Below are 72,089 nucleotides of genomic sequence, written 5' to 3'. Positions count from 1 at the left end.
TACTTGAGAACAAGTCTCCAACATTGGCGCCCACCTCCGGTGAACTCACTTCCACTTCTTGAGCTGATGGCTTCGTTCAACAATCAAGCTGGAGCTGCTTCGGACCCGAAGCTGGTGCTCCCAATTACAGGTGGTTCGTCCTCAGAGCCAGCTAATAAGAAACAAAAGAAGGAAGCACAGAGAAGGGTACAACATGTTGGGGTGCAAGGACCCTTCATCAAGTCAAGATGGTCTCACATTCCTATTACCTTCTCCCAAGAGGACCTTCAGCTCAAAGATTACCCACACAACGATGCCATGGTTATCTCTTGTGTTATCAAAGGATTTCTGGTTCACAATGTCTTGGTTGACACAGGCAGTGCAGCTGACATCATATTTGCTAAGGCCTTCAGGCAAATGCAAGAGCCAGAAGATAAGATTCATGATGCTACACATCCTCGGAGGGAGACAGATTGTAGCACTGGGAAAGATCACCATGTCAGTGACCTTCGGATTCATCAATAACACTAGAACTGAGCAAATTGTGTTTGACATTGTTGACATGGAATACCCTTATAATGCAATTATTGGTCGTGGTACCCTCAATGCCTTCGAAGCAATCCTTCACCCTGCTTATCTTTGCATGAAGATACCTTCGGATCAGGGACCCATCGCTATTCATGGAAGCCAGGAAGCTGCCAGAAGGGCCGAAGGAAGCTGGACTGATTCAAAAGCAATCCATAACATAGATGGAGCTGAAGCTTGCGAACAATACAAATTCAGAAGGGAGAAAGCAGCTTCAGCAGATCAGCCGAAGCCCATGCTCTTATGTGAGGATGTAGCAGAACAGAAGGTGCTGTTGGGCTCTCAGTTATCCGAAGCACAAGAGAAAACCTTGCTAAGGTTCTTGTTCAACAACAAAGATGTTTTTGCATGGTCAGCCAATGATCTCTGCGGAGTTAATAGGGACGTTATTGAGCATTCGCTCAATGTCAATCCATCCTTCAGACCCAGAAAGCAAAGGCTTCGGAAAATGTCAGATGATAAGGCCGAAGGTGCTCGTAATGAAGTCAAAAGACTCCTCAGCGCAGGAGTTATCAGAGAAGTAAAGTATCCAGAGTGGCTAGCCAATACTGTTATGGTAAAAAAGGCCAATGGCAAGTGGCGAATGTGTATCGATTTTACAGATCTGAACAAGGCTTGTCCGAAGGATGAATTCCCATTGCCTAGGATAGATTCTTTAGTTGATGCAGCAGCCTCTTCAGAGCTCATGAGTTTGTTAGACTGCTATTCAGGCTATCATCAAATCTGGATGAAGAAGGACGATGAGCCGAAGACTAGCTTCATAACTCCAAGTGGCACGTATTGCTATCTTCGGATGCCTGAGGGGCTCAAAAACGCTGGAGGAAGTTTTAGCAGAATGACTGCGAAGGTTCTCCAATCTCAGATAGGCAGAAATGTGCTAACTTATGTTGATGACATCATTGTAAAAAGCACGAAACAGGAGAATCATATTGCTGATTTGCAGGAGACCTTCGCCAAATTCAGACAAGCTGGCTTAAAATTGAATCCAGAAAAATGTGTTTTTGGGGTGAAGAAGGGGAAATTTCTTGGATGTTTGGTTTCAACAAAGGGAATCGAAGCTAATCCAAGTAAAATCGAAGCTATACTTCGGATGGAGCCACCAACTACAAAAAAAGGGGCTCAAAGATTGACAGGAAGATTGGCATCTCTCAATAGATTCATATCCAGATCAGCAGAGAGAAACTTACCATTCTTCGAAGTGCTGAAGTCAGCCGAAGTCTTTCAATGGGGACCAATCCAGCAGAAGGCCTTCGAAGAGCTGAAGCAGTATTTAATAGATCTAACAACATTGACTCCACCAATGCCAGGGGCTCCTTTGTTATTATATGTGGCAGCTTCGCACTCAGCGGTAAGTGCAGCGCTTGTCCAGGAGAAGCTTGATGGCCAGGTTAAAAAGCAGGTTCCAGTGTATTTTATATCTGAAGTTCTTAGTATATCAAAGAAAAATTACATAGAACTGGAGAAGGTGTTGTATGCTGTTTTGATGGCATCCAGGAAGCTTCGGCATTACTTTCAAGCATATAATATTGTTGTTCCCTCTTCACAGCCGTTGAAGGACATTATGAGAAATAGATAAGCTACTGGAAGGATTGGAAAATGGGCTGCAGAACTCAACGAATTCTGTATTGAATATGTTCATAGATCTTCGATTCAGTCTCAGGCATTAGCAGATTTCATTGCTGACTGGACGCCAGGGGCTCAGGAGGAAGAAACAAATAAAGATGCCGAAGCATGGACAGTGTTTTGCGATGGATCTTGGGGAACCTTCGGAGCAGGAGCGGCTGCTGTGCTGGTTTCACCTTCCAAGGTTAAAACTTGTTATGCGGCAAAGCTTGACTTTAGTTGCACAAATAACATTGCCGAGTACGAAGCCTTGCTTTTAGGTCTTCGGAAGTTAAAAGCAATGGGAATAAGAAAGGCCATACTTAAAACTGATTCCCAGATTGTTTCGGGTCATGTTGACAAGAGTTGCAAGGCTAAGGATCCGAAGCTTGAAAAATATCTGGATATGGTTCGAAGAGTTGAAGCTTCCTTCGAAGGGTTTTCTGTCAAAAATATCCCTAGAGGACAAAATGAACATGCTGATTTGCTAGCTAAGTCAGCAGCACAGGGGCTGCCCTTACCTTCGGATGTATTCTTTGAAACAATAAAGGCTCCTTCGGTAGAACTTCTTGAAAGAGCAGTTCTCAACATATCTCCTGTTTATAGCGAGGATTGGAGAACTGAGATCATTTCCTATCTTCAGGGAAAATTCCTTTCAGATGACGAAGCTTATAACAGGAGGATAGAGGCAAGGGCTCGTCCATATGTCATGATAGAAGGAGAATTGTACAAGCATGGAGTTTGTGCTCCGCTACTCAAATGTTTATCCAGAACCGAAGGTATTGAGTTGATGAAAGAAATACATGCAGGCCTCTGCGGATCTCACATTGGATCCAGGCCATTGCTTGGAAAAATTTTCCGCCAAGGATTTTATTGGCCGAAGGCGGCTTCGGATGCAGCGGAGTTAGTTCAAAAGTGCGAAGGTTGTCAGAAATGTGCACGAGAGCAAAAACAACCTTCGTCCTTAACACAACTCATACAACCCATTTGGCCGTTGCAAAGGTGGGGCCTTGACTTGTTAGGTCCGTTACCACCGGCTCAAGGCAACCTAAGATATGTCGTAGTGGCGGTGGAATATTTTTCTAAGTGGATTGAGGCAAAGCCTTTAGCTACAATAACTTCGGCCACCGTCCAAAAGTTTTTCTGGCAGAACATTGTTTGTCGTTTCGGGGTACCAAAGGCTATCACTGTGGATAATGGAACACAGTTTGACTCCGAAGCTTTTAGGGATTTCTGTGATCAAATCGGTACAAAGATCCATTTTGCATCAGTCAGACATCCGGAGTCAAATGGACTTGTTGAAAGAGCCAATGGTATTATAATGACAGGAATAATGAAGTCAATTTTCAATCAACCAAGGGGAAAGTGGCCAGATCAGTTAACCAAAGTGGTGTGGAGCCATAATACAACAACATCAAGGTCTACCGGTTTTACCCCATTCAAGTTATTATTTGGTGACGAAGCAATAACTCCAGAAGAAGCTAAAACCGGATCTATAAGGGTAATAGCTTCGGCAGCATCAGTTTCCGAAGCTGATTATTCTGTGGAAAAAGATGCTTTAGAAGGGATCAGGTTGCAAGCCGTGGAAAACATCAACAAATATCAAGCCGAAACAATTAAATGGCGAGATAGAAAGGTTCGACTAAAGAATATTGAGCCAGGACACTTGGTGCTTCGGAGAGTGGCCAACCCAGAAACAGTGGGCAAGTTACAATTGAAATGGGATGGACCTTTCTTAGTAGCATCTTCGTCAAGACCCGGTTCATACAGATTGAAGGATATGGACGGCAACGACATTCCTAGATCTTGGAATGCGGATGAGCTTCGACGATATTATGTATAATTCGATGTAATTTTTCATATTTTTTATTTTTTCTTTTCATGGCACCCTTTTCCTTTCCGAAGGGGGAGAAAGGTTTTTAATAGGGCCATCACGTGTAATTTTCTTTTTTAGTTCTATAAGAGCAAAATCCCCCAAAAAATGTAAATGTAAAAGCTGAGAACGCACCATCGAGTGCCAAAAAGTAAAGGCGAAGAAGCTCCAAAGTCGTTCCTAAGGGAATGCAGAGCTTACAGCGAAAAGTCAACGCTGATTCCGCCAAAAGTAAAGGCGAAGAAGCTCCAAAGTCGTTCCTAAGGGAATGCAGAGCTTACAGCGAAAAGTCAACGCTGATTCCGCCAAAAGTAAAGGCGAAGAAGCTCCAAAGTCGTTCCTAAGGGAATGCAGAGCTCAGGTGTGATTGTTCTTAAAATGGTTATGAATATGACTTCGGATACGTGTTTGGCCATGCATTTGCACATCACATTACATCATAACATTTGCATTCATAAACATTCATCTAGGCATAAGTAGGATAGTCATCTTCATGGCATAAATGGTTGCTTCAGCAAAAAGAGGAAAAAGAAGGGGAAGAAAGTGTTTCGTGCACAAAAAAGAGAGCTTCGGAAAAAAGGGAAAATGTTGTTCTCTATGCTTCGCTGCGTACGAAAAGAAGGGAAGGTGTTTTTTCGCCGACGGCTCAAAAAAGAAAAATTCCGTCCACATCAAAGCATTTCCTATACAGCAATGGGAGGGTAAGGATATATAATAAGGTATGAACAGAATTCATTAAAGACCTTCGGCATTGATTACATTTACAAAAGTTACATTTACAAAAGCTCTCAAAAGTTTCTCAAGCATTGTTTACAGTCTACTATCTAATCCCCAAGGAGCTTCGGCTTCGGCGGCTTCGGCATCATTTTTGACCTTCGACTTCAGCTTCGTCATCCTACATGAATAAGATCGTTGTAAGTCAAAATCGAGCTTACAAGAAAAGGTAAGCACAAGGTATGGTTTCTTACTGGTTCAAGGTGGCTACGAGCTTCGTCTCCTGCCTTTTCTCGCCCACCTTTTGTCCATATCATTTTTATAAATCTATTCGAGATACTTCGGGCAAGATCAGGAATGTCGTCCAGGATTGATGGCGACAAAGTGAAATTTGGCCTATTCACAATCCTTCCATGCTCGCAGCCAGCCTTCAGGAAAGCCGCAGCAGTGCCTCGAGAAGCCACCCAGGCACAGAAGTCACCATGCCCAGCTATGACTTCGTCGAGCTCGTCAATCTCCCCCTCAATATGTTCGAAGGTTTTCGGTAGATCTTCAGCTGAGGGGGTGAATTTTTCACTACTAGCTCCAACTGAGTAAAAAATCTTTCTTAATCGTTGAATGCATTTGTTGCTAAATTCCAAGCATTTTTCTTGAAGACTTGTCAATAGTTTTCTCAATTCTGAATTTTGTTGAGCTTCGGCTTCAAGTTTTGTATTAAGCTCTAGCCTTTCTCGCTCGAACTGCTCAGACTGGCGGAGAAGCTTCGTGTTCAGTTCTGCTATTTTTGCTTCAGCTTCCGCCAATGAACCTTCGGCTGCCTGGAGCTCAAAATTCTTTTTCTCAATAGCATCCGATTGCTCCTTTATTCTGTTTTCCAAATTTTCAATTATAACTTCGTGCTTTTTATCTTCAAAATCTTGCTGCATTTGCAAGGCTTTGCTCAACAGCATACTCTGCATGAAAACGATCTTCGTCAAACATGTTTTTATTATTAGAAACAATAAAGTCAAGGGACAAGTAGTTCACCTTGAAGTTGGAATAAAATAAACTACCAACGACATGTTGTCGTCGGTAGCGGCTGATGTCTGTTTCTAGCTTCGGGAAGCCGATACTCTTTGACAGAGTACCGATAATTTTTGCGCCCGTCTGATCTCGAATGCAATCTAGTTTTTCATCATCAACGCCTCCGAAGAGGAGTGCCCCAGGCTTGTATCCGCAGGATTTTGCATATTCTCTAAGTTCTTCTCTTTCAGCTTTTGACAGTTTTTCTCCAATTAAATTCTGGAACATGAAAGCTTCGTCTTTCGAAGCTTCATCAGCAATTTCTTTTCCTTTCCCCGACGCTGCGGTCACGGCCTCTTCGGCGGCGGTAGTAGCTTCTTCTGCAGCCATGTCTAGCAGTATTTGGTCAATATGTTCAATTGTGCTCTCCAGGTTCAAATCTTCAGCTGAAGCAGTTTCGGCAGCTGCGGCCTCCGAAGGTGCAATTTCAATATCTGTCTTCTCTGCAGCCGTTGGTGTTTTCTGGGCTGAAGCTCTTGGCGGCGTCTTGTCAATTACCTCTGTCACGGTAATAATTCTTTGTTTCTTTGCCTTGATTATTTTCTTCAATTTTTCGGGCTCCTTGTCCTTCTGAAAAAACTTTGTCAGTTGAGAGCCCAGTGGACTTAGCTTCGCAGGTAAAGATTCAGTCATTACCTTCAGAATTTCCTCAACGATGGCAGCAGAAGGTGATGCGGGGGTTTCTTCTGCTTCGGATATTTGTTGCTTCGGAGAGGAAATTTTCCTCTTCTTCGGAATTTTCTTCTTTAATGGTTCTTTTTCTTCATTCATGGCCTCAGTTATCCTTTTTCTTTTTTGGCCCCCGGCACCTTTGTTCAGATTTTCATAATCAGGGTAATCAAAGCCTAAGGCGTCCAACACTCGATTTAGTCTACGCTTCGGACGGGTGCCGAAGGCAGCGGTCATCAATTGATCTTCTTTCTTGGAATAATTCCCAAGTATTTCATTGCACATTACCTCAATTGAATCTAGCCACTCCTGGCAGGGTGCTTTAAAGTACTTCTCAAATTTGAAATAGTAGGGTAAACGTACAAGTTCACCTTCTTTCTTTTCCCCCTGTAGCTTCAGCATTTCCCACTTTCTCAAACTAGGAAAAACTTTGAATGCTAAAAACTCTTGAACCAGGTCCCTTGTGCTGATATGCTCTGCAATAATTCTGAATTCACTTATTGCTTGTTGTGTTGGACCTTCGGGTGTCATGTTGCAGCGAGGTCGGGTTTCTCCGAAGATTAGTTCTAGCGGGCTTTGCACAAGCTTTTCCTTGTCGTCATCAACTTTGACGTAGAACCACTCTGATTTCCAGCCTGCTGCCCACTTGCTTCGGTAGCTAATTACCGGAAATTTTGTAGTTTTCCGATAGGCGAAGTTGTAACAACCAAAATTATCGTGCAGCCCATCCTTTCTAGCCTTTGTCTGATAATGCAACTCGTGAACCCGGCAAAAGCTGTCAGCAAATGGTTCCACTGCTTGACTTCGGAGTGCCCAGATATAAACAATAAGCCTAACAATAGCATTAGGGGTCAGCTGATGAAAATAGATGCCGAACCTCTTCAACACCTCTGCAATAATCCCATGTAGAGGGAACCTTAGTCCAGCCTTTAAAAAGCTTTTGAAAATAACAATTTCATCTTTCTCCGGCTTTGGGGTAGTCTCTTCTCCCCCGAAGCGCAAGAGCTTCTTCTGATTTTCAGTAAAAAAGCCCGATTCTACCATTTTGGACAGATCAGCCTTCGAAACAGAAGATTTCCCGAAGTCCAAGTGGCTCGGCTTGCTTGGCATGGCAATGCGATAATAATCTTCAGAGTCAGTTTCCTCAATTTCCTCTTCCTCTGCTTCAGCGATTACCTGTTCTGCTTGTTCTGCATCATCATGAGGGATCTTCTCCGAAGTCACTAGCCCGGATCGTTGCATAGCTTCGGAGATGGGAACAGTCTCCGAAGCTTCAGTTTCGTCCCCCTCACGTTCAACCCTGGCGGTAGAACGTACTCTGGCCATTTAATTGTGAACTTGTGGAAATTTAACACTTTCTTTCTCCGAAGCAGGTTTCAAACTGGAGTTTCGTTAAAATCCGACAGACAAGCTTCGGCGATGGTTAAAAATTTTGGCAGGAAAACAGTGCAAATAGCAATGAATGCTGTGGTAACTTCACACCTACTCGTCTGTTTATATAGTGTTGCAGGTAAGAAGGCGAGGCGCCAGATTTTTTACACCAGGCGGGCACCCGCTTGCACTCGCTGCGCGGTGGACCGCAGGGACAAACAGTAACTCTGCAAGGTGGGACCGCTACGTGCTGGGAAATCGAATCGTTTCTCGGCAACGAGCTCAGGGAAGGTGTTTTTTAGACCTTCGGTGCTCCGAAGCTTAAGAGACTTTTTCACGGACCAAGCTCGTTACGAAAAACGATCTAGCACCGCGAAAGGGGCTACTGTTGGGACTGTGCTTCGTCGCCGAAGGTCTTATAGAAAGAAGTGGTCCTCGGCTGAAGCTGTTTACATAAGATAGCCGAAGGTTCCTCTTCGTAAAGCTTCGGCATTACAAACCGACTTAAAGATAGAATGACCTTTTAGTCCATAAAGATCTGAGTCAATGTTGTAAGCTTTTATAAGGGGCATATTTGTAATTCCTCACAGGCTACGTCCTGTGCCTATAAATAGTGAACAGTATTCCGTTACTGTTCACGCATTCTAGTAACTGCAATCGCGCATTCTGGAATTCAATCTTTTGCCAAGGCAGAGGTATCATGGTATTCAATGATTAAATATATTAAGCAAATATAATGCAATTCGTCTATGAAATATTTACCTTTTTTGTACCTTTTATTTCATATCGTCTTGCGATGTCTATTGAAATCTTATTACAAAGATTTAAGCTTCGTAATTTTACTCTCATCAACCTTCGTCCAAGGCTCATTATCCTTAAGGGAATAATGTTTCGTGGACGAAGGACGTTAAAATTTAACACTTTATGTTGCCTTGTTCTTAATTCATAGTACTTGAGAACAAGTCTCCAACACTGGGAGGCAATAACCCCTCCTGATAAACAGTAAAAAGTTTTTCTTAACAGAGGACCCTTCCTCCCGCAGCTTCAGTCTTGATTTTCTTCTTTGGGCACCACCTTGGAACAGATGCAACAAAAATTTGCTGCTTCTTCACCTAAAACAACATGGGACAAAGCCCTGAGTACGAAGTGTACTTTCGCAAGTCTTACCCGTCAAAATAAAAGACTCTCAAGGATATGCTGGCTTTTAAGGGAGTCAAGGTAAGTCTTATCAATAGTCAAAGACTCTGTTTTGCAGAAATGCTTACTAATAGTGGATCCTTAAAAATCTAGTTTTACTTGTCAGGTTAAGTAAAGTTACCTGCCTCTAGAGTTCTTTCTACCCTAGTTCATTCACTGGACCTATACTAGCCAGTTTCTTAATAACCCTTCTTATTCACTGGAATGCTACGTGTAGGTTAGTGACCAAGTCTTCATGTCCGAGAAGTAACGGCGATCCAAATCGATTAATACTCAGCTGAGGATCTCCAATCACACGACATATGTAGCACTTAACCCTTGCATATGTCAACTCGCCACCGGGTTATTAAGACCAGATCAGGTTCACGCCAACCGAGAGCACAGATACACCACCGTCCAGCCTCTTGCCACGGACGGTACACGCTACTCTCGCCATCTCTCCACTCTCATTGCGTGTTATCTTATTCTGGTATTAGTCTGCCCGAGGCAAAGCTTACCCATGACGAGGCATGTGACCAGTTAAAAGGTCCTTGATCATCAAGCCGACATCGAGAAGGTCCTTAATCGACTCAGACGGATACACTACACCGAGACTCTCTTCTCGTGCAAGTCACCCACCCGGTCTCAGCTTTATCTTTTCAAACCCAAAGTTTGGTACCTGGCAGAGGTACATCTTTTCCGATGTTGAACCCATCATGGCCATGATGGATCCACCATCAAGTTTTATTTTTGAAACATCCCACCCACTTTGAAGCATCATCTTTTGTTAAAACAAAACATTTTGTTTTTCTAGAGCAAAGCTAAGCATAAGAAAAACCTTTTTGTAAAATAGGGATTTAAGGAGAAGTAATCAAATCCAAGGAAGGAAATGCAGCAACTGGTTTAGCACACAACTCCTATCACCTAATGCATCAAGTAAGTGAGAAAGATTTCAAAATATCAAGGAGGTGGTAAATTGTAACGCCCTGAATTTGGGGTAGAATTTTTTCTTCTTTTCTCTCACCAAATTCAGGCGTTACTCTTTCCTTTTTCCCTTTTCTACTCGCTAAGCCTTGTTATTTTTCAAAAGTTATAGCGAGAATTGGCTCGACATCTTGTGTAAGCAAAACCTAGAACTATTTTTGTTTGTTGCATCATGCCGGATTATGCACCCTTTTGTTTGTGGTTGAGTGAAGTGGAGAATTAGGCATATAAGAAATTGAGGAAATTAGAAAAAGAAAAGCCTTTTCTTTTTCTCTCTCCCCCTTCTCCCCTTTTGGCCCAGCCGCCCCCTTCCCCTTGGCCCATGCGGCCCAGCCGCCCCCCCTTTCCTGCGTGGGCCCCGCGGCGGCCTAGCCGCCCTGCCCCACCGTGGGCCGGCCTGGCGGCCCAGCCGCGCGCCCCCTCCCCCCCTTTGGGCCTAGCCGGCCCAACCGCCCCTCCCCTTTTCTTTTTTCCAAAAATTCTCCTCGCGGGCCCCGTCCGTCATCCCTCTCTCTCTCCCTCACCCTAACCCTAACCCTAACCCTAGCCGCCGCCGCCCCTCCCCCGCGCCGCCGCCGCCCCTCCCCGGCGCAGCCGCCGCCGTCCTCCCCTCCGGTGAGGCCCTCCCTCCTCCCTCCCCTCCCTCCGGCGCCCTCCCCGCGCCCCGTCGCGCCCGGCCCGGCGAGCTCGGCCGCCTGGGCGAGCTCGGCCGCCCCGGCGAGCTCGGCCCCGGCCCCGACCTCGCCCGCCCGGCCGCTCGGCTCGGCCGCCCCCTCGGCCGCTCCGGCGAGCCCCGCGCCGCTCGGCCCCGGCTCGGCCGCCCCCCGGCGGGCCCGTCCGCCCCGCCCTCGGCCGCTCCGGCGAGCCCCGCCCCCGTCCGCCCCGCCCTCGGCCGCTCCGGCGAGCCCGCCCCTTCCTCGCCCCTTCCCCGCCCTCGCCCGGCCTCCCTCCGGCGAGCCCGCCCCGCCCCGCCGCGCTCGGCCTCGTCCCGCGCCCACCCGGCCCCGGCCGCCCTCCCCGCGCCCGCTCGGCCCGGCTCCATGGCCGCCCCGGTGACCCGCGCCGCCCCGTGCCCGGCCGCCCCCGGCGAGCCGTGCTCGGCCCCGCCCCCGGCAGCCCTCCCCGCGCTCGCTCGGCCCCGCTTGGCCGGCGCGCCGCCCCGGGCTCGCGCCCGTCCCCGCTCCGGCGAGCTCCGCCCGCCCCCGCGCCCGGCCTCGCCCGGCTGTGTCGTCGCCCGACCACGTCCTCGCTCACCCGTGCTCGCTTCCCCGGCGTGCTTGCCCACTTGCCCCGCCGTGCCTTGCTCGCGTCGTGACGGCCCCGGCGTGGCCTCGAGCTCGGCCCAGCGTGCCTTTAGCGCGCAGCTTTGAGCTCGGCTAGCGCTCGGCCCCGACGTACGCACGGCTAGTTCGTGGCGTGTGCGTGCGGCCTCGCGCGCGTGCTCGCGTAGTGCACGTGCCTTGGCACGACCCGTCGTGCTCCGTCTACCCCCAGACGCCCCGTCTACCCCCCCCCCCCCCCCCCCCCGTGTCCTATGTGCGCTAATCACGTGTTTATATTAATAAGATAGGAGTCTCAATTTGGAAATTGGTTACGTTAGTTAATTTGTATAGCTAATCATCTATCTCATTCCATGATAATCTACTAAAAGTGGTCACGTTTACATTAGTGCATGTAGCTAATTCTTTTGTTAGAACCAATTGGAACTAGAGCACACGACGTTTAGTCATTTGTTTACCCGTAGTGCGTCTCGGGCATAAGCTTTAACTCTCGCGAGACCTTTTCTCATTTCTTTCTAACCATGGTAAGTTCATTATCGTATGTGCTATTCTATGCATATTTACTTCATTTGTTCTCTTGTATGGTGTACTGTTTGTTCCCTAATTTGAATGGATGGATGTATGTATGCTTGCAATCGCATAGAGAACGATCCGGTTGAAGAGCCCGAGGAACTCGCAGGAGAAGCCCCTGAGCAGCAGTCGGTTGGTGGAGGCAAGTGTCCCTTGACCTATCTCTGTCCTATTCATTCTTTAATTCACCTCCCGCTTTACACATTTATGCCTAAGGATTGACTAGCTTTGTTATCCATGTCCTTGTTTACCTATTTGAGTTGGATTATTATTGCTTAGCTTTATGCTATTGCTTAACTCTAATCAATGAACATGATGAGATTATCTATGATACGCTGTTTTCCCCTCTCTTATGATGATGTTATACTTGTGGTCTTCAAGGGGGCTCGAGCGGTTTTTCGAGTGCCTCTCCGTAAGGACCTGTTCTATGGATGACCGCCCGGGAAAACAGTGCAACCATGAGGGTGGAATGGGATGCCCTTAGCTGAATAATTAGAGGATCCGGGGTGTAGTTCACTTAGCCGTCGTGCCGTCAATGGGGCTCGGTGTATGCGGCTCGCTCTGCCAAGTTTGGGTTCGCCCCTTGGGGAGGAGTGCGGTGCATTTAGGAAACCTAACGGGTGGCTACAGCCCCGGGGAATCTTTGTAAAGGCTACGTAGTGATGCCCTGCTAGGCCACCTAGGTAGTGGTCAATGGGGAGTAGCTCTCTCCGGGCAGAAAGGGAATCACGGCTTGTGGGTAAAGTGCACAACCTCTGCAGAGTGTTTGAAAACTGATATATCAGCCGTGCTCGCGGTTATGAGCGGCCAAGGGAGCTCCAGTGATTAGTGGTACTTGATCAGAGGCATTATGGTACAGGTGGCTATGAGATCGATGGTTCTGGTTATGACTATGGTGCTGGTAAGTGGTATTCTTTCCGTTTGGAAAGGGTACATCGGGCTAATAACTTGGGTTAATGTTAAAACCTGGCCTTCTATGAGTAAATAATAATCTGACCAACTAAAAGCAACTGCTTGACTTATCCCCACATAAAGCTAGTCCACTACAGCCAAACAGGATACTTGCTGAGTATGTTGATGTGTACTCACCCTTGCTCTACACACCAAACCCCCCCATCCCCAGGTTGTCAGCATTGCAACCACTGCTCAGGAGAAGATGAAGCTATGGAAGGAGACCTTCAGGAGTTCCAAGACTACGACGAGTTCTAGGCGTGGGTTAGCGGCAACCCCCAGTCGGCTGCATGTGAAGGCCGCGTTTATCTACGTTTCTTTTCCGCACTTTGATTTATTGTAAAAACTATATGGACGTCTCAGACGTATGATGTAATCGACTATTATTTCCCTTTTTAATACTATTTTGAGCACTGTGTGATGATGTCCATGTTATGTAACTGTTGTGTACGTGAATAACTGATCCTGGCACGTACATGGTTCGCATTCGGTTTGCCTTCTAAAACCGGGTGTGACATAAGTGGTATCAGAGCCGTGCTGACTGTAGGTTCGCTAACCTAGAATAGAATGGTCGTTCTAAGGATTATAGACCTCTGTCCCTGCCTTGACTTTGATATCCCTTCAAAAGTTTGTCATACCGACCAAACCTATGTTCTACTATATATTATACCTTGCTGAAAATTGTGTTTTATTCTAATCCTTCATTTACTTATGGTTCATTACTTGCTGGTCATATTAATTATGTTCTCACTCTTTTGCTTGCGGTGTCTTTTGTAGATGGCTCGACTTAGACACATTGCACGAAAGTCTGTCATCCCCTTCTTACCCTCCCGCCTTGCTGAGCGTCCGCTTCGCCGTCCCGTGGCCGGACAGTCCAGCCACTTGGAGAGACTGCACCACCGCCTGCATGAGGAGCAGGAACGTCGACGACAGGAGCAGCAGGGCTCTGCCTTCTCGCTTCAGCAGGAGATAGAGTCTGTGAGGAGCTGCTCCCCTGTGCTTCCCCTGGAGGCGCCCCCTGCACCACCACTGGGCGCCCCAGCCTCTGGAGTAGCTGCTGGAGGAGACCCAGACGACGGAGGTGGCATCGACAGCTCGAGCCACGACACCGACTTTTCTGCTGACCAGGAGCCCGAAGGATGGGTTGCTCGACCCATCACTCGCGACGCTGCTCGCGGGTGTCACTTCCACGACGCGCTCGACACCCTGCTACGTCGGGCACTTAACCGGCGTACTTGGTCCATCGAGTATCGCTGTGTGGTCTACCAGCATAGTCGCGGGGTCTACCCGGACCACTGGGAGGCGACCTGCTTGGTGCGCCGTCCGGAGAACAGTCTCCAGGGTGCTGAGGTCTGCTCAGAGCACTATTCCATCTCTGAGCGGGACTCAGCTGAGGCGGCCATGCAAGATGCTGCACGGCGTGCGCTTTCGCACTACTGCTCGGTTCTCGGTGAGGTAGCTGACGGTCTCGACCTAAAGTATTACCCTCGCCGTCCATCTGGCAGCACAGGAGGTGTGATTGTTTCACATGTCGGTGAGGACAATCCTAGGTTGAGCAGCACAGTCGACCTAGCCGCCGTGCTAAACACGGAGCTGGACTATGCGCTAGACGAGCTGAGTAGGACTCGTGCTGAGACCGCCCTGCTGAGGGCTGAGCGCGCGGAACGTCGTCACCTGGATGATGGTTCCCCCGCTCCCGTCGGGACTCAGCACCCGTACCGCTCACGTCGGCGTGGACGCCAGCCTTATGGCAATCCCGACTGCAAGACCAAGATAAATCTTGAACCATAGATCGTTAGAGTTGGATCTTGTAATTAATACAAAATATATACGTAGAAGCTACAGTCTTAGCGTTAGTCTCGCTCTTAGCTAGTCTTAGTTAGACAGGGTAGTTTGCTATATCCTGTGCATTTATGTTTGTCATGATGAACTATGTTTGGTTTGGATCTTTGTAATGACTGTCACCAGAGTGTGGGTATCCCCTGCATTTTGGTTTACCTGTTATATGTTAAAGGAGTTAGCTAGTTGGGAAGCCTTTTATTCCACTTTCCTCTTTATCTGAGAAGCTGTGTTGGTCTGTGTCGAGATCAGTGAAGATGTTCATTTGTTCAGTGTTGTGGAGAATTCTATACTCTCTTCTTATGCTGCAAGATTTGCAAGACCAGTTTTGATGTGTGGTTGCATGCTGCAGATGTCAGAGAACAGGCGCAGAGGAGGAAGGCGTGCTCAGGAGGAGTGAGCCGCTCAACAGGAAGAGGTACCCCAGCAACAGCACCTGCCGCCCCCGCCCCCGATGTCTATCAAGCAGATGTTTCTGATGCAGACTCAGGCAGTCCAAGCCATCGGTCAGACTTTGGCCGCCATTCAGCAGCAGCAACAACAACAGCAGCAGGCCCCACCTCAGCCTCAGATGCCTCAGATGCCCAGAGACAAGCGTGCTGAGTTCATGAGAGGTCATCCACCAACGTTTGCTCACTCTTCTGACCCCATGGATGCTGAAGACTAGCTGCGCACTGTGGAGCGGGAGTTGCACACCGCTCAGTGCGATGATAGGGAGAAAGTCCTGTATGGTCCTCGTCTGTTGAGAGGAGCAGCTCAGTCATGGTGGGAGTCTTACCTCGCCACCCATGCCCACCCCGACACCATCACCTGGGAAGAGTTCAGAGGAAGCTTTCGTCAGTACCATGTTCCTGCAGGTCTGATGACAGTGAAGAAGGAGGAGTTACTGGCCCTCAAGCAAGGGCCATTGTCTGTCAGTGAGTACCGGGATAGGTTTCTGCAGTTGTCTCGCTATGCTCCTAAAGATGTCAACACCGACGCCAAGCGACAGTACCGTTTCCTGATAGGCTTGGTTGACCCTCTGCAGTACCAACTGATGAATCACACCTTCCCGACATTCTAGCACCTGATTGATAGAGCAATCATGACAGAGAGGAAGCGTAAGGAGATGGAGGATCGTATGCGCAAGATCAGTGGACCCCAGCCTGGAAGCAGCAACCGTCCTCGTTTCTCAGGCAATCAACCTCAGTAGTTTAGGCAGAACCAGCGTCCACCTCAGTAGCATCAGCAGTTCCAAAGGCAGTATCCTCAGCACCAGTATCAGAATCGTCAGAGCAATCAGTCAGGAGGTCAGTTTCAGAGGCAGAATCAGCAGGCACCCCGCCTTCCTGTCCCAGCAGCCCAGCAGAACAATCAGGCAGCACCAGCTCAGGTTGGAAACAGAGCATGTTTCCACTATGGAGAGCAAGGCCACTGGGTGATGCAATGTCCGAAGAAGGCAGCCCAGCAGCAGTCAGGCCCCAATGCCCCAGCAAAGCAGAACGTGTCTCAGCCTGGAGCAGGCAACCGCTCTCAGCCGCGTTATAATCATGGAAGACTGAACCACTTGGAGGCTGAAGCAGTTCAGGAGACCCCCGGCATGATAGTAGGTATGTTCCCAGTCGACTCCCATATTGCAGAAGTGTTATTTGATACTGGAGCAACACATTCTTTCATTACTGCATCATGGGTAGAAGCACATAATCTTCAAATTACTACCATGTCAACCCCCATTCAAATTGACTCAGCCGGTGGTAGAATTCGAGCTGATAGCATTTGTTTGAATGTAAGTGTGGAAATAAAGGGGATAGTGTTTCCCGCCAACCTCATAGTAATGGGTACTCAGGGAATAGATGTCATCCTAGGGATGAATTGGCTAGATAAGTATCAGGCAGTTATCAGTTGTGATAAGAGGACAATCAAGTTGGTGTCTCCACTAGGAGAGGAAGTGGTGACCGAGTTAGTCCCGCCTGAGCCAAAGAAAGGAAGTTGTTACCAGATGGCTGTCGATAGCAGTGAAGCAGACCCAATTGAGAGTATCAAGGTTGTGTCTGAGTTCCCAGATGTGTTTCCAAAGGACTTACCGGGTATGCCACCAGAGCGGAAAGTTGAGTTTGCCATAGAACTTCTTCCTGGAACCGCCCCTATCTTTAAGAGGGCTTACAGAATATCTGGACCAGAGTTGGTTGAACTTAAGGAGCAGATTGATGAGCTATCAGAGAAAGGTTACATCCGGCCAAGCACCTCGCCTTGGGCCGCTCCTGTCTTGTTCGTGGAGAAGAAAGATGGCACCAAGAGGATGTGCATCGATTATCGAGCTCTGAATGAGGTCACCATCAAGAACAAATACCCTTTGCCTAGAATATAAGATCTGTTCTACCAGTTGAGAGGAGCCAGTGTGTTCTCCAAGATTGATCTGAGGTCAGGTTATCATCAGCTCAGGATCCGACCTTCGGACATTCCGAAGACGGCATTCATTACCAAGTATGGTTTGTATGAGTTCACAGTGATGTCTTTTAGTTTGACCAATGCACCAGCGTTCTTCATGAACTTGATGAACAGTGTATTCATGAATTACCTTGATAAGTTTGTGGTGGTATTCATTGATGACATTCTGGTTTATTCTCAAAGCGAAGAAGAGCACGCAGATCATTTGAGGATGGTATTGCGGAGATTGCGGGAGCACCAGTTGTATGCAAAGTTGAGCAAATGTGAATTCTGGATCAATGAATTCCTGTTCTTGGGTCACATAATCAATAAAGAAGGATTGGCTGTGGATCCGAAGAAAGTGGCAGACATTCTGAACTGGAAAGCGCCAACAGATGCTCGAGGAATCAAGAGTTTCATTGGAATGGCCGGATATTATCGGCGATTCATTGAAGGGTTTTCGAAGATTGCGAAACCAATGACAACGTTGCTAGGCAACAAGGTTGAGTTCAAGTGGACCCAGAAATGCCAAGAGGCCTTTGAAGCGCTGAAAGAGAAGTTGACAACAGCGCCTGTCCTAGTCTTGCTTGATGTGCACAAGCCCTTCTCGGTGTATTGTGATGCTTGTTACACAGGTTTGGGATGCGTGTTGATGCAAGAGGGAAGAGTTGTGGCTTACTCGTCCCGACAGTTGAAGGTTCATGAGAAGAATTACCCAATCCATGACTTAGAGTTGGCAGCAGTGGTTCACGCACTGAAGACATGGAGGCACTACCTGTATGGACAGAAATGTGATGTTTACACAGACCACAAGAGTCTGAAGTACATATTCACTCAGTCAGAGTTGAATATGAGGCAGCGAAGATGGTTAGAGCTGATCAAAGACTATGAGTTGGAGATTCATTACCACCTAGGCAAAGCGAATGTAGTGGCAGATGCTTTGAGCAGGAAGAGTCAAGTCAATCTGATGGTCGCTCGTCCGATGCCTTATGAGTTGGCCAAAGAGTTTGACAGGTTGAGTCTCGGGTTTCTGAACAATTCACGAGGAGTCACAGTCGAGTTGGAACCTACCTTGGAGCGCGAAATCAAAGAAGCGCAGAAGAATGATGAGAAGATCAGTGAGATCCGACGATTGATTCTAGATGGCAGAGGCAAAGATTTTTGGGAAGATGCAGAAGGTGTGATATGGTTCAAAGACCGCTTGTGTGTTCCTAATGTCCAGTCTATTCGGGAGTTGATTCTCAAGGAAGCTCATGAGACAGCCTATTCGATTCACCCTGGCAGTGAGAAGATGTATCAGGATCTGAAGAAGAAATTCTGGTGGTACGGAATGAAGAGGGAAATCGCAGAGCATGTAGCTATGTGCGATAGTTGCCGAAGAATTAAGGCAGAGCACCAGAGACCTGCTGGATTGTTGCAACCGTTGCAGATCCCTCAGTGGAAATGGGATGAAATCGGTATGGATTTCATAGTCGGATTGCCTCGCACTCGAGCCGGCTACGATTCCATTTGGGTAATAGTGGACCGTTTGACCAAGTCGGCCCACTTCATACCTGTCAAGACCAACTATAGTAGTGCAATATTGGCAGAGTTGTATATGTCTCGGATCGTTTGTCTTCATGGTGTGCCAAAGAAGATAGTGTCAGACCGAGGAACGCAGTTCACCTCTCATTTCTGGCAGCAGTTGCATGAAGCCTTGGGCACACATCTGAATTTCAGTTCAGCATATCATCCGCAGAAAGATGGACAAACCGAAAGAACCAATCAAATTCTTGAAGATATGCTGAGAGCCTGTGCGTTGCAAGATCAGTCCGGATGGGACAAGAGATTGCCTTATGCGGAGTTTTCCTATAACAACAGTTACCAGGCTAGTTTGAAGATGTCACCATTTCAGGCGCTCTATGGAAGGAGTTGTAGAACTCCGTTGCAATGGGATCAGCCTGGAGAAAAGTAGGTGTTTGGGCCAGACATTTTGCTTGAAGCCGAAGAGAACATCAGGATGGTTCGAGAAAATCTGAAGATAGCGCAATCGAGGCAGCGAAGCTATGGAGACACAAGAAGAAGAGAGCTGAGTTTTGAAGTCGGAGACTTCATCTATCTGAAAGTGTCACCGATCAGAGGAGTCAGAAGGTTCGGAGTCAAAGGCAAGCTAGCACCCCGCTGCATTGGTCCGTACCAAATTCTCTCAAGGCGTGGAGAAGTGGCCTATCACCTCAGCCTGCCAGAGAATCTGTCCGCAGTGCATGATGTTTTTCATGTGTCTCAGTTGAAGAAATGCTTGCGTGTGCCAGAAGAGCAGTTGTCAGTGGAAGGTCTCGAAGTCCAGGAGGACTTGACCTACGTTGAGAAGCCAGTGCAGATCCTTGAGGTTGTAGATAGAGTCACCCGAAGGAAGACCATCAGAATGTGCAAGGTCAGATGGAATCACCACTCTGAGGAAGAAGCAACCTAGGAGCGTGAAGACGATCTGATGGCTAAATACCCTGAGCTCTTTGCTAGCCAACCCTGAATCTTGAGGGCGAGATTCTTTTAAGGGGGATAGGTTTGTAACGCCCTGAATTTGGGGGTAGAATTTTTTCTTCTTTTCTCTCACCAAATTCAGGCGTTACTCTTTCCTTTTTCCCTTTTCTTCTCGCTAAGCCTTGTTATTTTTCAAAAGTTATAGCGAGAATTAGCTCGACATCTTGTGTAAGCAAAACCTAGAACTATTTTTGTTTGTTGCATCATGCAGGATTATGCACCCTTTTGTTTGTGGTTGAGTGAAGTGGAGAATTAGGCATATAAGAAATTGAGGAAATTAGAAAAAGAAAAGCCTTTTCTTTTTCTCTCTCCCCCCTTCTCCCCTTTTGGCCCAGCCGCACCCCTTTCCCGCGTGGGCCCCGCGGCGGCCCAGCCGCCCTCCCCCGCCGTGGGCCGGCCTAGCGGCCCAGCCGCGCGCCCCCCCCTTTGGGCCCAGCCGGCCCAACCGCCCCCCTCCCCTTTTCTTTTTTCCAAAAATTCTCCTCGCGGGCCCCGCCCGTCATCCCTCTCTCTCTCTCTCCCTCACCCTAACCCTAACCCTAACCCTAGCCGCCGCCGCCCCTCCCTCGCGCCGCCGCCGCCGTCCTCCCCTCCGGTGAGGCCCTCCCTCCTCCCTCCCCCTCCCTCCTCCCTCCCCTCCCTCCGGTGCCCTCCCCGCGCCCCGTCGAGCCCGGCCCCGGCGAGCTCGGCCGCCCCGGCGAGCTCGGCCCCGGCCCCCACCTCGCCCGCCCGGCCGCTCAGCTCGGCCGCCCCGGCGCCCGCCCTCCCCGCGCCGCTCTCCGGCGAGCCTGGCCCGGCAGCCCCCGGCCTCGGCCGCCTCGCACCGCTCGGCCCCGCCCCCGGCCGCTCGGCTCGGCTGCCCCCTCAGTCGCTCCGGCGAGCCCCGCGCCCGGCCGCGCTCGCCCTCCCCGCGCCGCTCGGCCCCGGCTCGGCCGCCCCCCGGCGGGCCCGTCCGCCCCGCCCTCGGTCGCTCCGGCGAGCCCCGCCCCCGTCCGCCCCGCCCTCGGTCGCTCCGGCGAGCCCGCCCCTTCCCCGCCCTCGCCCGGCCTCGCTCCGGCGAGCCCGCCCCGCCGCGGCCGCGCCCCGCCGCGCCCGGCCCCGGCCGCCCTCCCCGCGCCCGCTCGGCCCGGCTCCATGGCCGCCCCGGCGACCCGCGCCTCCCCCGGCGAGCAGTGCTCGGCCCCGCCCCCGGCCGCCCTCCCCGCGCTCGCTCGGCCCCGCTCGGCCGGCGCGCCGCCCAGGGCTCGCGCCCGTCCCCGCTCCGGCGAGCTCCGCCCGCCCCCGCGCCCAACCTCGCCCAGCCGCGTCCTCGCTCACCTGTGCTCGCTTGCCCCGGCGCGCTTGCCCGCTCGCCCCGCCGTGCCTTGCTCGCGTCGTGACGGCCCCAGCGTGGCCTCGAGCTCGGCCCAGCGTGCCTTTAGCGTGCAGCTTTGAGCTCGGCTAGCACTCGGCCCCGACGTGCGCACGGCTAGTTCGTGGCGTGTGCGTGCGGCCTCCCGCGCGTGCTCACGTAGTGCGCGTGCCTTGGCACGACCCGTCGTGCCCCGTCTACCCCTAGACGCCCCGTCTACCCCCCCCCCCCCCCCCCCCCCCGCCCGTGTCCTATGTGCGCTAATCACCTGTTTATATTAATAAGATAGGAGTCTCAATTTGGAAATTGGTTACGTTAGTTAATTTGTATAGCTAATCATCTATCTCATTCAATGATAATCTACTAAAAGTGGTCACGTTTACATTAGTGCATGTAGCTAATTCTTTTGTTAGAACCAATTGGAACTAGAGCACGCGACGTTTAGTCATTAGTTTACCAGTAGTGCGTCTCGGGCATATGCTTTAACTCTCGCGAGACATTTTCTCATTTCTTTCTAACCATGGTAAGTTCATTATCGTATGTGATATTCTATGCATATTTACTTCCTTTGTTCTCTTGTTTGGTGTACTGTTTGTTCCCTAATTTGAATGGATGGATGTATGTATGCTTGCAATCGCATAGAGAACGATCCGGTTGAAGAGCCCGAGGAACTCGCAGGAGAAGCCCCTGAGCAGCAGTCGGTTGGTGGAGGCAAGTGTCCCTTGACCTATCTCTATCCTATTCATTCTTTAATTCACCTCCCGCTTTACACATTTATGCCTAAGGATTGACTAGCTTTGTTATCCATGTCCTTGTTTACCTATTTGAGTTGGATTATTATTGCTTAGCTTTATGCTATTGCTTAACTCTAATCAATGAACATGATGAGATTATCTATGATACGCTGTTTTCCCCTCTCTTATGATGATGTTATACTTGTGGTCTTCAAGGGGGCTCGAGCGGTTTCTCGAGTGCCTCTCCGTAAGGACCTGTTCTATGGATGACCGCCCGGGAAAATAATGCAACCATGAGGGTGGAATGGGATGCCCTTAGCTGAATAATTAGAGGATCCGGGGTGTAGTTCACTTCGCCGTCGTGCCGTCAATGGGGCTCGGTGTATGCGGCTCGCTCTGCCAAGTTTGGGTTCGCCCCTTGGGGAGGAGTGTGGTGCATTTAGGAAACCTAACGGGTGGCTACAGCCCCGGGGAATCTTTGTAAAGGCTACGTAGTGATGCCCTGCTAGGCCACCTAGGTAGTGGTCAATGGGGAGTAGCTCTCTCCGGGCAGCAAGGGAATCACGGCTTGTGGGTAAAGTGCACAACCTCTGCAGAGTGTTTGAAAATTGATATATCAGCCGTGCTCGCGGTTATGAGCGGCCAAGGGAGCTCCAGTGATTAGTGGTACTTGATCAGAGGCATTATGGTACAGGTGGCTATGAGATCGATGGTTCTGGTGATGACTATGGTGCTGGTAAGTGGTATTCTTTCCGTTTGGAAAGGGTACATCGGGCTAATAACTTGGGTTAATGCTAAAACCTGGCCTTCTATTAGTAAATAATAATCTGACCAACTAAAAGCAACTGCTTGACTTATCCCCACATAAAGCTAGTCCACTACAGCCAAACAGGATACTTGCTGAGTATGTTGATGTGTACTCACCCTTGCTCTACACACCAAACCCCCCCCATCCCCAGGTTGTCAGCATTGCAACCACTGCTCAGGAGAAGATGAAGCTGTGGAAGGAGACCTTCAGGAGTTCCAAGACTATGACGAGTTCTAGGCGTGGGTTAGCGGCAAACCCAGTCGGCTGCCTGTGAAGGCCGCGTTTATCTACGTTTCTTTTCCGCACTTTGATTTATTGTAAGAACAATATGGACGTCTCAGATGTATGATGTAATCGACTATTATTTCCCTTTTTAATACTATTTTGAGCACTGTGTGATGATGTCCATGTTATGTAACTGCTGTGTACGTGAATAACTGATTCTGGCACGTACATGGTTCGCATTCGGTTTGCCTTCTAAAACCGGGTGTGACATAAATGCACCGGGGCTTGCCTTGAGTGATAGGTGAGTCAGGCTCTGCTCCACAGATATCAAAGTAAAAGCAGTTTCCTGCGTGAGGTTCTTCAGGTGGTGGTGGTGTATTTCTCGCTTCTTCAACTTCTATTTCCTCCTCTTTCTCTAGATATAGTCCTATATAATCATGAATGCTCATGTAATGCTTATGAAAATGCAAAGAAAATAAAATTTTATTATCTAATGTCTTGAATATAACTTTCCTTCACTAGCCTCTAGGAAACTAGGGTTTTTGGAGTCTATAGTGAAGTTCATAGGGCAGGGGACTAGGGTTTTGGGATCTAAGTACCAAACATGGTTCAAATCATACCAAATTTTACCCAAGGCTTCTAAATAATATTTAAAGCTTATCTAAAAAGTTTGGTGAATTTTGGAATTATTATTATTCTCTAAAATTCCAGAAGTATGGATTTTGGCTATTTTAAATATCCCAAAATTCCCTATTGGAACTAAAAATCATGAATCTATTTTTATTATTTACTATAGAAAATTAGGAGCCTAGCAAAAATGGTTTGGTATTTTTAGCATTTTTATATAATTTTCTAGGAATTCTCTAAGTCCAGAAGAAAAAGGAAAAGGAAAAGATGCTACAGGATTGGGCTGAAACTGGCCTGAGTTGGCCCATATGCTGGCGAAAGCGAGCCCGCGCTGCCGATCTTGCGAAAAGGTCCTTATTGTTTTAAATAACTTGAACAGCATCCAATGGGCTATTCTCTGTGTCACCGACACCTTACAAAAAGCCCCCTCCAGTTCTGTTTCTTTACCATCCTAGGTCCATGGCGGAACCGCGCGCGAACACCAGACCGGAGCCGCGATTCTACGGCGAGGGTGGCCCGAACAAGAGGCAATAAGTACAAAAACGTGGTGTGCCAACCTATTTGGTCAAAAGCCCTCGCTTAATTTGAAGGATTCAACCCTAATTGGATCTCGTTCATGGTCCCGGCGGCGAAACAATTCTGGTGATCGCGTTCCGAACAACTAATGGCATGGATGCTAAAATTGAAGCTCGGGGAAGCTTCACGGGTTCACCAGAGGTTATGCACACGCTTGAATTTGGACTAAGCAAGAATAGAAGAGCGGGTCGACAGAGAGGGTGTCTGCGACGGCGTTCTACGGGACGACTGGGTGTTCCGGGGTGTGGGCTTTGGTAAAGTTCAATTGGCCGGCTCCGAGAGCAATAGAAGGCCAAAGACAAGCTAGAACAGGAAGCAATTTGGTAGGTACTAACCCGAGGAGTGCTGGCCACGGAGGGGTCCTTCATGGTTGTGGAAGAGACCGATTCCGAGGAAATCCGATGATCTTTGAAGGTGGTGGACAGAACAGGGTGGCTAGTTAGCTGTTAGCTTCGCAACTAAGGGACGAAGAGTTGTTCTCAATTGATTTGGATGATGGGGGTGAGAGCGTGGTGAATTTATAGGCCCAGTGAGCTACAGCGACGGCCATGGTGATAACCATCACCGAACTTTGCTGGCGACCAACGACAACGTCGGGCGCTGCCCTTTTCTAAGAGTTTGCCACGTCCCGCCGCGACAGTAATGCGGTCAAAACGGCGATGGCGTGGATGAACGGAGAGGAGCGGCGCCGGTGACCAGGCACGGCCGGAAGGATCAGTGGCCGCGTGGTGGCCAGAATAATTACCCTCCACCGCGGTGATCTTACCCGATTCAAGAATATCGTCGCGAGGAGATGCTCGCCGAGCGCTTAACCAGACCACGGTGCAAATCACGGTGTGGATCGATGCCGGCGGCGAGGTGCTCTGTACCAGGGATATTTTGGTACTGTAGTATCACAATTGATCTTCAGAACGACTGACAGAGCAAAATCAGGGCAGATGTTCTCTAAATTCTATGTGACAACCTCATCACCCATCCGCATCAAAGTTATAGATCTATAAACCATCTTCACCTTTGCTATAGCATCCCTAGTCGAATTCCTACTGAATCCAACTCAAATTTGAACCTCAAGATTGGTCGATGCCACTGGTGTCCATACTTTTCTAAATCCAGTGTTCAGAACTGTCCAACTGGCTTCTGACAGCACAACTTCACACTTATTTATCTTCAATTTCTATTCAGCACCAGTGCTTAGTTACTAATCAAAATTGTTCTCCTTACATAGCTCTATAAACTTGATGTGTTGACCCTAGGCAAATTCCTCATAATTTGGAAAATACAGGGTTCTAAAGTTGGTCCCATTCACTGAAATTCAGACTTAGCTATATGATCACAAAAATGGCCTTTTTGCAAATAAGCCCAAAACTTATGGTTTCATTTGCAAATCTCCAAATATGTGAACCATATGACTTAAGATACCCTATTTCCAAGATTTTTGCACTTAGGTCCAAAATGTGCACACTTTTATAGATAACCCCTTAGGGTTTCAGTCTAGGGTTTTCCAGGGGTCTATTTAAGGTTTTTGGCACTTCTAGGGTTTGGATGCTACTTAAGTCCATCCATGGTGATATTTTATGATTATTACAACTAAGTTTTGAAGTTTTCTCTTAGTTAGACTTTGGTTACTCTTTTAAGCCCAGTCTAGGGTTAAGTACTGTATCCTAGGGTTTTACCCATGAAATGTCACATCAATATAACTTGTTTGAACTTTTTGCCTAGTGAATGCATTCTAAGTGTAACAAACACATGATATGCCAATGCTTATGATGTTATGCTCAAGTTTTAGTGGCAGTAACACCAGGGGTGTTACATCCTTCCCCCCATAAAAGAATCTCGTCCCGAGATTAAAAATCCTAGAGCTAGTATGGAAAAGGAAACGTGTCATATTTTTATTTCCTTATTTTTGGTACAAGGCAGGGGTGGTATGGGGTTCATTCCTCTATTACAACAAGCGTACACATCTTACAATTTACACAAAGCTAAAAAGCCTGGGAAATTCTTGTCTAAAAAGTCTTGAGTTTCCCAAGTAGCTTCATCTTTCGTGTGTTGGTTCCACTATATCTTGTAAAACATGAGAGTTCTCCTTCGGGTAATTCTGTCCCTTTGATCCAAGACTCGAATATGATGTTCTGAATATGTCAAGTCTGGTTCTAAGGCAACATCCGTTACTTCAATGGTTCGATCAGGAACCTGAAGACACTTCTTCAATTGAGACACGTGGAACACATTATGCACTGCAGACAAGGTTTCGGGTAACTGGAGTCGGTATACCACTGGTCCATATCTTTCAAGGATAGGGAAAGGGCTAATGTACCATGGTGCAAGCTTCCCCTTTACCCCCAAAACGTGATACACCCTTCATTGGTGAAACTTTCAGGTAGACATAATCTTCAACTTGAAAGTGCAGGGGTTGACGTCGCTTGTCTGCATAACTCTTTTGGCGAGATTGGGCTTCTTTCAAATTATGAATTATTCGTCGAACCTTTTCTTCTATTTTAACACAGTACGACACCGTCGCCCATACAAAGCTTCAAAGGGTGCCATTTTGATGCTCTCTTGATAGCTATTATTGTATGAGAACTCCGCTAATGGTAAACAGTCATCCCATTTCTGTGGGAATTCCAGAACACATGCTCGCAACATATCTTCAAGTATCTGATTTACTCTCTCAGTCTGTCCGCTACTTTGGGGATGATAGAACTATGGAGCAATTTAGTACCCAAGGATTTGTGAAGTTCTTCCCGGAATTTGGATACAAATTGAGGTCCATGATCTGACACTATTGTCTTCGGAACACCGTGCAAACTGAGGATGCGAGCAATATACATCTGGGCATAAGTGAGGACCGGGTAATATGTCTTGACTGGCAGAAAATGAGCAATCTTCGTAAGCCGATCAATTATAACCCAAATAGAATCATACCCTTTTGCTGTCCTGGGCAATCCCACAATAAAGTCCATGCTTATATCCTCCCATTTCCATGTAGGGATAGGCAAAGATTGCAATGGACCAACAGTCTTCATATGTATGGTTTTGACACGTCTGCAAGTGTCACATCTTGCCACATAGCGTGCAATTTCAATCTTCATCTTCGTCCACCATTAATGTTGTTTTAGATCATGATACATCTTAGTGCTTCTGGGATGAATAGAATAGCGATTAAGATGTGCTTCATCTAAAATTTGATGGCGAATCTCATCATTCTTAGGCACAACTATGCGGTTGTTAAACCATACAACACCTTGATCATCTCTTCTGAAGCAGTTGGCTTTACCGGCCTCTATTTTCTCATGAATGTGTTTCATACCCTCATCATTTCTTTGTGCGTCAATTATTCTTTGCAGGAGGACCGACTCAAGCTTTAAGTGATTTGATGTTCCATGTTGAATCATTCCCAGGTTCAACTTCTCCATTTCTTGGCATAACATAATGTTAGAAGTCTTCATTGTAAGACAATGACAGAAAGCCTTGCGACTTAACACATCTGCCACTACATTAGCCTTGCCTGGGTGATAATGAATCTCCAGTTCATAATCTTTAATCAGCTCAAGCCATCTCCTCTGCCCCATATTCAACTCTGACTAGGTAAAGATGTACTTCAAGCTTTTATGATCTGTATAAATATGACAGATATTCTCCAGCAGATAATGACGCCATATTTTCAGGGCATGAACCACATCAGCTAATTCCAGGTCATGAGTTGGATAATGCTCCTCATGCCGGCGCAACTGCCTTGAAGCATAGGCTACCACTCGGCCTTCTTGCATTAGAACACAGCCTAGACCACTGCCTGATGCGTCACAATACACATCAAAGGGCTTTTCAATGTCTGGTTGAACTAATACCAGAGCAGTGGTCAATAATACTTTCAGCTGTTCAAAGGCTTCATTACATCTTGAAGACCAATTAAATTTAGTATCATTCTTCAATAAACTTGTGATTGGTTTCAGAAGCTTGGAAAAATCTGGAATAAATCGGCGGTAATAACCAGCCGGTCCAAGGAAACTTCGGACTTGATGTACAGTAGTTGGGGGTTTCCACTCCAAAATATCCTTGACTTTACTGGGATCCACCACAATCCCGTTAGCAGACAACACGTGTCCCAAAAATCGGATCTCCTCCAGCCAAAATGCGCATTTACTGAATTTAGCATATAGTTGATGCTCCCTTAAGCGCGTTAACACGATCCGTAAATGCCGAGCATGCTCCTCTTCATTCTTGGAATATATCAAGATATCATCAATGAACACCACCATGAATTTATCCAACTCGGGCATGAATACCGAGTTCATAAGACATGTGAAGTGGGCAGGAGCATTTGTTAGTCCGAAAGACATAACCAGATATTCAAATAATCCATACCGTGTAGTGAATGCGGTCTTGGGTATATCTTCGGGTCGGATACGAATCTAATGGTAACCCGACCTGAAATCAATCTTGGAAAATACCCGAGCTCCGGTAAGCTGATCAAATAGGATGTCAATCCGGGGAAGAGGGTACTTATTCTTGATTGTGACCTCATTAAGGGGTCTATAATCCACGCACATCCGAAGTGTTTGGTCCTTCTTTTTGACAAAGATGGCTGGACAACCCCAAGGTGGTGAGCTTGGTCGGATGAATCCCTTTTCTAGCAGATCTTGTAATTGGGTCTTGAGTTCTACCAACTCATTCGGAGGCGTTCGGTACGACCTTCTAGAAATAGGAGTCGTACCGGGCTTCAACTCAATCACAAATTGTACATCTCTTTCTGGAGGCAATCCAGGCAGATCTTCCGAAAAGACGTCCGGAAATTCACATACTACCGGAATATCTTGGATCTTTGGTATGATGGCTTCATAAACTCTGCCAAATGGTTTAGCTGGAATAGCTACAGGAATGGACAAGAGAACCTCTTCCTGGCCATAGCTCAACCTGATGGTTCTCAGATCAGTGTTGAGGATTGCTTTGTGTTGGGCTAACCAATTCATGCCCAGAATTACGTCTATATCTTGGCCTTTTAGAACAAACATGTTTGTGGGAAAGTCCCATTCAGCCAGTGTTACGGGCACATGGAAAGCCACTTCTTTAGTGAATATTTGTCCCCAGGCGAATGAATTATAAACCCTTCCCTTGATTCATTGTATGGAATGCAATGTTGCTCCACAAACTTCTTGCTTATGAATGTATGTGAAGCACCAGAATCAAAAAGAATAACTGTAGGGTGACTGGCCACGAGAAACGTACCCATCATGACCGGTTCTCCATCCGGTGTCGTGGCCACTTGCGTATAATAAATCCACCCAGTTTTCTTCATATTTCTGCCCGTTGTATTATTCACCGGGTTTACCTTGCCTTGGGTGGAACTCCCTGAACTCTGCTGATTATTTGATCTGCTTTGCTTGGGATATGGGCAGTCCTTAATAAAATGTCCGGACTTCCCACAATTAAAGCAACCTGTTGAAGAGCTTGGGAGGGCGGGGAAATGAATACCAGGGGCACTCGGCTGATTTGTTGAGGTGGGGGCAGTGGCAGGACAGATAAAAACAGGTTGTTTAAAGGGATAGGAGGGTGGACGTGGTGAAGAACGGTTCTGTTTAAAAGGTCGGATCATCAACCTTTGTCTCTTCTCAGGCCCCTGGTTGGGCCTATCACCTCCATGGCCCTTTGATTTTCCTGGGCCTGCATATTTGGCTTCAACTGCCAGTGTCGTGCTGACATCCCTGCTGTAAGAAAGATCGAGGCAGGTGGCCATTTTCCGCTGCAGCCGATCATTAAGGCCCCTCATAAAACATTTTTTCTTCTTTAGGTCAGTGTTGACCTAATCAATAGCATACTGGGACAAATGGTTAAACTTGTTGAGATACTGTGTGACAGTATCTCCACCTTGTTTGAGCTTCATAAATTCTTCTTGTTTCATATGGAGCACTCCTTCTGGAATATAGTGCTCCCGAAATGCCAGTTTGAATTCGTCCCAGGTAACTTGATGGCCAGCCGGCTGAATAGCCACATAATTTCCCCACCAGGTGCTGGCAGGCCTCGCAACTGTTGCGCCGCAAATAAGGGCTTTTGAGTCTCCGTGCATCGGAGAAGCCCAAACTTTTGCTCGATAACCCGGATCCACTCATCTGCTTCAAGGGGATCTTCAGCCTTGACAAATAGCGGGGGACGCATTTCTGAGAAATCCAAATATGAAGTTTCGCGGGGTCCTTGCAGATAGGCTCGCCCGCCTTACTGTTGCATTTGTTGTCCCGCCATTTCCCGAAGAAAGCGGGTGTTATCGGCTGTTGCATTGACTAAGGCAGCGAAAGCCTCAGCCAAGGTTGGGGGTACTGGTGGCGGGTTAGGAGTAGCTTCCCTCCCATGGGAGGTTCCCGCACCATCTTGTCCACGAGTCCTGGACGGCATCTGAGGCAAAGAACATTTGGAAAATATAATATGCCAAAGCAAACCATCCATTTTACATTACTTAAAAGGTAATGATACAGACTCGAATTTACAACAGGACCACAATACCTATTATACATTATCCTACCTAAACTACACTACTCTGGTATCACTTTTGGTAGCTTCACTGTCGGGTGTAGGGGACCATTCATCCACCAGATTCATTGAAGGAGGGGGCCTCAAAAGGTCCAGTTCCCCACCAAGGGCTTCACCTGCTGTTCCAGAAGGTCCGGCTCCCATTCCGACAGGATCCACAGGTACGTTAGGGTGCAGTTGCAAATACAATACATGAACTTCCTCATGTAGCATATTACAATACACCTGCAAGTTGTCCATGGCTGTGCTAAGCTCCTCCACACGGGCTCGAGCTTTGGCTTCCTTGGCCCAAGCAAGTGAGCGTGAGTTAACAGCCCAATCGAGCGCTAAATTTCGTTTAGCAAGTTGGTCTTGCAGGTGTCGGATGTCAGTTCTTAACTCGTTTATTCGCTGACCATCCTCGCCCCATACATCGTTCCTGTGACGGAGCTCCGTTCGAAGCTGTTCTACTTGAGCTTCCAGATCTCCGATTGGATCATTGCTACCACTACTACTGTCCTCATGCCTTGGAGCTAGTTGATGGCGAGGCACGCCAATTGATCCGGTAGACTTGCGCGCGGTTTTCCTTGTGCGCGGCGGCATATCTCCATAAGGGGGAAAATCTTATTAGTATAGTTTTTAACATGATGCATGCATAATTACAGAATCAACCTTAGTTGATTCACAACCTTCTATACATTGCACTCTACTATCTGGTCTTTAAAATAAGTACTTCAGAAGGTAGTTAGGTAAGAAGGAAAGAAATTTTCTAGATAAGTCTTTGAAAATTCTTTTTGAAAATGTCTCATAACATCTGTAGAGATGGGCTTCGCTTCGATACCAGCTGTGACAGAACCTTCCAAGTTATTACGCCCACCTACAGTTGTACTTGTCCAACAGACCTCAGACAACCCTGCAGGTGCCCTTGATCACTTGACAAGTTCGGTATCTGTATTCCTTATCTTGCCCAAGAGCGTTTCACCCGTCACGCAGACATTACAATACATCGGAGGTACAAAAATGCGGAAGCAGTTACAATAACTTACTTTATATTAAAGTAAGAAAGAGTTGTTTTATTACAGACCAGAACAATATAAGAGTGCTGAGTATTATTATTACATAACCTGGGAGGCAAAAACCCCTCCCGATAAACAGTAAAAAGTTTTTCTTAACGGAGGACCCTTCCTCCCGTAGCTTCAGTCTTGATTTTCTTCTTTGGGCACCACCTTGGAACAGAAGCAACAAAAATTTGCTGCTTCTTCACCTAAAACAACATGGGAGAAAGCCCTGAGTACGAAGTGTACTTTCGCAAGTCTTACCCGTCAAAATAAAAGACTCTCAAGGATATGCTGGCTTTTAAGGGAGTCAAGGTAAGTCTTAACAATAGTCAAAGACTCTGCTTTGCAGAAATGCTTACTAATAGTGGATCCTTAGAAATCCAGTTTTACTTGTCAGGTTAAGTAAAGTTACCTACCTCTAGAGTTCTTTCTACCCTAGTTCATTCACTGGACCTATACTAGCCAGTTTCTTAATAACCCTTCTTATTCACTGGAATGCTACGTGTAGGTCAGTGACCAAGTCTTCATGTCCGAGAAGTAACGGCGATCCGAATCGATTAATACTCAGCTGAGGATCTCCAATCACACGACATATGTAGCACTTAACCCTTGCATATGTCAACTCGCCACAGGGGTTCTTAAGACCAGATCAGGTTCACGCTAACCGAGAGCACAGATACACCACCGTTCAGCCTCTTGCCATGGAGGGTACACGCTACTCTCGCCATCTCTCCACTCCCATTGCGTGTTATCTTATTCTGATATTAGTCTGCCTGAGGCAAAGCTTACCCATGACGAGGCATGTGACCAGTTAAAAGGTCCTCGATCATCAAGCCTACATCGAGAAGGTCCTTAATCGACTCAGACGGAGACACTAGACCGAGACTCTCTTCTCGTGCAAGTCACCCGCCCGGTCTCAGCTTTATCTTTTCAAACCCAAAGTTTGGTACCTGGCAGAGGTACATCTTTTCCTATGTTGAACCCATCATGGCCATGATGGATCCACCATCAAGTTTTATTTTTGAAACATCCCACCCACTTTGAAGCATCATCTTTTGTTAAAAAAACATTTTGTTTCTCTAGAGCAAAGCTAAGCATAAGAAAAACCTTTTTGTAAAACAGGGATTTAAGGAGAAGTAATCAAATCCAAGGAAGGAAATGCAGCAACTGGTTTAGCACACAACTCCTATCACCTAATGCATCAAGTAAGTGAGAAAGATTTCAAAATAGCAAGGAGGTGGTAAATGCACCGGGGCTTGCCTTGAGTGATAGGTGAGTCTGGCTCTGCTCCACAGATATCAAAGTAAAAGCAGTTTCCTGCCTGAGGTTCTTCAGGTGGTGGTGGTGTAATCCTCGCTTCTTCAACTTCTATTTCCTCCTCATCTCTAGATATAGTCATATATAATCATGAATGCCCATGTAATGCTTATGAAAATGCAAAGACAATAAAAGTTTATTATCTAATGTCTTGAATATAACTTTCCTTCACGAGCCTCCGGGAAACTAGGGTTTTTGGAGTCTATAGTGAAGTTCATAGGGCAGGGGACTAGGGTTTTGGGTTCTAAGTACCAAACATGGTTCAAATCATACCAAATTTTACCCAAGGCTTCTAAATAATATTTAAAGCTTATCTAAAAAGTTTGGTGAATTTTGGAATTATTAATTATTCTCTAAAATTCCAGAAGTATGGATTTTGGCTATTTTAAATATCCAAAAAGTCCCTATTGGAACTAAAAATCATGAATCTATTTTTATTAATTACTATAGAAAATTACGAGCCTAGCAAAATTGGTTTGGTATTTTTAGCTTTTTTCTATAAGTTTCTAGAAATTCTCTAAGTCCAGAAGAAAAAGGAAAAGGAAAAGATGCTACAGGATTGGGCTGAAACTGGCCTGAGTCGGCCCATACGCTGGCGAAAGCGCGCCCGCGCTACCGATCTTGCGAAAAGGTCCTTATTGTTTTAAATAACTTGAACAGCATCCAATGGGCTATTCCCTGTGTCACCGACACCTTACAAAAAGCCCCCTCCAGTTCTGTTTCTTTACCATCCTGGCTCCATGGCGGAACCGCGGCGAACACCAGACCGGAGCCGCGATTCTACGGCGAGGGTGGCCCGAACAAGAGGCAATAAGTACAAAAACGTGGTGTGCCAACCTATTTGGTCAAAAGCCCTCGCTTAATTTGAAGGATTCAACCCTAATTGGAGCTCCTTCATGGTCACGGCGGCGAAACAACTCTGGTGATCGCGTTCTGAACAACTAACGGCATGGATGCTAAAATTGAAGCTCGGGGAAGCTTCACGGGTTCACCAGAGGTTATGCACACGCTTGAATTTGGACTAAGCAAGAATAGAAGAGTGGGTCGACAGAGAGGGTGTCTGCGGCGGCGTTCTACGGGACGACTGGGTGTTCCGAAGTGTGGGCTTTGGTAAAGTTCAATTGGCCGGCTCCAAGAGCAATAGAAGGCCAAAGACAAGCTAGAACAGGAAGCAATTTGGTAGGTACTAACCTGAGGAGTGCTGGACACGGAGGGGTCCTACACGGCGGCGGAAGAGACCGATTCCAGGGAAATCTAATGATCTTTGAGGGTGGTGGACAGAACAGGGTGGCTAGTGAGCCGTTAGCTTCGCAACTAAGGGACGAAGAGCTGTGCTAAGATTATTTGGATGACGGGGGTGAGAGCGCGGTGAATTTATAGGCCCAGTGAGCTACCGCGACGGCCATGGTGATAACCATCACTGGACTTTGCTGGCAACCAACGACGACGTTGGGCGTTGCCCTTTTCTAAGAGTTTGCCACGTCCCGCCGCGACAGTAATGCGGTCAAATCAGCGATGGCGTGGATGAACGGAGAGGAGCGGCGCCGGTGACCAGGCATGGCTGGAAGGATCAGTGGTCGCATGGTGGCCGGAATAATTACCCTCCACCGCGGCGATCTTACCCGATTCAAGAATATCGTCGCGAGGAGATGCTCGCCGAGCGCTTAACCAGACCACGGTGCAGATCGGTGCCGGCAGCGAGGTGCTCTGTACCAGGGATATTTTGGTACTGTAGTATCGCAATTGATCTTCAGAATGACTAACAGAGCAAAATCAGGGCAGATGTTCTCCAAATTCTATGTGACAACCTCATCACCCATCCGCATCAAAGTTATAGATCTATAAACCATCTTCACCTTTGCTATAGCATCCCTAGTCGAATTCCTACTGAATCCAACTCAAATTTGAACCTCAAGTTTGGTCGATGCCACTGGTGTCCATACTTTTCTGAATCCAGTGTTCAGAACTGTCCAACTGGCTTCTGACATCACAACTTCACACTTATTTATCTTCAATTTCTATTCAGCACTAGTGCTTAGTTACTTAATCAAAATTGTTCTCCTTACATAGCTCTATAAACTTGATGTGTTGACCCTAGGCAAATTCCTCATAATTTGGAAAATACAGGGTTCTAATGTTGGTCCCATTCACTGAAATTCAGACTTAGCTATATGATCACAAAAATGGCCTTTTGCAAATAAGCCCAAAACTTATGGTTTCATTTGCAAATCTCCAAATATGTGAACCATATGACTTATGATACCCTATTTCCATGTTTTTTGCACTTAGGTCCAAATTGTGCACACTTTTACAGATAACCCCTTAGGGTTTCAGTCCACGGTTTTCCAGGGGTCTATTTAAGGTTTTTGGCACTTCTAGGGTTTGGATGCTACTTAAGTCCATCCATGGTGATATTTTATGATTATTACAACTATGTTTTGAAGTTTTCTCTTAGTTAGACTTTGGTTACTCTTTTAAGCCCAGTCTATGGTTAAGTATTGTATCCTAGGGTTTTACCCATGAAATGTCACATCAATATAACTTGTTTGAACTTTTTGCCTAGTGAATGCATTCTAAGTGTAACAAACACATGATATGCCAATGCTTATGATGTTATGCTCAAGTTTTAGTGGCAGTAACACCAGGGGTGTTACAACGATGAGGGCTTTGGGTCGACGGCGGCGGCTCTCCGGCTGCGCGGGGAAAGCTACGCTGAGCACGGGCTGAGGGAACCAGAGGGGGAGAGAGTAAATTGAAGCGCGTCCCGAGTTGCGGACACTGAGGCGGGACTCACCGAGGCAAAGGGCACGACGAGGCCTCAACAGTGGTGGCAGAACGGGCGCGCGGACATGGTGAACGGCAACGGTCTTCCAGCTCGGGGAAGAGACAGTGCCGACTGGGCTGGAAGTGGCTTTTCCTTTTTCTAGGGATTTTCTAAATGTTTTTTTGTTTTCTCTAGTGAACTGAACTCAAATTCAACCACAAACCCAAATTCAAATAATTCAAATATGTGCATCAAATCAAAGAATAATTTCGGCTCAGCATGATGCAACCATTCATGACTCACATAGTTTTGACAAAGTAATTAACTAATCCCTCACTAATTTAACCTAATCCTATTCAAAAAGAAAAAGGGAGAGAGAGACTAGAGAGAGACAAAGAGTAACACCTGAATTTGGTAGGCATTTAGAGAAGAAATTTTATACCCCCAAATTCAGGGCGTTACAAACCTATCCCCCTTAAAAAGAATCTCGCCCTCGAGATTCAGGGTTGGCTAGCAAAGAGTTCAGGGTATTTGGCTTTCAGATCATCTTCTCTTTCCCAAGTTGCTTCTTCCTCTGAGTGATGGCCCCATTTGACTTTGCACATCATGATGGTGTTTCTTCGAGTGACCCGGTCTACTGTCTCCAGAATCTGAGTTGGCTTCTCAATGTATGTCAGATCTTGAACTTTAAGATCCTCGGTTGGCAATTGCTCTTCTAGAACTCGCAAGCATTTCTTTAGCTGAGACACATGGAATATCTCATGCATGGCTGACAGACTTTCTGGGAAGCTGAGTTGGTATGCCACTTCTCTGCGTCTTGCTTGGATCTCGTACGGTCCGATGTAGCGAGGTGTTAGCTTGCCCTTGACTCCGAAACTTTTGATTCCTCTGATGGGTGACACTTTCAAGTAGACATAATCTCCCACTTCAAAACTCAATTTCCTTCTTCTGTTGTCAACATAGCTTCGCTGCATAGACTGTGTTGTCTTCAGATTCTCTCGAACCATTCTGATGTTGTCTTCAGCTTCAAGAAAAATGTCTGGACCGAACACCTGTCTTTCGCCAGGCTGGTCCCAACATAATAGAGTCCTATAGTTCCTCCCATAGAGTGCTTGGAATGGTGACATCTTCAGACTGGCTTGATAGCTGTTGTTGTAAGAGAATTCTGCATACGGTAGCCTCTTGTCCCAACCTAACTTGTCTTGCAATGCACAAGCTCTCAACATATCTTCAAGGATCTGGTTGGTTCTCTCAGTCTACCATCTGTTTGCGGGTGATAAGCTGAACTGAACTTCAAATGTGTAACACCCTGAATTTGGGAGTATAAATTTTCTTTTCTAATATCCACCAAATTCAGGTGTTACTCTCTCCTTTACGTGCTTTTCTTCTTTTTTTCTAAATAATGAAGAGTTAGTTTGTTTTGTATAAATTTCAAGCTTAGTGGGAAAGAACCCTAAGAGAGATTATGATTGTTGCATCATGCTGGAACTTACCTATTTTTTATTTTATTTTATTTGGTGAGTGAACTTGATGTGCATACACTGAGTTTTAGTTATGCATGGGTTTGGAAAGAAATAGATAAAGTAAAGAAGAGGAAAATAAAAGAAAAGGGAAAGGCACAGCTCCTCTTCCCCTCAGCCCAGCTCGGCCTCGTGACCCACTCCCGCACTTTCCCCTCACCCGCGGCAGCCCAGCCGATCAGCAAATTGCACGCGCACCGGCCCAGCGCCTGCCCAGCCGCCCCACGCGCTCAGTCGAGGCCTAGCTGCCACACACCGTCGTGCCCCCCACCAGCGCCCCGCGCGCGGCCCACTTGGCAGCACCGCGCTGCAGCCCAGCCGCTCGACCCAGCACGCGCCCCTAGCCCACTTCGCGTGCGCGTTGCAAACCAGCCGCTCACGTGCTTGCCCAGCGCTACAGCCGCCGCCAAGCCACGTTCAGCACCCTCCCTCTTCTCTAACCTCTTCCCCACGATGCATGTTATAGGTCCCTAGAACTCAAAAACCGCCCCTGCTTGTTTTCATCACTGCGTAGTCTCTCTCCCTCTCCTCGCGGCCATACTGCTTGGCAGGCAAACCCCCCCGGCACGACTCTTACCGGCGAGGTCGGCCAGCCAACCTCGATGACCCGCCGTGGTAGCTAGCGTGCGCAGCCAGCGAGGCGGCCCGACGGTCGTGGCAGCCTGCGACGCGGCCAGCCGCCCTTGCTTCCCCCTGCGTGCGACAGCCTAGCGTGGCTCGGCCATGGCGGCCAGCATGGCCCTCGGCGCCCCAGCGCGAGTTCGACAGCCGGCGGGTGAGCAGCCACCAGGCTTGGCCGGCCGAGGCCCCGGTGCTGTGTAGTTGAGGGAGATGGGGATGATTGTGGCCACATGAGATCTCATCGTGATGATCTTTGAACTAGTACGTATTCAATGTGTGTGCATCGCAAATACATTTGATCCAGTTCTAATTTGTGGTAACTTCGTAATCATGTCGAGTACACGTTAATAATAGTATTTTGTCGCAGCACAGGATTTAGCTGATTAATTGATTATTTGTTTGTCCAATGGTTAGTAAAATAACATTCTAATTTAGGTATGCTCTAACTTGCTCTCTTATAAATACCCGTTAATGTGATTATGTCGATGCAAATGTTGTAATTAACACTTTCTTAGTGGGAATGCAGTATCGGTTAGCGATTCTAGCATATCATCGTGTTGTTCGCGCGAGTCATGATTCACACACTTTAATAAAATTGTTTTGCCACCTCGTTAATGTTAAATAAGTAATTTCCTATTTAGTTGTCGGTCATTAACTTAACAACTCAATCGAATCAAATCTATAATGTTAATTATGCATTTGTAAATACATGGTAATGTGATTATAACAACTTAAACATTGTATTTAATATCTATTTAATATATATGTTTGTTTGCTTGTGCCTGTTCATCTTCGCTTCGCGTTATGGTTAGATCGTGAATCATTTCCGAGCTTTGAGGAATCGACGGTCAAGCTTCGGCGACCAAGTGGTCAGGTTCTTCGAGTTCTACAAAGTTGAAGACCCTGAGCATCTATTTGGTGAAGGCAAGTGTCCTCTGACCCATTATTTCCCGTTTACTTTATAATTCACTATCCCGCATACCATGAACAACCTAAGGATTGACTAGTATTCTGTTTTCCTGTCCTTATTTACCCTTTGGGAATTGTTTACTATGATTAGTATTATGCTATTGCTTTACTTTAATCAATGAACATGATGAGAATATTTATGATACGTTGATGATATCTTGATTATGATGTTGGACTGGTGATCCTTTAGGGGACTCGGGCGGTTTCTCGAGTGCCTCTCCATAAGGACTTGTTCGTTGGATGACCACCCGGGAAAACAGTGCAGCCATGAGGGTGGTATGGGTCGCCCTTAGCTAATTAATTAGAGGAACTAAGGTATAGTTTGCTTCGCTGTAGTGCCATCAATGGGGCTCGTGTGTATGCGGCTCGCTCTACTGAGGATGGTTTGCCCCTTAGGGAGCAGTGCGATACATTTAGGAAACCTATGGGCGGCTACAACCTCAGGGAATCTTTGTAAAGGCTTCGTAGTGAATCCCTGGTCATTCACCTCGAGAGTGAACAAGGGTCTTGCAAGCCTGGGCTAGAGAGGGAATCACAGCTCATGGGTAAAGTGTGCAACCTCTATGGATGGTTAGAAACTGATATATCAGCTATGCTCATAGTTATGAGCGGCCTTGGGAGCTCCTTTGATTAGAGATGCATGTGATCTGAGATATAATGGTTCTAATGATGGTTTTGGCTTTGATGATGATGATGATGATGATGATGATGTTCCTCGAAGAGGAAATGGTTCACGGATTGATTATTGCTAAAACTTGTCTTCTACTAATAATAAATACATGACCAACTAAAAGCAACAGCTTTCAGCTTAACTCCACATAAAGCTAGTCCACCTCAGCCAAACAGGACATTTGCTGAGTACGTTGATGTGTACTCACTCTTGCTTTCACAAAACACCAGGTTGCCTTTGATGCAATCTATGCTCAGGTAAAGAAAGGGAAGAAGGTGTCGAGGCGGATCTCTAGGAGTTCTAGGACGTCGATGAGTTCGAGGATTAGGCTAGCGACCTCCCCTAGTCAGCTGCCTGTGGTGGGTTCGTTTACGTTGGCTACGTTTCTATTATGTGCACTTTGATTTATATTATGTAAATGACTCTAGTCTGTAGTATTACTTACTCTTTATTGTAATTTGAAGCAATGTGATATGATGAGTCATTTATGTAATCATTGTGTACGTAAATTTCTGATCCTGGCACGTACATGGTTCGCTTTCGGTTTACCTTCCAAAACCGGGTGTGACAAAATGTGTGTCCAAAGCTTCATGCAACTGCTGCCAAAAGTGAGAAGTGAATTTGGTACCTCTGTCTGATACTATCTTTTTTGGGACACCATGCAAGCATACAATTCGAGACATATATAGTTCTACCAACACTGCACTATTATAGGTGGTCTTAACTGGTATGAAATGGGCCGCCTTTGTCAAATGGTCCACTACTACCCACATGGAGTCATACCCAGCACGAGTGCGGGGCAGACCAACTATAAAGTCCATCCCAATCTCATCCCATTTCCACTGAGGAATCTGCAATGGCTGCAGCAAACCTACAAGTCTCTGATGCTCCGCCTTGATCCTCGAACAACTGTCGCATATAGCCACATATTCTGCTATCTCCCTTTTCATTCCATAAAACCAGAATCTTTTCTTCAGGTCTTGGTACATCTTTTCGCTGCCAGGGTGTATGGAATATGTTTTCTCGTGAGCTTCCTTGAGAATCAGTTCTCGGATCGATTTGATGTCGGGAACGCACAGCCTATCCTTGAATCATACCACTCCTTCTGCGTCTTCACGGAAGTCCTTGCCTTTTCTGTCTATGATCAACTGTCGAATCTCGTTGATCTTCTCATCATCTTTCTGGCCTTTCCTGATATCTTGCTCTAGAGTGGGTTCCAACTCGATTGTCACTCCTTGAGTGTTGTTTAGAAATTCGAGACTCAGCCTGTCGAATACCTTTGCTAGCTCATACGGCATCGGGTGAGCGGCCACCATGTTGACTTGGCTCTTTCTACTCAAAGCATCTGCAACCACATTAGCTTTGCCAGGTGGTAATGTATCTCCAACTCATAGTCTTAAATTAGCTCCAGCCATCTTCGCTGCCTCATGCTTAGCTCTGACTGGGTGAACATGTACTTGAGACTTTTGTGGTCCATGTATATATCACACTTTTGCCCATACAAATAGTGCTTCCAGGTCTTTAGTGCATGAACTACTGCTGCTAACTCTAGATCATGAGTGCGGTAATTTTTCTCATGAATCTTCAACTATCGGGACGAGTACGCGACTACTCTCCCTTCCTGCATTAACACGCATCATAGTCCGGTGTACGAAGCATCACAATACACTGAGAATGGCTTGTGAACATCTGGTAGAATCAATATCGGTGTTGTTGTCAACTTCTTCTTCAACATCTCAAAGGACTCTTGGCACGTTGGGGTCCAGTTGAACTCAACCTTCTTTGCCAGTAACTCTTGATTCCTATAGTAGCCGATAGTAGCCAGCCATTCCAATGAAACTCTTGATTCCTTAGACATCTTTCGGTGCTTTCTAGTCCAGAATAGCTTCTACCTTCTTTGGATCCACAGCCAATCCATCTTGGTTTATAATATGGCCTAAGATTAGAACTTTGCTGATCCAGAACTCGCACTTGCTCAGCTTGGCGTACAACTAACAATCTCGTAGCCTCTACAGTACTTTCCTCAAGTGTTATTCATGCTCTTGCTCATTCTAGGAATATATGAGGATATCGTTGATGAACACCACTACGAATCTGTCGAGGTAGTCCATGAACACACGGTTCATCAAGTACATGAAATAAGCTGGCGCATTCATCAAACCGAATGACATGACCGTGAACTCATATATTCCATACTTGGTGATCAATGCGGTCTTCAGTATGTCTGAAGGCCGGATCCTAAGCTGATGGTAACCTGACCTCATATCTATCTTCGAGAACACACTAGCTCCTCTCAACTGATCGAACAAATCTTCAATCCTAGGCAGGGGATACTTGTTCTTGATAGTGACTTCATTCAAAGATCTGTAATCAATGCACATCCTTTTTGTATCATCCTTCTTCTCTACAATAACACTGGGGCTGCTCAAGGCGAGGTACTTGGTCAGATGTAGCTTTTCTCTAACAATTCATCAATCTGCTTCTTGAGTTCCACCAATTCTAGTCCGGACACTCGATAGGCTCTCTTGGAAATAGGGGCGGTGCTAGGTATAAGCTCTATGACAAATTCATCTTTCCTTTCAGGTGGCATGCTTGGTAACTCCTCGGAAACCACATCTGGGAATTCTGATACTATGTTGATAGCTTCTTATGGCTCGATTTCCTCAATATGGGCGGTGATCTGGTGACAGCTTCCTTTCCTTGGTCTAGACAAGACCAATTCCACGAACACTTCCTCTCCTAACAAGGATACTAACTTCACAGTCCTCTTATCACAACTAAGACTTGCTTGATATTTGGTTAGCCAATTCATCCCTAGGATGACATCTATGGTTACATCCTAGGTACCCATTACTATTAGATCAGCGGGGAACTCTATCCCCCTATTTGAATTCTTGCACTAGGGCAAAATCTATCTGTTTGGGTTCTCTCACCAATTGAACTAACCCTCATAGTTGGATACATGGGTGCTACTGGTATATTGTGTGATTCTACCCATGATGTGGTCACAAAAGAATGTGTTGCTCCAGTATCAGATAACACATTTGCAGAATGATACTCGACTGAGAACATACCTAGTGCTACTCCTGGGGTCTCCTGGACTGTGTCGGCCTCCAGGTGGTTCACCTTTCCATACTGGGCATGAGGCTGCCCACAGTTGTTGTGATATCCTAGACCCTGGGATGGTGATTTCCTGGCCCAAGGCTTAATAGAATTAATAGAGTATCCCTACCAACAAGGTGCATCTTCTTTTTCGGAAGCCTAGCTCGAAAGAACCTCCAAGTCAAGCATGCTTGGCTTGTAGCAATTTGGGATGGGTGACCGACTAGGAAGTTTCTCGGGTGCGCATGAGTGAGGACAAAGTGCGCACAAAAGACTCGCGTTGGTATGTGGTGACAATATATGATCCTAGAGAGCTGCCAGGAGTAAGTACCGCCGATCCAGGGATTGGATGGGGTGTTACAAGTGGTATCAGAGCTGACCCTCGAGGTTTCACGGGTGTGTGTGGGCTAGGGGGTTCGGGTAAATGGTGCATGGCGCAAGTGGGCCCAGAGTGGTCGCATGGCATGGCATATGACGCCACTAGACACACAGACATGGCTAAGAGGGGAGGTTCCTAGATTGGGGTTGATTGACGAGGACGTCGGTCTTCTAAGGGGTGGATTGTGATATCCTGGCCTCTGGGATGGTGATTTCTTGGCCCAAGGCTTAATAGAATTAATAGAGTATCCATACCAACAAGGTGCGTCTTCTTTTTCGGAAACCTAGCTTGAAAGAACCTCCAAGTTAAGCGTGCTTGGCTTGTAGCAATTTGGGATGTGTGGCCGATCGGGAAGTTTTCTCGGGTGCGCATGAGTGAGGACAAAGTGCGCACAAAAGACATGTGTTGGTCTATGGGGACAATATATGATCCTAGCGAGCTGCCAGGAGTAAGTACAACCGGTCTAGGGATTGGACGGGGTGTTACAGTTGTTTCCTTCTTGTTGCAATGTATTCTGCCTGGCAAGGGCATTGGGAGCTGGTTGTTGCTGAGCTGCCTTTTTTGGGCAATGATGCTCCTAGTGGACTTGTTCCCCACAGTGGAAACATACGTAGCCTCCTCCTTGCATTGGAGCTGATTGGTTGTTCTGGTTGGTTGCTGGGGCAGGAAGGCAAGGTGCCTGGTTGTTCTGGTGCTGGTACGGATTTCCTCCTTGTTGGTTGTTCTGACGATACTGTTGCTGCTGATGCTGAGGGAACTATCTCTGTTGCTGTTGCTGCTAGTGCTGATGATGATGCTGGTGCTGGTGACCTTGCTTAAACTATTGAGGTGGGTTGCCTGTGTAGCGGGGATGGCTGCTACTCCCGACCTAATATCCACCAATCTTGCATTTCATATCATCCATCTCCTGGCGCTTTCTTTCAGTCATGATTGCTTTGTCGATCAAATGCTGGAAGGTGGGAAAAGTGTGGTTCATCAGCTGATAGTGAAGGGGATCAACTAAACCTCTCAGAAAGCGGTACTGCCTCTTAGCATCTATATTGACATCTTCTGGTGCATAACGTGACAACTGCAGAAACTTGTCCCTGTACTCACTGACAGATAGCGAACCTTGCTTCAATGCTAGAAATTCATCTTTCCTTAATATCATCAGTCCTTCAGGCACATGGTAACAACGGAAGTTGTCCCTGAACTCCTCTCAGGTGATGGCTTCAGGGTCGGCATGGGTGGCGAGGTAAGACTGCCACCAAGACTGTGCTGCTCCCTTAACTTTCGGGGACCATACAGAACCTTCTCACGATCGTTGCACTGAGTAGTGTGAAACTCACGCTCCACAGTATGCAGCCAATCTTTGGCGTCCATGGGATCTATAGAATGGGCAAAGACAGGGGATGGCCCCTCATGAACTCTTCCCGCATGTCTCTGGGCACCTGTGGCATCTGGACTTGCACATGAGGTTGAGGTGGGGATTGCTGCTGCTGCACTTGCTGCACTGCTGCTAAAGTCTGACCAATGGCTTGGACTGCTTGGGTTTGCATCAGGAACATCTGCTCAATGGTCATCAGGGGTGGCGGTGGCAACTGCTGCTGGGCTGCCTCCTCCTGGGGGTGCCTGCTTCTCCTGCTGAGCACGCCTTCCACCTCTGCGCCTGTTCTCAGACATCTGTAGAAAGCACACACACATTAGATTTGACTCTGCAGTCTTTCAGCATAAGAAGAGATATATGGAAATCTTCATAGCACTGAACAATTGATCATCTTCACTGACTCTCAACACAGCCAACACAGCTTCTCAGATAAAGAGGGAAGTGGAAATGAATGGGTTGCCCAACTAAATAACTAACTTTATTAATAACTACACCAAGTTGTAGGGGATGCCCACACCTTGATGAAAATCATTACAAAGATCCAACTTCATTACAAGTTCATCACGACAAGCATCGAAACATATGATAAGCAAACTAACTCTAACTAAGACTGACTAAGACTAAGACACTGAATTAAGCATTATTATAGACTCCAACTCTGTCGATCTTTGGCTCCAAATCTATTTGGGTCATGCAGTGAGGGGTGCCATAATCAAAGCGACCATGAGGCGGTGAACGATAAGGGTGCTAAATCCCGATAGGGGCGGGGGGACCACCATCTTGATAGTGGCGTGCTGCGCGCTCGGCACGAATTCCTCAACCTCCGCCCAAACCTTGCCCAACTCATCAAGGACGTGGTCCAGCTCAGTGTTGAGCATGGCGACCAGGTTGACCATGATGTTCAGCCTGGGATTGCCCTCACCAACGAGCGAGACAATCACACCTCCAGCGCTGCTGGTCGAACGACGAGGATAGTACTTCAGGTCGAGGCCATCATCTACCCCGCTGAACAACGAGCAGTACTGCGAAAGTGCCTATCGTGTAGCATCTTGCATGGTTTCCTCGGCAGTATCCCTCTCAGTGATATAATAGTGCTCTGAGAAGGCCCCTGCACCCCGAAGATCATCGTCTGGATGGCACACCAAGCAAGTAGCCTCCCACGGGTCTGAGTATAACCCGCGACGATGCTGGTAGACTACACAACGGCACTCGATAGACCAAGTGTGTCGGTCAAAGGCCCAACGCAGCAAGGTGTCTAGAACGTCGTGGAAGTGACACCCGTGAGCGGCGTCACGAGTGATGGGTCTAGTGATCCATCCCTACGGCTCCTGCTCCTCCGAGAGCTCCGCGTTGTGGCTCAAACTGCCACCGATGTCGTTGTCGTCTCCATCAGGGTCTCCTCCAGCAGTTGGGATGTCCTATGGTGGTGCACGGGGGCATCTTTGGCTGAGGTGCGGGGAAGGCTGCCTCCCAGACTCCACCTCCTGCTGAGGCGAGGGGGGAGAGTCCTAGTACTCCTGCTCCTGGATTCGGCGCTCCTGCTCCTTGTGCAGGCGACGATGCAGTCTCTCCAAGTGGCTAGACTAACCAGTCATCGTGCGGTGCAGTGGGCGCTCCGCTAGGCGAGAGGGCAAAAGGGGATCACTGACTTACGTGCAGTGCATCTAATACAGGCCATCTACAAAAGACATCGTAAGCACAAGAGTTAGAGTAGAACTATAAGACCAGCAAGTAGACAGAAAGCAAAGTGAGAAAAAAATTTATAAGATCTCATATAGATAAGAATATAACATAGAATTGGTCAAGATGACCAACTTTTGAAATGACACTAAAGGTCAAGGTAAGGGTAGAGGTCTATAATCCTTAGGGCGACCATTCTAGTCTGTCACACCCGGTTTTGGAAGGCAAACTGAATGCGAACCATGTACGTGCCAGGATCAGAAACTCACGTACACATCGATTACATAATTGGACATCATCACAAAATGCTTGAAGTAAATAGTGGAAAGGTACTTTATTACATCAAGATGTCCAAGACATCCATAGAGTCTAATACATAACCATTGTTCAACATAATTATCAAAGTGCGGAAATACGAAACGTATAATGTAAGCCTACACAGACAGCTAACTAGGGGTTTGCCACTAAAGTAAACTAGAACTCATCATATTCCTGGAACTCCTCGAAGTCATCCAGGTTGCCAGCTTCACCTCCTGAGCACTGAGAACTGTGGGGACAACCTGGGGTGGGGTGGTTTGTAAAGCAAGGGTGAGTACACTTCAACGTACTCAGCAAATGTCCTGTTTGGCTAAAGTGGACTAGTTGTAACTGGAGTTTAAAGTTAAGTAGTTGCTTTTAGTTGGTCAAGTTTTATTACTTATAAGTAGAGCCAAGTTTTAGTAATAACCCAGTTATTACCCAGAGGCACTCCCTCTATGAGGAAATATCAGAGATCAGGATTATAATCACCATTGTTACTCATCATCATGAAAGTAACCATTGTTCTTCTAATCGAAGAGGATCCCAAGGCTGCTCATAACCATGAGCACGGCTGATATACCAGTTTCTAACACTCTGCAGAGGTTGCACAACCCACAAGCCATGATTCCCTTTCTGTCGGGGTTCTAGCCTCCCCATTGATCACTACCAAGGTGACCTAGCAGGGTCTCACTACGTAGCCTTTACAAAGATTTCCCAGAGGACATAGCCACCCGTTAGGTTTCTCCAGTTTGATAAACACAGTACATCTCCCCAAAGGAAGGGTGACTAACAAAACCAAATCAAAGAACCTCTGCAACCAACCTTGGCAGAGCAAGTACTATGTCCGGACCCCATTGATGGCCCTACGGCGAAGACAACTACTCCTCTGGTTCCTCTAATTAATCAGCTAAGGGCGTCCCATTCCACCCTCATGGTTGCACTGTTATCCCGGGTTGTCACTCCCCAAACAGGTCCTTACGGAGAGGCACTCAGGAAAGAGCCTGAGCCCCCTAAAGTAATCACAAGGACCTCATCGGGATAACATCACCGTATCATAAAAGATCACATCATGTTCGTTGATTAAGTTAAAGCAATAGCATAAGCTAACCATGATTAACCCAAAAAGGTAAACAAGGGTAAGGGAAATACAAACTAGTCAATCCTTAGGTTTCAATAAAGTAATGTGGGACAGTGAATTATAAAGTAAAGTAGGACATGATAGGTCTGAGGACACTTTCCTTCACGAGGTTGTTGCTCAGAGGGATCTTCGGCAACACACTCAGGAACCTCGGACTGCTCGTTGTCTAAATAAAGCGAGCATGCATTCAATACATTTGGAAATTACAAATGAACATCACACCAAACATGTACAACCATTGGAACACATCTTAAAAAGACACAATACTACATAAGTGATAATGAATTCAGGGTATAACATAAACTATGGCATAGATTAACATTATTTGACAATAGATTATTATTTCCCTAAGTGTTATTTACAAGTACATAATCATAGATCAATTTATTTTATGGTGACCTAAAATTTAGAACAGACATGAACTTATGTAATACATATTATTAATCTCACAAGTTTGAACACGATTAACTCTCTAAGGTTCTCCTTTTATTTATTTTATTAAATAAATAGAACTACATCTATATTAGTTCGTATTCAATCATAAAAAATTAGAATGTGCAGACAGTAAGTGAAACCATTTTATTTAAACAGAGAATAATTCTATGAACATTTTGCAATTTGAATCACTAAATTTGGAGTTCATATGAAAAAGATATGAAATAAACAAGTTTTGAAATATGAAATTAGGGCTAACTCTGTGATTAAATAAAAGTCCAGGGGTCTAATTGAAACAAACCAGGGACCTATGCGCTAAAACAGAGGACGGTGCGTTGATTTCCTAAAACCAGGGGGTTTCTTAAGCAAAACAGCCACGCGAAGGGGTATCGGGTGAATCTAACCGTCAGATCTAAAACCAATGGATGAGATTAGATCTGCGGCTGAGGGCGCGCGTGCGGATGGGCGAGCACTGACAAGCGGGCCAGGGGCGTCAGCAACAGAGGGGGAGGGCACACTGATTGAGCAGGCCCAGCGCCAGAGGACATGGGCGCTGACAGGCGGGCCAGGGCGTTAGGGCGCGCGGGCGCGAAGCGGTATCCTGGGGTCCGGGCCATTCGATCAAGATCAGAAGGAAGGGGGTCCGAGGGGGTCTGAGGGGGTCCGAGCCATTCGATCAAGAGCGGACGGAGGGAATCAGACCGGGAAGGATGAGCAGCTGCGGGTGGCGCTAATGGGTGGGTCAGGGTGTAAGGCACGCGTGTGAAGCGGTATCCCGCGGTCCGGGCCGTGCGATCAAGATCGGATAGGGGAAATCAGACCGGGGAAACAGACGTGCGCGAAGCGGCGCCGCTCCTCTCCGCGGCGGTGAGGTTGTCGGCGTTGAGGTAGGCGCAAGCTAGGGTGGCTCCGGGATCGCCGGAGTTGGGTAGAGAGGGAGAGGGCGCCACGTCGAACTCAATGGCGGGGAAGACGCCATGAATCCACGGGCAGAGAGGGTAGAACGGCAGTGAGAAAGCCTCGGGCGGGCCGGAGCAACTTCGGTGAGCCATTCCGGCCACGGGGAGGGGACTTAAGGCGCGCTAAGGCCTGGGCTAGCTTCAGCAGAGGCAGGGGCGACACAGGGACCTACTCCGGGGAACTAGACCGGGCTAAATCGGCCGGCCACCGTGTGAGCACGGCGGACCGCCGCAGCCGAGCACCGGCGAAAGAGAAATTGGACAAACACAGGGCGCAATAGGGGAAATTGGGCACGGGGACGGGTGTCTCACCTCGGGGTGGAGTTCGGTGAGGCCTGGGGCGGTCTTTGGCGAGCTGGATGGCTGGGAACACGGGTGCGGGTCTCCGGCGGCAGCTGGCGGCATGGGCAGAGCGCGAGAGACGGTGAAGTTGAGCGGAATGAGGCGAGGGGTGTGTGCGGGGCATTGGCGGGGCTCTAAAAAAGGGAGCTGGGCGTGTGGGCGGGCGTCGTGGCCGAGAAACCCGGTGACGTGCGCGAGTGCGCACTCGCCAGTCCACGGCGAGAGCGGGAAAGGCGTAACTGATAAGGCAGGCCCACGACGCAGAGAGAGAAAAGGGGATGCGCAGGGGCAACGGCTCGGCACTGGCGAACTCGGCCTGCGAGACAGAGAGAGAGAGCGAATGGGCGAAGGAAACTGGCGCCGACAGGTCGGCCCCACTGGGCAGCGAGCGAGAGAGGGAGGGCGCGCACGAGGGAGAACTGCCGTTGACAGGCGGGGTCTGCCTGTCAGGCGGCACGGGTGCGCGGGCACGCGGCCTGGCTAGGCTTAGTGGGCCGACTCGGCTGCTTTCTCCTTTTATTTTTTCTCTGGATTTTCTAATTCCTTTTCTATTTCTTTTTCTATAGGGTTTTCAAATCCAAATTCAAACTAGGTTTCAAATTCAACTAAATTCAAACTTGTGCAACACTTCAAAGAATATTTTAAACTCAGCATGATGCAACATGTCATGACTCATAAGGTTTTGGCAAAAATAAATAATTAACCTCCACTAGTTTAAGCCATTTCTAACCAAAAGGAAAAAGAGAGAAAGAATCTAGAGAGAGAAAGCCTAGAGTGAGAAAAGGAGGAGTAACACATGATTTTGGGTGATAATTAGAAAGAAATTTTATACCCCCAAAATCAGGGTGTTACAGACCTATCCCCCTTAAAAGAATCTCGCCCTCGAGATTCAGGGCTGGCTAGAAAAGAGCTCAGGGTACTTGGCTTTCAATTCATCCTCTCTTTCCCAGGTTGCTTCTTCTTCTGAGTGATGGCCCCATTTGACTTTGCACATCCTGATGGTACTTCTCCGAGTGACCCGATCTGCTGTCTCTAGAATTTGAGTTGGCTTCTCAATATAAGTCAGATCTTCTTGAACTTCAAGATCCTCTGCTGGCAACTGCTCTTCTGGCACTCTCAAGTATTTCTTCAACTGAGACACATGGAACACATCGTGCACAGCTGATAGGTTCTCTGGTAAGCTGAGTTGATAAGCCACTTCTCCACATCTTGCCTGAATCTGGTATGGTCCGATATAGCGAGGTGCCAACTTGCCTTTGACTCCAAACCTCTTGGTTCCTCTGATGGGCGACACTTTCAAGTAGACATAGTCTCCCACTTCAAAACTGAGTTCTCTTCTCCTGGTATCAGCATAGCTTCGCTGCCTGGACTGTGCTGCCTTCAGATTTTCCCGGATCATCCTGATATTCTCTTCGGCTTCAAGAAAAATCTCGGGGCTAAATACCTATTGTGGCAGAACCGCCCGAATTATTCCAGCTTAAGTGCCTAAGTCACGCCTCAGGGGCCGTAACACACTTAAATCGGAATAACCCGTCAGTCCCTCAGATCTAGTCTGATAGAGCCACTTAACCAGGATCAAATTCCACAATCTCACTCGAAGGTGAGTCACAGAAGAAATACAATAAAACAGGAAACCTCAAATTAAGTACTGAGTTATTACATAAATCGGAGTTTTTGCGTAGCAAATAAAGTTCACAAAATGAAGTGCAGCGGATAATCGATGTCGTCGGTAATGAGGAAATGGGCAAGGCCTAGCCCACTACTCCTCATGCTCCTCTCCTGCCGGAGCAACATCCCACTCGACCGTCCAACCCGGTGGTAGGGTGGTAGGCCAAGTCACACCATCAACCATTTCCTGCATGGTACCTGCAAAAATGGTGCCACAAGCAAGGCTGAGTATACTAATACTCAGCTAGACTTATCCGGTGTGAGGAGTCTACTCCTCTACCTCTAGACTATGCAGCTGTTTGGCTGAGGGGTTTGGTTTGCCAAAAGCACTAGCTGTTTCTAAAATCAAATTTTAGCTTTTCAAATTTTACCATCATTAACTTAGCTAGATTTGCTCCTTCTAAGCATACATGGTAACAATCAATTAGTTCAATCAAAAAGTTATCTCATATAACCACATTTCACTTCTTACTCGATGCAGTACAAGGAATCAAGCAGTCTCATTAGCTGCGAGAAGCAGACGATTCGAATCGAGTTTTAACCTTGCAAGGTAAACCTAAACACACGGCATGTCAGGGTACTCCGACCCTACACATGACAACCGTCCCCATCGATTCCCCGTTCGCGTCCAGGCCTCACCGCCTTGGCATACAATGCTCCACTGACCCCGGCTGCCGCCGTGTAGTGACCGCACTTGTACCCACCATAGCTAGCATGGGAGACCCAGTCTCAGGTCGCATGAGGGATAAAGTCCACGCCCGGCTTCACTCAGGTACTAGGTTTACCGGTTACCATTTTTCCCGGCATGTGCTTAGTACGTTCAAAAGCTTGACTCAGGTATCCACACATTAATCCTTAATTCATTTTTCCCGTCTCATGGACAAGGCATCCTCCCTGGATCCAAGTCCATAGACTAACATATATCCCATTATCAAGATGAATACAATCAATTCCTGACCTCACGCGAGTGCTAGAAAAATCACTCGACTTCTACCGAGATCCTGATTAGCAAGCAGCTACTCGACCTAGCATACTAGTATTCATCTCAAAAAGGAATCCTAAGTTCATGCAACTAGAGGTTTCAAGCAACTCCTACACTTAAGTGCACATTCAATCCTACCAGCATTAAGTGTAGTAAAGTAGCATATAATAATACGGTTATGCATAAAACCGGGGCTTGCCTTCAATTGCTGGGGCTGCGGGGAGATCCTCAATAGCAGCCTCTGGAGCCTGCTCCTGGTCCTCCTCTTGGACAGGTCCTTGCTCGGGGATGAGCACGTACTCTCCGTCGGCAAGATTACAATCTAATGAATGCAATGCGTAAGATATATGCATGATATGACATGTGCTTTTAGAAATTACAACTTTAAGGGTGTATGATCTTTTGAGTTTAAACAAGTTAACTTTACTTATGTAAAACCCTTTAGTGGTATACTTGGTATATGGGTTTAAACTTAGCTAAGGTAAGTGGTAGGTTTAATTTTGGGGTTCCACTGAATTCCTTTTAAGTCTTAGGGAGAATTGGGTAAGTTCTCAAGTTAGACTTATTGGGGTGAGGTTTATTTCTTCTTCCTTTTTCTTTTATTCTCTTAAGGTTTTGGAGTAGGTTTGAACTACAAGTTGCTTTTATACAATTCTAAAAATTCTGCAAACATTACAGTGGCTGGGTACTGGTGTGTGTTTCTCTGTCTCAAAATTTGGGGATCAGAAAGTGAATAGTTTTCTCTGGATAAAATTATTAAATTCTAGGGCAGAAGGGGTGCTTTGAACTACAACTATTATTTAACAGTGGGTAATTCTTTAAAACTCATTTTTGCTAGCTTTTAGGTGTTATCACATGACTTGATACCAATTTCTAACCACTAATACTTTTTAGTTATTTTGCTATGGTTTTCTCAAGTTTCTAGCCAAATAGGTACTTTCTACTACCACTATATTTGAAAAGCATCAAACAACAGGGTTCTTATTTTTCTTGGTTATTATTTTGTGCAAGAGCAATTATTCTGATGTTTGGCCTCTTTTTGCTTAAGGGAAGTGGTGGTATGCATTATTTGAATTAAGTGGCCTTTCTCTTAAATCATTAGCAAGTGGTATGAGTTTGCTTCTTTTTCATGGGTTTGCATTTTTCTCTGGTAGTTTATCTCATCATGGACTTAGCAAAATTTTGGTTGCCCATTATCATATTATTTGGGGTTGTTCATGATTTATTGAAAAAATGCCTTATTATCATTCTGTATTTATTTTCCTTACTTAAAAAGTTGGGCTGAGGTGCTCTATATTTTTGTAGTGGGGTTCTGGGGGTTGTAAGTCCACTGGATTTTTATTAAGCATTTTGGTTATAGTTTTGCCTCTTTAATAATTGATTTTCAGTCTATATAAGGCTAAATAAATCATTTTAATCCAAAACTAGTCCAAATTAGAATGTCTCTGTATTTTTCCTAGGTTCTCTGTTACATAAGTAAACTAGGAAAAATAACATTAATCACTGTTCATTAATTTCTAAGGCCTTTCTGATTTTCTCTAAGTTTTGGACAAAACAGCTTTAAATGAATAACTACACCATAACTTCTAGTGCTCGGGTTCCTACTATTTTTAAACAGTGTCTAAATGAGGTTTAAACATCTACAAATTTTCTTAAGTTCAGCACAGAAGAAAAACTAATTTTCCTCAATTAAATAAGGTTTAGTGGGTTTCTGTTTTTAATTTTAAACTCTAAAATTTTGAACAGAAAGCATGGGGTTTACTATTTTTAAATGATAGATCATAATATTCAGGATCTAGCAAAATTGGTTTGACAACTTTTTATTAAGATTTCATCAAGTTATGGATTTTCTAAGTTCTCTGGTCATTTTAAAAAGAATAACAGAATTGATTAAATGGAAATCCACTTTGCACTGGGGTCCCTGGCGGGTTTCTAAGTTTTCTTCATGGATCAGCCCTTAGGCTACTATTCACATGAGTTACTGACGTTACAGAAAACCCCTCGGGTTCTACAAATCCTAACCCGAGGTCCTTCTTCTACTTCAAACAGTAATCGCGGCGGAAGAAAGGGCGGAGGGGCTTACCGGCGGCGAGATTGCTCCGGTGAAGTGGTCGAGGACGAAGGGGAGGTCTCGGGGATCACAACGGTGTGCGGAACGCCGTCGGAGATGGCCGGAGTCGGTCGGTCCACGCGCGCAGGCGGGGATGCTCGTCGGCGGCGAGGAGACCGGCCTGGTCACGGTGAGATAGTTCAATCAAATGGGTCAGGGAGGTCCACGGGATGCCAGAGAAGATATGAGCGCAAGGAACTGGGCGGGGACTCACTGGATAGCTCGGTCCACGCGCGGCGGCGGAAGACCGAAGTCCGGTGAGGTCGATCTCGGGCCTCCGGTGAAGTCCGGCCGGGTCCGAGGGCTTGGCGAGCTTCACGGGCTACTGGCGGAGCTAGCCGAAGCACTGGCTGGGCTTGAGGGTGGCTGGAGTGGGCTGGCCACGGTGGCCGAAGCTCTGGCGGCAATGGCGGGCGGAATTAAGCTCGCCGGAGCTAAGGAAAGGTGGCTGGCCAGTGAGGGTGAGTGCGGGGCGAAGAGAGGTGCGCCCGGGGAGGCTTTATAGGCGCGGGCGGGCACGACCGAGGGCGTGGGCGCGCAGCGGACTTGACCAGACGCCAGGGTGAGCGCGCGCGCGGGTTGGGCGAGCTCTGGCGTGCCGACCAGGGTCGAACACGTGTGCCCGTGCGTTCTGCCCAAGTTCTGGCGCGTGTGGTCGCTCATCCGAGCCTGCTCTCGCCTTGGTCAGTGCACAAAACCTCTTCTCCTCCCTACAAGCTACCATTCTTGTGTGGGGGTCATAGGATTTTGCCTACTGGTTGCAGAGATATGGAGCTAGGAAATCTGGTCTGTCTCCCTGCCCAAACCCGAGGGAAATCCAAGGTTTTGTCGTGTCTAGGGCTCGCGTCCCAATGCCATCTTCTGGCACACGACAGAGGGTTAGTTAGACACAATTTTTTCAATGGGGCCATTAGGATTCGAGTTAGGGATCAAGGTGAACATCCCTAATCTTTGGCTCAAGGTCTGAATTTCAAAATTCTGAAATTCAGAAATCCCATTAAGTCCCCACATGAGAAGCTTGATTTGGGGTTTTATTTGAGTTATTTTGGCTAAGCTTTCTCAACATTTCTTGTTGCCCATTAAATATACTTCAATTGTTATAATTGGCTCAGTTCATAATTTTAAACTTTTCATACCCTTTTTCTTATTTTCTTGAATTTTGCTCATAGGGCTCACTTAGGGTTTTTAATTAGGGTTGCACATTCTTATCTTTTAAAAGACTCCATTGTTTTGATCATGACACTTTTAAGTATATGCTTGGTGAATTCTTTATTACTTAAGTTATTTTGATGCTCATGCTTACTTGGTTCACATGAATTAATGGTTCTTGGTTTGGCATTTGAGAGAAACCCTAGGTGACACTTGGGTGTCACAGCCTTCCCCCCTTAAAGGAATCTCGTCCCGAGATTCAGGCCAGAGTCCTCCCAGGGTGAAGCGAAGGGTGAGACTTATAGGAAATGGGTGAGTGTTGATATTATTAGGGTAAAACTGCTCTTCGAATGTCATTCTCTTTGCAACTTCAGAAGGAAGTCCTTTTAAGTTTTACTTTATAGTTTCTTCATTCTGAATTAAGATCATATTTTTGAAAATTAGATTCGAAGGGCAGGAGGAGGGGTTGGGGGTGATTACGTACCAGCTTCCTTAGGTAGGCAATCGGGGAAGTTGGATTTCAGGAATTCCTCAGTTTCCCAAGTAGCTTCCTCCTCTGAGTGATTACTCCACTGGACCTTGAACATCTTGATCGATTTAGCCCGAGTTGATCTTTCTTTGCAATCCAGAATCTTGGAGGGGTACTCTTGGTACGATAGATCTGGCTCTATCTCCAATTCTGGCTCTGCTATGATCTCGGTCGGCAATCGAACACACTTCTTCAGCTGAGATACATGGAATACACTGTGAATGGCAGACATCTTTGAAGGTAACTTCAGCTTGTATGCCACGGGTCCACATGCTTCTATGATCTCATAAGGTCCAATGTAACGAGGGGCTAGCTTGCCTTTGATCCCAAACCTTTGCACTCCCTTGGTGGATGATACCTTGAGGTATACAAAACTTCCCACCTCGAACTGGAGAGGTTTCCTTCTTCTATCATGATAGCTCTTCTGCCTGGCCTGAGCAGCTTCTAGATTCTTCCTGATTAGCTTGACCTTCCTTTCGGCTTCAGTCACTAAATCAGGTCCAAAAACTTCTCTTTCACCAGGTTGAGACCAATTGAGTGGTGTCCTGCACCTTCTTCCATAGAGAGCTTCAAAAGGTGCCATCTTTAGGCTGGATTGATAACTATTGTTATAAGCAAACTCTGCCAAGGAGAGGTGCTTATCCCAGTTCTTGCCACAATCGATCGCACAAGCTCTCAGCATATCCTTCAGAATCTGGTTTACCCTTTCCGTCTGACCGTCAGTCTGTGGGTGGTAAGCTGAACTCCTGATTAGCTTGGTTCCCAAAGACTCTTGCAATTGTTCCCAAAATCTGGCAACAAATTGGGCTCCTCGGTCAGAAACAATGGTCCGAGGTAATCCGTGCAAACACACGATCCGATCAATAAACAATTCTGCATATTTCTGAGCCTTATCAGTGGTGTGCACAGGAAGAAAATGTGCCACTTTCGTCAATCGGTCCACAATAACCCAAATCGAAGCATGATGACGAGAGGTGTTGGGCAGACCCACAATGAAATCCATGCTGATGTCATCCCACTTCCACAAAGGTACGGATAGTGGTTGCAAAGCTCCAGCTGACTTCAAGTGGCTTGCCTTTATCCTCTGACAGGTGTCACATTCTGATACATACTGGGCTATCTCCCTCTTCATTCTGGTCCACCAGTACAAAAGCTTCAAATCATGGTACATCTTGGTGCTTCCCGGATGCATAGAGAATTTGGAGAGATGAGCCTCATCCAAAATTTTCCTCTTGAGCTCCTGGTCTTTAGGAATTACCAATCTGCTTTTGAACCATAACACACCTTTCTCATCCTGGCGGAAACAATTATACTTCTCAACCTTCTGATGGAGATTCTTCTTGATAATTTGCACTCCCTTGTCACTGAGCTGGGCCATGATAATCTGGTCTTGCAAAGCTGGCTCAATAGAAATGTGAGACAAAGAACCAGAAGGAATCACTTCAATTTGCATCTTGCTCAACTCATCACACAAGGTGTTAATGCGAGAATCCATCAGAATACAATTGCACTGCAACTTCCGACTCAAGGCATCAGCTACCACATTAGCTTTCCCTGGGTGATAATGTACCTCCAGGTCATAATCCTTGATCAGCTCTAGCCATCTTCTCTGCCTCATGTTGAGATCAGCCTGAGTAAAGATGTACTTAAGGCTCTTATGATCAGTGAAGATGTTGCAGTGGGTTCCCATTAGATAGTGCCTCCACATCTTCAATGCATGAACCACTGCTGCCAACTCGAGGTCATGAGTGGGATAGTTTTGCTCATGAGGCCTGAGTGCTCTTGAGGCATAAGCAATGACTCGGTTGTCTTGCATCAAGACACAACCTAGCCCGGTGCCAGAGGCATCACAATATACATCAAAAGGCTTGCTGCTGTCGGGTTGCGCCAATACTGGTGCTGTGGTCAGATGCTGCCTTAATGCATGGAAGGCATCTTCACACTTCTGACTCCACACAAACTTGACTTCTTTCTTCAGCAACTCAGTAATAGGCTTCGCAATTCGAGAGAAGTCCGGAATAAATCTTCGGTAATAACCAGCTAATCCCAGAAAACTCCGAATCTGGCGAACAGTTGTTGGTGGCCTCCAGTTCATCACCTCTTGCACTTTATCAGGATCAACAGCTATTCCTGCCTGAGAGATAGTGTGACCCAAGAATTTGATTTCCTTTAGCCAAAAATCACACTTGGATAACTTGGCATAAAGGTGGTGCTCTCGCAGACGTTGAAGCACTACATGCAAATGCCCGGCATGTTCTTCTTCGTTCTTGGAGTACACCAGAATATCATCGATGAAAACCACCACGAACTTGTCCAATTCCGGCATGAAAACATAATTCATCAGATACATGAAATATGCTGGTGCATTTGTCAGCCCGAATGACATCACCGAAAATTCATACAGCCCATATCTGGTTGAGAATGCCGTCTTTGGAATATCACTTGCTCGTATCTTGATCTGATGGTAGCCAGAGCGAAGTTCTATCTTGGAAAACACCTTGGCCCCGACCAACTGGTCAAAGAGAACATCAATACGAGGCAAAGGATACTTGTTCTTGATAGTTACCGCATTAAGAGGGCGATAATCTATACACAGCCTCAAGCTTTCATCCTTCTTCTTCACAAACAGTGCTGGACATCCCCAAGGCGAAGTGCTTGGGCGAATGAAACCCTTATCCAGCAACTCTTGCAATTGCTTCTTCAACTCTGCCAACTCAGCGGGTGGCATTCGGTAGGGCCTCTTGGAAATTGGGGCCGTTCCCGGTTGCAACTCGATGGCGAATTCAATATCCCGATCCGGTGGCATTCCCGGCAATTCATCAGGAAAGACATCTGCATACTCACAGACCACTGGGATCTTCTTCAGGGGTAACTCCGTCATAGAGAAAGTGCATGACTGAGAAGAACCCTGACTAGGCAGAATTAAAGTGAAATTCCCGCAGAACGGAGAATTAACTTTCACGGTACGGCTGGCTACATCAAGCACAACTTGGTGCAAGGTCATCCAATTTGCCCCTAGAATAATGTCCACATTTTCCAATCCCAACACAAGAAGAGTGGTTTTGATAATGTGGCTTCCCAGTTGAATAGGCACACTTTGGTTTAATTGATTAGTTGAAATTTTACCCCCAGGTGTGACTATCATGAATGACCCTTTTGAGTGAGAGAATGGCAGTTTGCAATTAGCACTGAACTTTTGGCTAATGAAACTATGAGATGCACCAGAATCAAACAGAATTAAGGCAGGTTGATTATAAACTGAAAAGGTACCGGTCATGATAGGAGCTCCTTCTAGTACTTCCTCTAGAGCAGTGAAGTTGAGCTTCCCTTGCCTGACTTGCACCTTCTGCTTTCTTCCCCTGTCTTGATTTGGTGCTGGCATCTGCCTCTGCTGGTTCCTGGGACAATTCTTGGCATAGTGGCCCACATTGCCACAAGTGAAACACTTGTTCCCATTGCCCTGGCGGAACTGCTGCTGCTGCTGAGGCTGATTGTTCCTTAGGGCGGGAGCTGGGTAGCGGTTGGGTGCCGGCTGCTGCTGCTGCTGAGGTGGCCTGATCACCCATCTGCCTGCCTGCTGCTGAAAACCCCTGCTCTGATTGTGAGAAACAATCCGGAACCTCTGAGCCTGAGCGGATGGTGCTGCCATTGGTGCCTTTCTCTTCTTCTCTGCCCGGTGAGCAACAATGCAATCTTCCTGGGAGATGGCCATGTTGACCAACTCATTGAAGCTATCAGCCCGGACAGTGTTAAGTCGTTCCCGCAGCTTGGTATTGAGACCCCTGCGGAAGCGATCCCTCTTCTTTTCATCAGAATCAGCATGATACCCTGCATACTGGCATAAGTCGTTGAAGGCTTGCGCATACTGCAGTACCGTGCGGGTTCCTTGATTAAGGGCCAGAAATTCATTCAACTTCCGATCAAGAATGCCAGCTGGGATGTGGTGTCCTCTGAAGGCAGTCTTGAATTCCTCCCAAGATACTTCATGATCAACGGGGAGCATAGCACGGAAGTGATCCCACCAAGTCCGAGCAGGGCCGCGAAGCTGCTGTGCGGCGAAGCGAGCCTTGGCCTCATCAGGGCAGTCTCCTGTGAGGAGGGGAAACTTGGACTCGACGACGCGAAGCCACACGTCGGCGTCCAACGGATCCTCTACCTTGGTGAACAAGGGCGGCTGCGTGCTTAGAAACTCCTGGTATGTTGCCATAGCCGGAGGTCGCTGATGCTGGCCTCCACCATGCTGCTGTTGGTGGGGCTGGCGCTGCAAGAGCTGTCGCAGAATCTCATTCTGCTGGGCCATCAGCTCCTGCACTGTGGGAGCTAGAGGAGGTGGCGGGGGAGCTTGCTCGTTCTGCCCGCGACGCTGCCTAGCTGCCATCTGAAAACAGAGATTGTCGCCATTGTTATCCCAACTCACAGTTTCGAACGGCAAGATATCATCTCATATGGAAGGAAATGCCATAATCATAATATTGGGTTCGAAACGAAGGTAACATGGTGACAAATATCCCACAGATTTCAAAAGTTCACAGGGTTACATCAATCAGGGGAAAGTACCCATAAGCCTAGTCCAAAATGTGATACTACTAAGCTCGCATAGGTTTCTATCCGCCTAAAAATGTCAAAGCGACTGCTTAACCCTAAGCGGTGGAAGCGACACTGGATACGGGTGAAGGAGGCATCGCGGAGGTAGTCCCATTGGCACCAGGGGCTGGTCCTAGCTCCTCGGGAGCCTCTTCTCCCTCGCTTCCTGCTTCATTGGCCTCCATCTCCAGGTGGTGCATGTCCAAGTGGTCATTTGCTTCCTCGAGTTCCCTCTGCACATCGTGAAGCTGGTTCTCCAAGACATCAATAGTGTTGTCTCGGATCTCCACTTGCTGCTCCAGGGTGGTGATACGCTGGCTCAGCCTCTCCACCTGCAGATCCTTCTCCACCAACTCTGTGGATAGGTCGACCACAAAATCTTCCCGACTGTCGAGAGTGAGCTTGGCAGTCTGAGCGGTGTTAGCAAGAAGTGTCATAGCATCGCTCTGAAGGGCCTGAAGGCGGTACAGCGCACTCATGCACTGAACAGTGACCCTCCCAACCAAGTCAGGATACATTGCCCACACATCCTTCACATGGCTCATGCGGTTACACCACATGGGATCATCCTTCTTCTCAGCAGGGAAGAGTCCCAAAGGGTGCATCACCATCTCCAGGGGATGGTAGCCACAGAAAGTCGTCAGAGTCTTCATGGCTGCTGCTTCAACGGTGTCGTCCGTCCTGAGTCCAATCGTCTCAGAGTCAAGAGAACGCCAACCCGGCTAAAGGGGATGAGCCTCCAAAGTCAGCCAGACCCGACAACGAGGTACCCGGTTCTCCTCATACAACTGCACCGTGTACAAAGGGGGAGTAGGGTAACCGGCGGAGTTAAGCACTTCCCACAAGATGGAAGGAAAACCATCGCGAGAAAGGAAGTCAGAACTGAAACGAGAGTCTCCTCCACTGGAGGGGGTGGGTGAATTCATCTGCAGAAGGGAATCAAAGGTAAAGATTATGGTGGAAGGAAAAAGAAAAAGAGAGCCCGGATGGTTTTAAGAAAAGGGGTTAGCTCAAATTTTAATTCCTCTTTGTGTTTCATAATGCATGCATGCTGGAAGAAACGTTGCCTCTCAAAAGAAAATAGGGTGCCTTTTTAGGGCATCCTTAAATTATAAGTACTGGCCCACGGGGCCTAATTAATTAGCCACCTATTTCTCCCTCTATGCCTAAGGCCTTTCGTCCTAGGTCTAGTGGTCTAGTCCTGACGATCCATAGCAGTTTCTAGGCAAGTTTTAGATTTGAAAATTGGTATTCATGGTTTATTGTCCTTCTCTGTGGTGGAATTTGCTCCGATACCAGCTATGGCAGAACCGCCCGAATTATTCCAGCTTAAGTGCCTAAGTCACGCCTCAGGGGCCGTAACACACTTAAATCGGAATAACCCGTCAGTCCCTCAGATCTAGTCTAATAGAGCCACTTAACCAGGATCAAATTCCACAATCTCACTCGAAGGTGAGTCACAGAAGAAATACAATAAAACAGGAAACCTCAAATTAAGTACTGAGTTATTACATAAATCGGAGTTTTTGCGTAGCAAATAAAGTTCACAAAATGAAGTGCAGCGGATAATCGATGTCGTCGGTAATGAGGAAATGGGCAAGGCCTAGCCCACTACTCCTCATGCTCCTCTCCTGCCGGAGCAACATCCCACTCGACCGTCCAACCCGGTGGTAGGGTGGTAGGCCAAGTCACACCATCAACCATTTCCTACATGGTACCTGCAAAAATGGTGCCACAAGCAAGGCTGAGTATACTAATACTCAGCTAGACTTAACCGGTGTGAGGAGTCTACTCCTCTACCTCTAGACTATGCAGCTGTTTGGCTGAGGGGTTTGGTTTGCCAAAAGCACTAGCTGTTTCTAAAATCAAATTTTAGCTTTTCAAATTTTACCATCATTAACTTAGCTAGATTTGCTCCTTCTAAGCATACATGGTAACAATCAATTAGTTCAATCAAAAAGTTATCTCATATAACCACATTTCACTTCTTACTCGATGCAGTACAAGGAATCAAGCAGTCTCATTAGCTGCGAGAAGCAGACGATTCGAATCGAGTTTTAACCTTGCAAGGTAAACCTAAACACACGGCATGTCAGGGTACTCCGACCCTACACATGACAACCGTCCCCATCGATTCCCCGTTCGCGTCCAGGCCTCACCGCCTTGGCATACAATGCTCCACTGACCCTGGCTGCCGCCGTGCAGTGACCGCACTTGTACCCACCATAGCTAGCATGGGAGACCCAGTCTCAGGTCACATGAGGGATAAAGTCCGCGCCCGGCTTCACTCAGGTACTAGGTTTACCGGTTACCATTTTTCCCGGCATGTGCTTAGTACGTTCAAAAGCTTGACTCAGGTATCCACACATTAATCCTTAATTCATTTTTCCCGTCTCATGGACAAGGCATCCTCCCTGGATCCAAGTCCATAGACTAACATATATCCCATTATCAAGATGAATACAATCAATTCCTGACCTCGCGCGAGTGCTAGAAAAATCACTCGACTTCTACCGAGATCCTGATTAGCAAGCAGCTACTCAACCTAGCATACTAGTATTCATCTCAAAAAGGAATCCTAAGTTCATGCAACTAGAGGTTTCAAGCAACTCCTACACTTAAGTGCACATTCAATCCTACAAGCATTAAGTGTAGTAAAGTAGCATATAATAATACAGTTATGCATAAAACCGGGGCTTGCCTTCAATTGCTGGGGCTGCGGGGAGATCCTCAATAGCAGCCTCTGAAGCCTGCTCCTGGTCCTCCTCTTGGACAGGTCCTTGCTCGGGGATGAGCACGTACTCTCCGTCGGCAAGATTACAATCTAATGAATGCAATGCGTAAGAGATATGCATGATATGACATGTGCTTTTAGAAATTACAACTTTAAGTGTGTATGATCTTTTGAGTTTAAACAAGTTAACTTTACTTATGTAAAACCCTTTAGTGGTATACTTGGTATATGGGTTTAAACTTAGCTAAGGTAAGTGGTAGGTTTAATTTTGGGGTTCCACTGAATTCCTTTTATGTCTTAGGGAGAATTGGGTAAGTTCTCAAGTTAGACTTATTGGGGTGAGGTTTATTTCTTCTTCCTTTTTATTTTATTCTCTTAAGGTTTTGGAGTAGGTTTGAACTACAAGTTGCTTTTATAAAATTCTAAAAATTCTGCAAAAATTACAGTGGCTGGGTACTGGTGTGTGTTTCTCTGTCTCAAAATTTGGGGATCAGAAAGTGAATAGTTTTCTCTGGATAAAATTATTAAATTCTAGGGCAAAAGGGGTGCTTTGAACTACAACTATTATTTAACAGTGGGTAATTCTTTAAAACTCATTTTTGCTGGCTTTTAGGTGTTATCACATGACTTGATACCAATTTCTAACCACTAATACCTTTTAGTTATTTTGCTATGGTTTTCTCAAGTTTCTAGCCAAATAGGTACTTTCTACTACCACTATATTTGAAAAGCATCAAACAACAGGGTTCTTATTTTTCTTGGTTATTATTTTGTGCAAGAGCAATCATTCTGATGTTTGGCCTCTTTTTGCTTAAGGGAAGTGGTGGTATGCATTATTTGAATTAAGTGGCCTTTCTCTTAAATCATTAGCATGTGGTATGAGTTTGCTTCTTTTTCATGGGTTTGCATTTTTCTCTGGTAGTTTATCTCATCATGGACTTAGCAAAATTTTGGTTGCCCATTATCATATTATTTGGGGTTGTTCATGATTTATTGAAAAAATGCCTTATTATCATTCTGTATTTATTTTCCTTACTTAAAAAGTTGGGCTGAGGTGCTCTGTATTTTTGTAGTGGGGTTCTAGGGGTTGTAAGTCCACTGGATTTTTATTAAGCATTTTGGTTATTGTTTTGCCTCTTTAATAATTGATTTTCAGTCTATATAAGGCTAAATAAATCATTTTAATCCAAAACTGGTCCAAATTAATAGTCTCTGTATTTTTCCTAGGTTCTCTGTTACATAAGTAAACTAGGAAAAATAACATTAATCACTGTTCATTAATTTTTAAGGCCTTTCTGATTTTCTCTAAGTTTTGGACAAAATAGCTTTAAATGAATAACTACACCATAACTTCTAGTGCTGGGGTTCCTACTATTTTTAAACAGTGTCTAAATGAGGTTTAAACATCTACAAATTTTCTTAAGTTCAGCACAGAAGAAAAACTAATTTTCCTTAATTAAACAAGGTTTAGTGGGTTTCTGTTTTTAATTTTAAACTCTAAAATTTTGAACAGAAAGCATGGGGTTTACTATTTTTAAATGATAGATCATAATATTCAGGAGCTAGCAAAATTGGTTTGACAACTTTTTATTAAGATTTCATCAAGTTATGGATTTTCTAAGTTCTCTGGTCATTTTAAAAAGAATAACAGAATTGATTAAATGGAAATCCACTTTGCTCTGGGGTCCCTGGTGGGTTTCTAAGTTTTCTTCGCGGATCAGCCCTTAGGCTACTATTCACATGAGTCACTGACGTTACAGAAAACCCCTCGGGTTCTACAAATCCTAACCCGAGGTCCTTCTTCTACTTCAAACAGTAACCGCGGCGGAAGAAAGGGCGGAGGGGCTTACCGGCGGCGAGATTGCTCCGGTGAAGTGGTCGAGGACGAAGGGGAGGTCTCGGGGATCACAACGGTGTGCGGAACGCCGTCGAAGATGGCCGGAGTCGGTCGGTCCACGCGCGCAGGCGGGGATGCTCGTCGGCGGCGAGGAGACCGGCCTGGTCACGGCGAGATAGTTCAATCAAATGGGTCAGGGAGGTCCACGGGATGCCAGAGAAGATATGAGCGCAAGGAATTGGGCGGGGACTCACTGGATAGCTCGGTCCACACGCGGCGGCGGAAGACCGAAGTCCGGTGAGGTCGATCTCGGGCCTCCGGTGAAGTCCGGCCGGGTCCGAGGGCTTGGCGAGCTTCACGGGCTACTGGCGGAGCTAGCCGAAGCACTGGCTGGGCTTGAGGGTGGCTGGAGTGGGCTGGCCACGGTGGCCGAAGCTCTAGCGGCAATGGCGGGCGGAATTAAGCTCGCCGGAGCTAAGGAAAGGTGGCTGGCCGGTGAGGGTGAGTGCGAGGCGAAGAGAGGTGCGCCCGGGGAGGCTTTATAGGCGCGGGCGGGCACGGCCGAGGGCGTGGGCGCGCGGCGGACTTGACCGGACGCCGGAGTGAGCGCGCGCGCGGGTTGGGCGAGCTCTGGCGTGCCGACCAGGGTCGAACACGTGTGCCCGTGCGTTCTGCCCAAGTTCTGGCGCGTGTGGTCGCTCATCCGAGCCTGCTCTCGCCTTGGTCAGTGCACAAAACCTCTTCTCCTCCCTACAAGCTACCATTCTTGTGGGGGGGTCATAGGATTTTGCCTACTGGTTGCAGAGATATGGAGCCAGGAAATCTGGTCTGTCTCCCTGCCCAAACCTGAGGCAAATCCAAGGTTTTGTCGTGTCTAGGGCTCGCGTCCCAATGCCATCTTCTGGCACACGACAGAGGGGTTAGTTAGACACAATTTTGTCAATGGGGCCATTAGGATTCGAGTTAGGGATCAAGGTGAACATCCCTGATCTTTGGCTCAAGGTCTGAATTTCAGAATTCTGAAATTCAGAAATCCCATTAAGTCCCCACATGAGAAGCTTGATTTGGGGTTTTATTTGAGTTATTTTGGCTAAGCTTTCTCAATATTTCTTGTTGCCCATTAAATATACTTCAATTGTTATAATTGGCTCAATTCATAATTTTAAACTTTTCATACCCTTTTTCTTATTTTCTTGAATTTTGCTCATAGGGCTCACTTAGGGTTTTTAATTAGGGTTGCACATTCTTATCTTTTAAAAGACTCCATTGTTTTGATCATGACACTTTTAAGTATATGCTTGGTGAATTCTTTATTACTTAAGTTATTTTGATGCTCATGCTTACTTGGTTCACATGAATTAATGGTTCTTGGTTTGGCATTTGAGAGAAACCCTAGGTGACACTGGGGTGTCACACCTATCTTTCGCCGAGTTGATCCCAATGCAATGGGGTTCTGCAATTCCTCCCATAAAGTGCTTCGAATGGTGACATCTTCAGACTGACTTGGTAGTTGTTATTGTAAGAGAATTCTGCATACGGTAGCCTCTTGTCCCATCCTAACTGGTCTTGTAAAGCACAAGCTCTTAACATATCCTCAAGAATCTGGTTGGTTCTCTCAGTCTGACCATCTGTCTGCGGGTGATAAGCTAAACTGAATTTCAAGTGCGTACCCAAAGCTTCATGTAGCTGCTGCCAAAAGTGAGAAGTAAACTGGGTGCCTCTATCCGATATTATCTTCTTTGGAATACCATGTAAGCACACAATCCGAGACATGTATAACTTTGCCAACACTACACTGTTATAGGTGGTCTTGACTGGTGTGAAATGGGTCGTCTTTGTCAAACGGTCCACTACTACCCAGATGGAGTCATAACCCGCTCGAGTGTGGGGCAGACCAACTATAAAGTCCATCCCAATCTCATCCCATTTCCACTGTGGAATCTGCAACGACTGCAACAAACCTGCGGGCCTCTGATGTTCTGCCTTGATTCTCTGACAACTGTTGCATCTAGCCACATACTCTGCTATCTCTCTTTTCATACCATACCACCAGAATCTCCTCTTCAAGTCTTGGTACATTTTCTCACTACCCGGGTGTATAGAGCATGCTGTCTCATGAGCTTCCTTGAGAATCAATTCCCGGATCGAGGTGATGTTGGGAAAACACAGCCTATCTTTGAACCATACCACTCCTTCGACATCTTCACAGAAATCTAGACCCTTCCCATCGATGATCAGCTGTCGGATCTCATTGATCTTCTCATCATCCTTCTAACCTTTTCTGATGTCTTGCTCCAGAGTGGGCTCTATCTCAATTGCCACTCCTTGGGTGTTGTTTAGAAACCCGAGACTCAACCTGTCGAATTTCTTCGCTAGCTCAAATGGCATCGGGTGAGCGGCCAACATATTTGCTTGACTCTTCCTGCTAAGAGCATCTGCAACTACGTTTGCTTTGCCTGGGTGATAATCAATCTCCAGCTCATAATCTTTGATCAACTCTAGCCATCTTTGTTGCCTCATGTTTAACTCTGACTGAGTGAATATGTACTTGAGGCTCTTGTGGTCCGTGTAGATATCACACTTTTGCCCATAAAGATAATGCCTCCAGGTCTTCAATGCATGAACCACGACTGCTAATTCTAGATCATGAGTAGGATAGTTCTTCTCATGAATCTTCAACTGTCGGGACGAGTATGCCACTACTCTCCCTTCCTGCATTAACACACATCCAGTCCGGTGTACGAAGCATCGCAATATATTGAGAATGGCTGGTGAACATTTGGCAGAACCAACACTGGCGCTGTTGTTAACTTCTGCTTCAACATTTCAAATGATTCTTGGCATGCTAGGGTCCACTTGAACTCAACCTTCTTTGCTAGCAAGGCTGTCATTGGTCTGGCAATCTTGGAGAAACCTTCAATGAAACGTCGATAATAACCGGCCATTCCAATGAAACTCTTGATTCCTCGGACATCTTTTGGTGCTTTCCAGTCCAGAATCGCTGCTACCTTCTTTGGATCCATAGCTAATCCATCTCGGTTTATAATATGATCCAAGAATAGAACTTTGCTGATCCAAAACTCACACTTGCTAAGCTTGGCATACAACTGGAAATCTCGTAGCCTTTGAAGTATTTTCCTCAGATGTTCCTCATGCTCTTGCTCATTCTGGGAATATATAAGAATATCATCAATGAACACTACTACGAACTTGTCGAGGTAGTCCATGAACACACTGTTCATCAGATACATGAAGTACACTAGCGCATTCGTCAATCTGAATGACATAACCATGAACTCATATAGTCCATACTTGGTGATGAATGTCGTCTTCGGTATGTCTGCAGGTCGGATTCTGAGCTGATGGTAACCTGACCTCAGATCTATCTTTGAGAACACACTGGCTCCTCTCAGTTGATCAAATAAGTCTTCAATTCGAGGCAGAGGGTATTTGTTCTTGACATTGACTTCATTCAAAGCTCTATAATCGATGCACATCCTCTTCGTGCCATCCTTCTTCTCCACAAATAACACTGGGGTTGCCCAAGGCGAGGTACTTGGTCTGATATAACCTTTCTCTAACAACTCATCAATTTGCTTCTTGACTTCTACCGACTCTGGTCCGGACACTCGATAAGCTCTCTTGGAAATAGGGGCGGTGCCTGGGATAAGCTCTATGGCAAATTCAACCTTCCTTTCATGTGGCATGCCTGGTAACTCTTCAGGGAATACATCGGGGAATTCTGACACAATCCTAATTGCCTCAATCGGATTGGACTCCTTATCATCTACTGATAAATGGTGACAAGCTTCTTCTTCTAGTTCAGGTAAGTACGGCTTGGTTACTACCTCCTTTCCGGATGGGGACACCAACTTAACTGTTCTCTTGTCACAACTGACAGTGGCTTGATTTCTGTGAAGCCAATTCATCCCTAGGATGACATCTAACCCTTGAGTTCCCATGACCACTAGGCTAACGGGGAAGGCTATCCCCCTTATTTCAATCCTTAGATTCAGACAAATCCTATCAGACTGAACTTTTCCCCCAACTGAATTAACTCTCAAAGGTGATCATTGGTTCTATGGGGATGTTATGTGATTCTACCCAAGATGCAGAAACAAAAGAATGTGTGGCACCAGTATCAAATAGTACTTTTGTGAGGTAGGATTCGACTGGAAACATACCTACTGCCACGTCCTGAGCATCGTGGATTGCTTCGGCCTCCAGGTGGTTCACCTTTCCATGGTTGTAGGCCTGACCACGGACTCCTGGTGCTTGCTATGGTGCTCCTTGTATTGCTGGGGCATTGACTGCTGGCGGCTGCTGGGCTGCTTTCTTTGGACAATTCTTCTCCCAGTGGTTTTGTTCTCCACAGTAGAAGCATGCACGTCCTCCTACTTATGCTGGGGCTGCTTGGCCATTCTGGTTGGTTGCTGGGGCAGGAAGACGAGCTGCCTGGTTGTTCTGACGCTGGTACTAATTTCCTCCTGGCTGAGTGTTCTGACGGTACTGCTGCTGCTGCTGAGGAAACTGCCTCTGGTACTGCTGCGACTGGTTCTGATGCTGATGCTGGTGCTGGTGCTGCTGACCTTGCTTGAATTGCTGAGGTGGGTTGCCTGAGTAGCGAGGACGGCTGCTACTCCCAACCTGAGGTCCACCAATCTTACGTTTCCTATCCTCCATCTCCCGACGCTTCCTTTCCGTCATGATTGCTCTGTCTATCAAATGCTGGAAGGTGGGGAAAGTGTGGTTCATGAGCTGTTAATGGAGGGGATCAACCAATCCTCTCAGAAAGCGGTACTGCCGCTTGGCATCTGTGTTGACGTCTTCTGGGGCGTAACACGATAGCTGCAGAAACTTATCCATGTACTCACTGACGGACAGGGGACCTTGCTTCAGGGCAAGAAACTCCTCCTTCCTCACTATAATCAGTCCCTCGGGCACATGGTAGCGACGGAAGTTGTCCCTAAACTCCTCCCAAGTAATGGCTTCAGGGTTGGCATGGGTGGTGAGGTAGGACTCCCACCAAGACTATGTCGCTCCCCTCAGCTGTCGGGGACCATACAACACCTTCTCACGGTTGTTGCACTGGGCAGTGTGCAACTCACACTCCACGGTACGCAGCCAATCTTCCACGTCCATGGGATCTGTAGAGTGGGCAAAGACAGGGGGATGGTCCCTCATGAATTCGGCCCGCTTGTCCCTGGGCACTTGAGGCATCTGGACTCGCACTGGAGGCTGAGGTGGTGGTGGCTGCTGCTGAGCCTGCTGCATCGCTGCTAATGTCTATCTAATTGCTTGAACTGCCTGGGTCAGCATCAAGAATATCTGCTCAATGGTCATCGGGGGTGGCGGTGGCAAATGCTGCTGCGGGGCTGCCTCCTCTTGGGTGCCTGCTGCTCTGGCCGAGCACGCCTCGCACCTCTGCGCCTGTTCTCAGACATCTGTAGAAACCACACACATATCAGATCTGACTTTGCAGTCTTTCAGCATAAGAAAAGATATACGGAAATCTTCACAACACTGAACAATTGATCATCTTCACTGACAACTTATCAGATAAATAGGAAAGTGGAAATAAATGGATTACCCAACTAAATAACTGACTTTATTAATAACTACTCCAAGTTGCAGTGGATACCCACACCTTGGTGTCAATCATTACAAAGATCCAACTTCATTACATGTTCATCATGACAAGCATCCAACAAGAGATAACCAAACTAACTCTAACTAAGACTGACTAAACTAAGACACTAAATTAAGCATTATTACAGACTCCGACTCCATCGATCTATGGATCTAAATCTATGCGGGTCCTGTAGTCTAGGGTACCATAGTCGAAGCGACCATGGGGCGGTGAACGATAAGGGTGCTGAATCCCAATAGGGGTGGGAGCACCACCATCAAGATAGTGGTGTGTCGCGCATTCAGCACGCAATTCCGCAACCTCCGCCTGAACCTTGCCCAACTCGTCAAGGGTGTGGTCCAACTCTGTGTTGAGCACGGTGACCAAGTTGACCATGCTGCTCAGCCTGGGATTGCCCTCACCAACTGGTGAGACAATCACACCTCCAGCACTGCCGGTCGAATGATGAGGGTAGTACATCAGGTCAAGGCCATCAGCTACCCCCCTGAACAATGAGCAATACTGGGAAAGTGCCCATCGTGCTGCATCTTGCATGGCTGCTTCAGTAGTGTCCCTCTCAGTGATAGAATAGTGCTCTGAGAAGGCTTCTGCACCCCAGAGATCATCATCCGGACGATGCACCAAGCAAGTAGCCTCCCACTGGTCTAGGTATAGCCTGCGACGATGCTGGTAGACTACACAACGATACTCGATAGACCAGGTGTGTCAGTCGAAGGCCCGACGCAACAAGGTATCGAGAGCATCGTGGAAGTGACACCCGCGAGCGGCGTCACGAGTGATGGGTCTAGCGATCCATCCCTCCGGCTCCTCCGAGAGCTCCGTGTCGTGGCTTGAACTGCCACCGACGTCGTCGTCGTCTCTGTCTCCGTCAAGGTCTCCTCCAGCAGCCGGGATGCCCTGAGGTGGCGCAGGGGGCATCTCTGGCTGAGGTGCAGGAAAAGGTGGCCTCTCAGACTTCACCTCCCGCTGAGGCGAGGGGGAAGAGTCCTGCTGCTCCTGGTCCTGGTCCTGCTCCTGCTCCTAGCGTCGGTGCTCCTGCTCCTTGTGCAAGCGATGATGCATTCTCTCCAGCTGGCTGGACTGACCTGACACCGTGCGACACAGTGGACGCTCTGCCAGTCGGGAAGGCAAAAAGGGGATCACAGACTTACGTGCAGTGCACCTGATACGGGCCATCTACAAAAGACATCATAAGCACAAGAGTAAGAGTAGAACTATGAGACCAGAAAGTAAGCAGAAAGAAAAGTGAGACGAAACCTTTTGAGATAAGTAAATAACATAGAGTTGGTCAAGATGACCAACTTTTGAAAAGACTCTAAGATCAAGGTAAGAGTAAGGGTCTATAGTCCTTAAGTCGACCATTCTAGTCTAGGTTAGCGGTCCTACAGTCAGCAAGGGCTCTGATACCACTTATGTCACACCCGGTTTTGGAAGGCAAACCGAATGCGAACCATGTACGTGCCAGGATCAGAAACTCACGTACACAGCGATTACATAATTGGACATCATCACACAATGCTTGAAGTAAATAGCGGAAAGGTACTTTATAACATCAAGATGTCCAAGACATCCATAGAGTCTAATACATAACCATTGTTCAACATAATTATCAAAGTGCGGAAATACGAAACGTAGAATGTAAGCCTACATAGGCAGCTAACTGGGGGTTTGCCACTAAAGTAAACTAGAACTCGTCATATTCCTGGAACTCCTCGAAGTCATCCAGGTTGCCAGCTTCACCTCCTGAGCACTGAGAACAGTGGGGACAACCTGGGGTGGGGTGGTTTGTAAAGCAAGGGTGAGTACACTTCAAGGTACTCAGCAAA

Source organism: Zea mays, chromosome 7 (assembly GCF_902167145.1).
Source record: "Zea mays cultivar B73 chromosome 7, Zm-B73-REFERENCE-NAM-5.0, whole genome shotgun sequence".
In the NCBI taxonomy this organism is placed as follows: Eukaryota; Viridiplantae; Streptophyta; class Magnoliopsida; order Poales; family Poaceae; genus Zea; species Zea mays.
Note: the sequence above shows the minus strand (reverse complement) of the source record.